The sequence below is a fragment of the Cricetulus griseus genome, chromosome 6, assembly GCF_003668045.3.
Source record: "Cricetulus griseus strain 17A/GY chromosome 6, alternate assembly CriGri-PICRH-1.0, whole genome shotgun sequence".
Classification (NCBI taxonomy): domain Eukaryota; kingdom Metazoa; phylum Chordata; class Mammalia; order Rodentia; family Cricetidae; genus Cricetulus; species Cricetulus griseus.
In genome coordinates this window covers 8,179,145-8,251,233 of record NC_048599.1, presented here as the reverse complement: position 1 = coordinate 8,251,233, position 72,089 = coordinate 8,179,145, and the positions used below count along the sequence as shown (strand labels likewise).

The window sequence follows — 72,089 nt, the reverse complement described above, 5'->3', positions numbered from 1 at the left end:
TATGTCTATGTCTCTGTCTCTCTCCTGTTTCTCTGTCTGTCTGTCTGTCCATTGCTGTCTGTCTCCTCTTTGTCTGTCTGTTCCTCTATCTGTCTCTCTGTCTATCTCTCTCTGCTTATCTATGTCTTATCTATGTCTCTGTATCTCTCTCTCTCTCTCTCTCTCTCTCTCTCTCTCTCTCTCTGTGTGTGTGTGTGTGTGTGTGTGTGTGTGTGTGTGTGTGTGTATAAAAGATGGAAGTACAGGCTGAATAGCCTCTGGAGAAATGAATTTTTGAACCAATTAACTTAGATTTTATTTGGAAGCTGATTTTCCTATTTCTGTAATAAAAATGCCCAGAACCTTGACCAGGGATTGGTGCCCTCACAATGAGCAAGTCTTTCCATTTCAATTAATCAAATCAGGATAGTCCCCCATGGGCTTGACTTGTCAGGGGCTTCTGAGACCTTTGTGAATGCATCCTTGTATGATGGAATTAGAGCTTATAGTATAAACCCAGTGTCTTTCTTGGAGTGTCCGGCTGTTCCACATTGGAAGTTTGGCTTTGTGTAGCAGAGTCCATGTTGTAACTAATCTGAAACTGTAGCCACTTGCTTAAATTTCCTGTCTTCAAAGATATTTTTTCTTGATAAAACACACTATTAAATATTTAATTTGGCCATGTGCATTCTGTTTATGGAATATTTATTACATGCTTTTACTGTGGTATTTTATCTCCAGTTTTGTCACTAATAAATCCTATGGCAGAGTTTCAAATCAGCTCTATTTCATGTCACTATTCTTTTGTGACAGGAAGCAAACGTGATAAGAGTGTTCATAACCCAAACTGTGTAATTAGATATAACCCAAGATGCTTTGCCAAGCTCTCCTGCACTTTCATACTAACAACCCTTGCTTTCCTCTCTCTCTCTCTCTCCTTGGAAAATGTCACTCTGTTTACCTTATTATTAAAGTTGTCAAAGAAAAGAAAGTGGCCACATGGTCCTATTAATTAATGATCCTTGCTTTTTATTTCATTTTTAAACATTTGGTTTGTGTTATGTTTGGACATGGGTGGTGTCTGAATGTGTTTATGCCCAAAGACGGTGTCAGGCTACCTGGAACTGGAATCATAGGCATTTGTGAGCCACCATGTAGGTGCTGGGAACTGGAGATAAATCAGCTGCAAGAGCTCTCAACACAGAGCTTCCCTAGCTAGAATACTTGCTTTGAAAAAAAAAAAAGAATGGATCCTTTTGTTTGCACATCGGGCAAATATTTATTGAGTTTTGTTTATGCCTGGTTGCATTGGAATATGCTAAATCTGTGTGTGAGATCTTTTACAAGAGACATTGCTCAGTTAATTAGGTAGTGTGCCTTTGGAACATGGCTTCCAATATGAGGAAACACAAAGTGAACTGGAGATTTGAAGAGTGTCTCTGTCCATTTCTTGTTAGCACATAAATGTTATAGATTGGGTGATTTGTAAATAGCAAAGGGCCATTTAGGACACAGTTCTGGAGGTTGGGAAGTTCAAGCAGATGGGTGGCACCAACATCTGGTGAGAGCCTTCAGTTTTGCTAGCTTAGTTGTCTCCTCTATGAAGCCACAATGGGGGTCCCCTTCTCATGACATGCCATTTAATTATCAGTAGCTTACCTACAAGGCCCATTATTGTGAATTTAGGGACTATGTCACCAACTTATGATTTAGAATAGCACCTTCTCTGTTCGCTGCTAGAGTAATCTGAACAAAATGCCTAGCTATGTGTGGGTAGGATATCTGAAGATAAATAGTAATTGCATTTCAATAAGTTATTACTGTATACAAACTGCTTCATGAATAGAAATTCAGCCTTGGTCTTGTTTCCAAATGAGCAGGCTGAGTAACTCAGGACACAGAACTAATGGCTGACTGGTGGCTTCAAACAATCCATCACCCCCATCAGCAACCAGTACCTTTAAAAGGGACAAATATATGTTGTTTTCCTATACTTAAGAAAGAAGAATCAATGGAAATATGTTCTTATTTCTACTCACAGGGAGAGCTTCTTGCTATGAGATGCTTATATGTCATAGATAAAAAAAAAAAAAAAAAAAAAAAAAAAACCCAAGAACATCAGTGTCCCACTGGCCACAGTGGAGCTACAGATTCTTAGGGTAGAGAAAACCAGACAAATGAGGCGTAAGCATGCACTTCTTACATCACACCTTAGATTCAGCTCAGAATAATTTTGTTTCAGTGGTCGTATGGTGAGATCCAGGAGCATGTATTTTTAGTGAATTAATCACACAACTGTTGTGCTTCTATGTCTAAACATTTAATTTGTTTTATCTACATTTCCAAAGTTGTGTATCTATCCTTCCATTCTTATTTTAAAGTCTTATTGCCTTTTCTTATCTTCTTTTTTCTTCACAATCCCAGAGACTTAAGATTCCTCCAACACCCTTTGCCTCTGTGCTCTGATAGTTTCTGACGCCCCTTATTGCTTCAGAGGGTTGGACACACTGTCTCTAATACTCTGCCTCATTAGAGAGACATTTTTATGATCTTGAAGTTTTACAAAGGAATATTGCTAAAGCCTGATACTTCCATACTGTCACCAGAAAACTTCTGCAATTAATGTCTGAGGTAGTCCATGACCTAATCATGCAGCTTCACTGAAAAAAAAAAAAAAAACTACATAAACAAAAAGCAGAAGTTGGTATACACTGTGAACTGATTTTAGGAAATTGAATTAGGGGCTTTGGAGATGGTTGGGGAGATAAAGTACTTGACCCACAAGGATAAGGACCCAAGTTTAAATCTCCAACACTCAGGGAACAGCTGAGAACTTTAGGACATGCCTGTGATTCCAGCACTGGGAGCTGGAGACAGGAGGATTCCTGGAGTTACCTTTCCTGTTAGTGAGCTGAATCACTGAACTTCAGGCCCAGTAAGAAACACACACACACACACATTCACACACACTTGCACACATACATGCATCTACATGAGCATATATATATATATATATATATATATATATATATATATATGTCACATACACACAGGCTCTCATGTATGCATCAAGGATTCAGAGCTCTTACAAGTAATAGCATGTATAATCAGAAGCAGACATTGTTCTGATCTCTATTAGCATAGATATTTCTCCCTGTATTAAGAAAAATTGTAATTAGGTAGCACTTCAGATGGAAATGACATTATAGGTACTTCACTTGGATTCTGGAGTTTTTCATCTCAAAGACAAAATGATCAAGTAAAATTCACTTTCAGTGTTGACCCAAATCACTAAGATGATTGGTGTTCAGAAAAAAAAAAAAGTGGGCTTCCCTGTTTTACTAAGTGGCAAGAAGCTAAATTGAAAAATGCCTAGAAATCACTTTTTAAATTTCATTTTATTTTGATCTGTGTGGGGGTGTGTGTGCATACACATGTGTGCACATTGATGTCTCTGAAGACGACGACGAGAGGGCATCAAATAGCTTGGAGCTGGAGCTCCAGGCCGTTGGGATTCACGGATGTCGGTGCTGAGAGCCAAACTCCAGTCCTCTGCTAGAGCAGTAAGAACTCTTAAGCACCAAGCCATCAAGCAAGCCCAAAATTTGTTTTGAATATGATGAAATATTTGTTTGTTTCTAACTCATCCTAAATTAGTTTCATTGAAAACTAAAAAGAGAAAATTTTTGTTTCACAGCATGGCATTTTAAAAAATCTATGCGCTGCAGAGTATGGATCAGTCAAGATAACTGACATATCTATTACTTCACAAATGTATCTTATTTTGTGTGTGACAAAAACACTTCAACTCAGATCTCTTTGCAGTTTTGAAGAATATGATGCACTGTTGCAAATTACAGCTACCATCTTATGCAGGAGACTTCATGAATTTATTCTACAAATTGAAGAAAGACCATGTCATTTGCCCAGGTCCTCACCAGCTGCTAAACCCCGAGATCAAGATGTCAATAATTGCACCTATTTATATGGATTCAGTGTTCTTGGATTTTTCATGCATGTGGACTCAGGTAGTATCTGTCTTTCTGTGCTTGGTTAAGTTCACCCAACAGAGATGTCCCTCCTGGTTTATCTGCATTGTACCAAAGGCTGACCAGTATTCCCCTGTGCAAACAGACCACACTTTCTTTCTCCATTCTTCAGGTGACAGACATTAAGGTTGGTCCCATTTTTGGCACATATGAATATCTCTCATGTATCACTTTAGTCTACTTATTTCATTCCATCTGGGTATAAGCCTGTTAGAGGGAAGCTTATATCCTATAATATTTTTATTTTTAATTGTTTGAGAAACATTTTTACACATTCCACCAGCAGCGGACAAGATTTTTCTATTCCTCCCTTGCCAGCATTTTATTTTTATAAAGTAGCCACATTAATGAATATGTGGTAGTATTTTGATATGGTTCTAATTTATACTTCCCTGATCATGTTGGGCTTTTTAATTTCCATTTGAATTTTCCTGTTGGTACTTTGTATGTCTTCATGAAGAAACAATATCCCATTTTGAATTATTTTGTTGTTGAGTGTATCATTCATTTGTGATATTAACTCTATATCACATACATGATTGCAAACTTTTTCCTCATTCCACGGGCTGCCTCTCCATTGATTATTTCTTATGTAGAAGCATCTGTATAACTGTATATATGTCTCTTTGTGCCTCCCCCATCCCTGTACTATCAGGGTCATATTAAAAACAATACCCACATCAATAGACTAAGCAGATTGCTTGTCTCTGAACCCGATATCAGTTAAGTGTCGCAACATACCTGGTCTGGCTTAATCATCACCATGTCTGTCAATTATCCCTTCTCTCATACATTAGGATTTTGTTTTATTTTATTTCAGTGTGTTGTTCTATTGGGAGAACATGCAATGTTTGTCCACTAATATTTATGGTTCTTTGGGATATTTCTGGCTTTTAAACATTGTGGATACAGCTATTTCGTACACTTATTTTACTGGGCATATATTTTTGTTTCCCTTGGCACAGACCTGGGAGTGAGTGGGGAAAACACACTCAGATTCCTAAACAGTTTTCTGGGATGGTTCTGTGAAACTCATGCTCAGCAGCAGTGCTGTGGACACTCCCATTCCTGCCAGCTCTTTGGCCAGAGATAGTTTTGAGTCTTATATGTTCTGGAATGCACAGTAGGACTCCACTGTGTAGATGGAAGTTTCTGTCCCACCCCGTCCCACAGCCATTTAGTCCCAAATAAACATACAAAGGTTTATTTTAATTATAAAATGTTGGGCCAATGACTCAGGCTTCTTACTAACAAACTTACAACTCAAATTAACCCATAATTTTTACCTATGTTTACCTTGGTACCTTTTCTCAGTAAGGCATTTTCATCTTGTTTCCTCTGCCTCTGGCTGGCAACTATATTCCTTCACCTTCCTCTTCCCAGAATTCTCCTACTCTGGTATCCCCACCTATACTTCCTGCCTGGCTACTAGCCAATCAACCTTTTATTAAACCAATATGAGTGACAAATTTTTACTGTGTACAAGATACCCCACATACCACTGCCTGGTTAATTTCATCACATGGGTGTGGCCTCAATCTTGTCATGCCCATATACTACTCTGTATAAGAGCACTCTGTGTTTTATAAAACAATCATCTAATGAAGAGCTGTTTGCAGTATTGCTTCCCTTACAGTTTGCTTGTCAGTCACTTGTGCATGGCCTCTGGTAGAGCCCAGGACTTGAAACAACACCCTAATAATTGTTTTTGTTAAAATCTGATCATTAAAGCTTCTCCAAAGAACATACACTGATGAATACATTCATTACAAGTAGCTGGAAATTCCTGCCTTCCTATAGAGACAATACAGAATAATATCATTTAAAAATGTATCAATCTAGGGTGGTGGCACACGCCTTTAATCCCAGGGCTTAGGAGGCAGAGGCAGGCACATCTCCGAGTTCTACAGAGTAATTTCCGAGATAGGTAGGGCTGCACAGAGAAACCCCTGACTGGAAAGACAGAAAAAAGGTAATACATCCTAATCAATAAAGAGAGGTAGATGAGTGAGGAAGTTTCCTTTTGCCATTTGCTTCTGAATAATGAAGAGAGCCTCTCAGTTTGAACTTCATCTTCTATTAATTACTTACTGTTGTAATTAATTACTTACTGTTGTAATTTGCTCAAATTCTCTATGGAAAAGAAGACACTGTAATTGGTCACAGGAGCTTTTTATATGTTTAAAATATATACTTCCTTCACTCAATTGCTGACAGCATTCCTTGGCAAATAGCATTTTAGAGACAAATACACAAAATTGTTGAAGCTTATAACTTGATCTCAACAATTTAGAACACAGAACATCACTTTGCTTGCCTAGTGGATACCATGGCAGTTGCCCACACTCGCTTCAGCTCTCACGGCTTATGGAACAGTTATTTAATGTGCTCTCATTCCATTATTATAGAAGTACTGCTAATTCAAGCCTGAATCTCTTACAGAAAATTGTAAGCAGCTTAGATTTTAAGTGATTTGATTGGCATGGCATGCCAATGTGAAGGACACCATCTCTATTATATCAAGTCCCAAATGCATGTGGTTTTCTATATGCATCCTCCCATTCCTGATCATCTGTCACCCTGTCCACAGTATCATTCCTGTTTATTGCTGACTCCATTAATCTTTGCACACATGAGCTCTTTCCTAGGAAAGGGCTGGGCTGGGATGAGATAAAGACGGAAGCATGGATTAATTAGCCCCATCGTGACTCCTGATGAGAGAGTAGGTCACAATGATGAGACACTGAGATCAACAAAATATGCCAAAATGAGGAGTCATGTGAATAGGTTGGGGTTGTGCATTGAGTGTATTTTGGAACACTCTCCATACATTTAAAATCCTGCAGAAGTTTATGAATGGGAGTTAGAGGTGATGGTGAATTATTTTCCAAGACAATTATGTAACAATGCCATGTGTGGTGTGACTCAGTTCTATTTCATATTACTATATAACAAGTGACACATAGTGAGAGGTTTCTGTTTGTTGAACACTGCTCCCAAATTATCCACAGTATTCTCAAGAGTCTCCACCATAACTTTGAGTTAGATATTTTCAGTATAAAGGGTGCCCTTGCTAAAATTCACAGTTTGGAAGCTCTGACTCAGGGAAATTGAGTCGAATTGTTAACATGGAGAGAGAGGAAGGGCAGGCAGGAAGGGGAGGGAGAGGAAACAGGGAAGAGGGGAGGAGGGGGAGGGACACACAGGAGGGAGGGAGGAAATAAAAGTGGTTGGCTCCTCCAAGTAACAAAATAAAGGCTGTGTTTTGCCTCTCTTTCTTCTTCTCTCTCTCTCTTTGTTTCTGTTGTCTGTAACCTGGGATATACTCAACAGAGTAATCTTCCAGCCTCTGCTTTCCAAGGGCTAGAATTACAGGGCTTGTGTCATAAGTTTTTCACATTATTTTGATTATTGTTACTTTCATAATTCACGTCCATTGCTTAGGAGGAAGTAAAATATTTCCACATAGTTTTAATTAGCCCACTCCCAAGACACTACTGAACTGTTAGGAATACAGCTGTCAAACTAGAATTAGCAGAGTGCTGGTGACTTTTTGGTAAAGATTTAATTTATTTTATTTTATGTGTTTGGCTGTTTTGACTTCATGTATGTATATGTACCATATATGTGCCTAGTACCCATGGAAGCCAGTAGATATTGTCAGATCCCCTGGAACTGGATTGCTGTGAGTCACTATGTGGGTGCCTGGGAACCTAACTCGGGACCTATGAAGTAGCAGCCAGTGTTCTTAACTTCACAGCAATCTCTCTAGCCCACAATGGTGACTATGAAGTGTTTATGAAAGGTTTTGTAATTCTCTATTGGCCCCACGGTGTCACTGTGTGAGACAGAAGAGTCAGACTAGTTAGTGGCTACTGAAGTCAGAAATTGTTGATGGGTTGTTTTTGTCTGGATATCATAGAACACCATACATTTGGTACCAGATCCCAATCTAAAGTGGAAGAGATGCTGTTTTGCTTTCTGGTGTCAGTATGTACTTGCTTTTATAGCCAGGATTTACAGTAAGCTCTTAACTTCACTGTGGAAATGATCCCTGAGCACCGTGTCCCTAAGGAAGGACAAGGTGGCCAGATGCCTGGGTGTGATTTATTGTCGGGAGGGCTCATTACCATTGATCTGGGACATAGGTGCAGGCAGTTTTGCACTCGGGACTATCTTGATAGTAGGGAAACTGGACTTTCCCCAGTTTCTCCCAACAGAAACATGCTGTAGGCTTTATTATGTTATTGTTCCTGTTTTCATAAATCCATTCCCAAAGCTTCAGTGATGCCTGACATCAAATAAGAATGCATGGTAGGTTTCAAATGGTAGGTTTGCTGGTGACCAGGTTGGCATTTGAAATCAGAGGTCTTCTCTCATTGCAGCATCTCAGATTTCTCCAGTAGCTTGCTGGTTGGGAGATTCTGAATTTACCAGGAAGAATTTTAGGGTGAATACCTGAAGGCGCAGCTTTCTCATCTTAACCCGGAATAAGCACACTATACTGCCTCCACTATGCTGGTTAGGAAATAAGAAAACATAAGCTAACAACATTGCATCCACTTAGGGTGGTCAATCTCTGTTTAAGAAAAATTGGTATCACCCCCAGAACTTACAAGCATCCTAAATTTCTTCAGAAGTGAACCTGGGGCAACAAGATATCCAGAGGCAGCCACAGAGCCTGGCACTCAGCATAGCTCTTATGCAGAGGCACAACATTAGTCATTTTTGTTTAAAACCTTGATTTATCACATTCTGGGAGCAGAAACTTGCAACGTGTTTTTATTTTACCTAGCAGAATGTCTTGCCTGCAGGCACAAAGAATTTTGGATTAAAACTTTTAATACTCTGGGGCAAAATCTGCTGGTTTTAATAAGAGGCGAAGGCTCATTTGGATCTTTTTGTCATTACGAGAAGGAGCCGAGCTCCTGTTTGTCATGTTGATTGCTTTGTTGTGGGTGCATGGCATTGGAAAGGAGATGGGTTGCAGGGCGCACATGGCCTGCAATGCACAGTAAATCTGAGGATCTGTCAGCAGATGTACTTTCTCTCCCAGGTAATTGTCTAACTATCTCTTCTTTCATCTGTAGCCAACACATTTTGCAAATGGAGATTGTTGATGAATGCACCATGTTATGCAAATAGTTTAGAAGGGAAATGAAGCAGAGTTCCACACAGTATCAGTGAGGTCAGCAGCCTCAAAAATATAAAGTTTGTGGTGGCCAAGTCCTTCTGGAAGGCAGGCTCTCTGCTGAACACCTCCAGTGTTTTTATGTATTTATAAGAACCTTTGGTACAGACACCATTATTTTTCATATCTGGAGTCCAGGGAACAGGAAGTCTTGACAAATCAAGCCACTTGCCTATGGTCAGAGAGGCTTTATCTCAGGAATCTGATTCTGAACTCAAATCATCAAACAATACACTCTTCATTTTAAAGTGTATAGTAGATACCAAAGTCTGACCTTTTCCCTCCTGGCACAAGGTTGGGATGGAACCAGTCAGAGACCAGCTTCTGCCTGAGATCCATGAAAGAGGCACAGATATGAATGAGGTTGCCCTAGATGTGTGGGGAGGACCCAGTTATCATGACTCAAAAATGTAAGAATTCTTCTCTTTTCTTAAGCAGGTCTCTCTCTCTCTCTCTCTCTCTCTCTCTCTCTCTCTCTGTGTGTGTGTGTGTGTGTGTGTGTGTGTGTGTGTGTATGTGTGTGCGCGCGCGCGCGTGCGCTCATGTGTATTTACCATGTATGTGTGTTCATGTGTATGTGCCATGTGTGTACAGATGTGTGTGGAGGCCAAAGGTTGATGGGAGGTATCTTTCTCAATCACTATCTACCTTATTTTCTGAGACAGGATCTCCCACTAAGCCTGGAGCTCAGCATTTCAGCTTGACTGGCTGCACAGGGAGCCTCACAACTCTCCTTGCATCATTTCTCCAGGGCTGAGATTCCAGACACGATACTATGCCCAAGTTTTCTGTCAGTGCTGAGGATCTGGACTCAGCTTTTACAGTTGCACACCCAGCGTGATACTGACTGAGCCTTCTCCCAAGCCCAAGAACCTTTTTCTCTGCAAAGGATGCAGATGTTATTTGTGCATGCCATTTACCTCATAGATGGATATTTCCCCACACGTCATCTCATTGACATGTCCTTCTTATGGTAAGCACTGGGGGCTGCAGGAGATGGAACGTCTCACCTTCACCTGGTCGTCTAAATAGCTGGCTTTGAGAGCGTGAACAACCGATGTCATTTCAATTGAGCACAATTGCCACCCTTGGTAGTTCTCTTGTGAGACAGTATTTCCAAACAGGACTTTAAAACGATCTAAGCTATCAAGCAGATGGCACCATCCTGTCGTCACACATGTCGTCACACATGTCGTCACACGTGTCAGTGGCAGCACATGGATACTGAATCTTCTGCCACAATAGTGGCTTGAATCTAAAATGATGGAGATGATTGCGTTTCCATTCATTCAGAATGAAATAGCCTTTTCTTAGCTTATAATTTAAGCACTGCTAATGGTTTACTCAGTATTTTCAGCATTTTGACTTTTAAGCAGAGCAAGTTTGTCTCATTTGAAAATGTTTCTTGTTTATCTCGAATGAACCAGGTGCTGTCAATTGGTTTTGAGGCAAAAATAGTATCTCATTCTTATGAATTTATACGAAGGAGCAAAAGTAGCCACACTGATGTAGCTATCCATCTACGCATCCTACCACCCGTCATACCACCTACCATCCATTCGCCCATCTACCCACTCACCCACCTTCTACCATCCGTTATTCCATCTACCCAGCTATCCCTCGGCTCATCTAGCCACCTTCATCCATCTATTTGTCCATCAGTCATCTTCCTTTACTCTTTATAGCCACCATCCATCCTTCCTCTCACCCACTCATCCATTCTTCTATATCATTTTAATCAAATGTTCATCTATTGATCTTTCCAACTTCATCAATTCTTCTATTTATTCATTTCTCTACCAATGAGCTAATTAGTAGTATGAAACAAGTACATGGTATTGAACATATTTGATACCCGAGAAGTCTCTAAACCAAGGATAGCACTGAATTTAAACAAGACGAGAGGCAATGACATAAAGTAGAGTAGATGTTTATGGATTGAGCTACTTTGCAACAGGCAAGCTGCTGACAACTGCGGCTACGGAGGTTAATAAAGCAAGAGTTGATATCCTCAGTTTCCTTGATAAATTTGTAAAATATGTCAGGCCTGGAATTTAAATGATTCTTATGATGACACTGTAAATTAAAGAGCAAGGAAGGATAGTGTTGGAGTTCAAGGAAATAGAAACTTGCAGTATTCTGGGGGGTGGGGTACTATTTCATATAGAGTATATGTAAGACAAATATGAATCATGCGTGGAGGGACGTTATCAGATGACTTTATGTTTTCCTTCTAATCTATATGCTGCTATATATAACACATTGTGTTGAGTTATAATAAGTGGTAAAATATAGAGAGGTGTTGTTCTCTTGTCTGGCTAGAGCATTCAGACTTGTGCCTGTTTTCAAATCATGTTACTTGGAAGGATTAAAATGAAAATAGAACCAGCTCTCCAACCTATAGAGAGGATGGATCCTAAAAAATGAAATGTTGAACAATCGGCATGAAAATGACAGCCTTGGATTCACACAAAAGAAGTAAATTCTAATTTCAGATTGTGCAGTCAGGCAACAGAGCTAAGCAGAAATGAAAGGCTTTGTAGAACCCTTATGTCATAGTCTAATTTAGCACATATAACACTCGCCCACTTGAAGAAGCGATTTAAAAGTCCTTAACCTTTGCAAATCTGCATCAAAAAAATTTCAGCATAGTTCTGAGGGGATGGCTGAGATCTGGGTGTCAGGTCAGTGGAAACCAGCTTGCTCTTCTCCAGTGTTCAGTATTTCTAAACTCCACATTGACTTTTGTGAGTATCAGGAATCTGCCCAAGCCAGTCTGTGCTTTGGATGATACAAGGGGGAGTTAACAGTCACTTGACTTCCCATCCCATCTCGGCAGCTTTCCACAGAAAAACCACAAAGATGGACTGACTATACAGAGGCAGGAGAACATGGACTTTGCCGTCTGATAGCTCTGAGTTGAAATCCCAGAGCAATCACTTAACAGCAATGTCCATGGGGATATAGATATTGTGTGGCTCTCCACTAAGTCTAAACTTTGGTGTCTTTCATGTGAAGGTAGTACCAGCCTTCAACATTTTTTCTATGCTGTGAAACCAGTAACCACAGACTAACTGGCTTTAAAACACCACCCTGTGTATTCTTTCACAGCATCAGTATGTCAGAAGCCTGGGTGCAGTCTGTTTAGCTGTGTCCACTGCTCTGGTTTCCAACATGCTGACATTCAAGTTCTAGTTGGACCAGTTTCTTTCTGCCATTTGGTGTTTCTCTTTCAGGTCACACAGTTGTTGGCAGAATTGCCAGACAGACCCCCATGACTTTAATCCTTAATCTCCTGAGTCCCTCAGAGATGCTGGCCATGTGGTTTCTATGAGCCTTCTCTCCACAGAGCAGCATATTCCTTGAAAGCCAACAGAAGCAGCTCTCTGACCTCCAGAGCCTATTTTAAGGGAATCACTCACTAGTCTTTCTTTCCACTAGCATAATGTCAACTGATTAAATGTTTTAATTACATTTGCAAACTCCCTTGATCTTTGCCAGATTCTTTAGCTTATAATCAAAGTAGCAAGTTTGGCTCACATCCATGGAGATCTGGATTGGCATGGGGCAGGTAGTGATTAAATGGATCTCAGAACTCTGTCTACTCCAAGGCTGTACTTCTCTGTTCTTTTCCTTGGAATCAGATGAGGTCACAAATGTGTTACATAGGATTTAGACAGGCTGCATGTCACCAAACCTTAGATCCTCAGTATTTTACATGAACTAATTATCAAAACATTATTATCTTTTTTGCCACACTGTATATTTAGGCTGAGTATGAAAATGGATACTCAAGTTTCCTAATAAAGGAGCTTTGCTTTTTCTCTGTCTTGTTGAAGATATGGAAAACTGGGTGGATACTTTCTCCCCTGAAAATGACCTTCTTTGGGCTGGAGAAATGGCTCAGCCCTTGCAGAGGACCTAGGTTTTGTTCCCAGTATCCACACGGTGGCTCACAACCAGGGGATCTGATGCTTTCTTCAGGCCTCCATGGGCACCGCACACATGGTAGATGAAGCATTACTGTTATTAACCTTATTCCATAAAAACCAGAGAGTCAGATATCAGAGAAAAACCTGGAAGATCAGAGATCAGGGGGCAGCTGCCAGATGCTTCCTAATGGTGGTCTTCCTTTGTACAAAAAAGCTGAGATCCTGTCTACACCCCACCTTATCACTTCCTGTTTCCACCTCCCGAGTGCTGTGGTTAAAGGTGTGAGCCACTACTGCCCAACTTCTATGGTTAACTAGTGTGGCTAGCTGTGCCCCCTGATCTCCAGCTTTAATTATCAGAAGACAAACAAAATACCACACAATAGGGAGACTTACATATATACAGAAAAAAAAGGAGAGGGAAGGATTGAGGGGGTGATTCCCTTAGCTTAATATATGTTGAAAGAAAAGCTTTTGAGGAACACCTGCCAAGCAGAACCCTTGGAATAGATACGGTTTTGTGCCTTTAAGAATGAGATGCCTTGATTGCCTGTTGAAAGGTTTTTATTAATGAATACCCAAGATCAAGGATCTGGGTCTTTTGCTCTACTCTCCAGCCTCAGACCTATCAACTAAGGATGTTATCAATGACTAGGCAAAAATGGCAAGAGGTAAAGTGAAACCTCCCTGTGAATTAGCCAGTGGTCTGACACAAACTAATGGTTCCTGACCTCTGTGTTTCAACACTGAGTCACCAAAAGGTTTCAACCAGTCAACCATAATGTGGATATTTCAACTAAAAACAAGAGCAAAGCAATCACAAACACATTTTCAGGCTGGGGAGATGGCTTAGTGGGTAAATTACTGGCCACAGAAGTGTTAGAACCTAAATTTCAAATCCCCAGAACCTGCATAAAGCCAGGCCCAGTAGCATGTACCTGGAATCCCAGATCTCTGGTGGAAAGATGGGAAGTAGAGACCAGTGACTCCCTGGAAGCCTGTGTATCATCAAAGGTAAGGGAGACCATGTTTTAAGGAGGAAGGTGAGGCCTGGCACCTGAGGTTGTCTGAACTCTAGACAGGCTCCAAGGCACCAGTGTGTGCTTGTGTATATGTACATGCATACCAGAGACACACAAAGAGACACATTGTCATGGTCATCTGCGAAGGCAAAGGGACCCCTATCCAAAGTCGGGTTTATAATTTCCACTTTGATATCATGCATACATCAAGTGAGTCTGGATCTATGCTAAAGTGAAGTCAGCCAGAAATGGAAGGACCAAAAGTTGTGCGATGCCTTTCATATATGGGCATGAAAATGTTCTACCAAGAACAGAGAACAGAGTGGAGGTTAGAAGTCATGGACCATATTGACATACCTAGACGACGTCACAGACCATGGTGATGTAACTAGAAGCTCCTGATCCAAGGGCATGAGGCTAGCTCATGCTGGATGTACATTCTAGAAAGTCAATGGGTTGGAACTGCATTATATACACCTGAAACTTGCTGAGAGCTTAGCTCTTAACTGTTCTAATAGTGACTGAGATTTTTTTTTAAGAAATATTGTCAATTAAAAAATAGTTTGGGATTTTATAAATAAATCTCTAGAGGAATTTGACTTTTTTTGTAGGTGGTCAAGAGTCATCTGTCTGTGCAACAGTCTGCTTCCAGCCTCCTCCTGGCTGTTACCCTACAGGGTCCTGATTCATTTGTCAAAACTCAGAAACTGATGTGTGCCTGGCCTCACTATGAACTGCACTCTAGACTTCACCTGAATGTCGTCCTCTTTTCCATCAATGTATTTCTGTCTGTCCCACATGTGCTGCCAAGTTGTATGTCAGCTTGACACAAGTCAGAGTCATTTAGGAAGAAGGTACTTCAACTGAGAAAATGTCCTTACCAAATCAGCCTGTAGGAGGGCCTGGGTGTGTTTTCTGGATTGATACTGATGGAGGAAGGCCCAGCCCACTGTGAGTGTGGTCACCCTTGGGCTGATTGTCTGGATGACTTATGAAATGAGAAAGCCATGAAGATCAAGCTGGTAGGCGGCACTCCTCTGTGGGCTTTGTGTCAGTCCCTGCTGCTAGGTTCCTGCCCTGTTTGAGGTCCTTCCCTGATTTACTTTGGTGATGGACTGTGATGTAGAAGTGTAAGCAAAAGTAAACCTTTGCTCTCCAAGCTGCCTCTGGCCATGGTATGTTATCATAGCTACAGTAGCCCTAACTAAGACAGAACATCTTCCTTAGTCCACACTGAGATGCCTTCTCAGATTGGATCTGTGTACTGAGCCTTCTACAGCTTGGCATCTTACCACTCAGCTATTGGTTGATTGAGATTTTTTGTTTGTGTTTCATGCTTAACATCTTGAGGAAGAATTCCACAGTGCAAAGCCATTCTTTTCCCATCCTTTGTAAGGGTTCATGACATCCTTAAGGTGGTGAGATGCTCACCTTACCTAGGCTCTTCCCTGGCATAACAGTTGCTTTACCCACATGGCCCATATGCTGTTATTTAGAAGTAGATCACTCTGTTCAACCCATACTCCAAAATGTCTGTGTGGCAAGGACAGGGACCAGGAAAGAATTACATGTATGTGGTGATATATTATTTATGATTTAGTAAAAATTGCCTGAAGTATCAGAATGCAAAGCCAGCCATACTAGTTAGCCATAGAAGCTGGGGAGTGGTGGCACACACCTTTAATCCCAGGACTCGGGAGACAGAGACAGATGGATCTCTGTAAGTCCAAGGCCCCAGATCCACACAAGACTGTATCAGTCTAAAAGATTAACAGAGCTCACACCTTTAATCCCAGCCCTAGAGAGGTATACAAAAGACAGAAGCCCAGTGTCTCAGGCTGCATTCTGAGAATTAGTCTCTAGCCACATGGAGTACAGGCAGCAGTCTGAGGCTAGGTGGAGAGCTTGTGCAGACAGGATCAACTTTCAGACTGAGGTAGAAGAAAGAGCCAATGGCTGGCTGCTTTGCTTCTCTGATTTTCAGCCTGAAGCTTGAGCCCCAGTATCTGTCTCTGGGTTCTGTTATTTGTGTTACACATGTATCATTCTGGTTAGTTTTAGCTATCAAGTTGACACAATCTGGAATTACCCTGGAAGAAAGTCTTGGAGGAGTTCCCTTGATCAGGTTGTTCTATGAGCATGCCTGTGGGAAATAGTCTAGAGTTTAAGTTGATGCAGGAAAACCCAAACCATTATGCTAACACCGTTCCCTAGACAGGACTCATAAACATTGTAAAGTCTGTGCAGTTGAGCTAAGCAGGAGCAAGCAAAGAAGACTCCATGCATTTCTTCCCCCCTCTGCTCTCAACTACAGATGTAATGTTTGGAGGTCCTGTCTTGGTTTCCCACCAATAACAGACTATAAACTGGAATTTAAACCCAAGCACCTTTTTTTCATTCCTGTGTTTCTTTAGGTCAGGGTGTGTGCCACAGCAACAGAAATGAACTTAGAACATACAGCACCGAGAATTCCCAGCAAGACAATGCCTCTTCTCTCGGCTTCATTTATGCAGCTATTTATACTAGTGGGGATCTAGTTATTTTATGCATTTGTTCATAATCAATACTAAACCGTCATATTTCTGATATTGGATATTGGATATTGGAAGCCTTCTTAGCTAGCTCTGTTGACTTTTGACAGGCATCTATCTTTTTACTTATTCTTAGAACTTCCTTAATTTATACAGGTACAATAAGGATATTGGTTCATGCTGAACTTTCCTTGCCCAGACTTAGAGTCGTCCGTTTCTCCAAGGAGCCCTAATTCTTTTTATTGTCCACTAGTACTAAAACCTAAGATCTGAACACCAGGTGCACTGTGAGTTTTATAAATGTCAGCTGATTACTGACTGACATGATGAATATAGTTTCATGAAATTATGGGCGTGATTGTCAGCAGGGAGTTGCAGTGTCATAATAGCAAATGGGCCTGGGCCTTGGTGAAGATCAGTGGGTTCGTCTATGTATCATCTCATTTATTCTCTCATTGGTACAAGTAGGAGATATATTAAGTCATAAAATGCCACCCATTATTCATGAGAGAGTGGCATCTAATGGATAGAGTACCTTGCATAGTACCTGTGAGTGACAATGAGGGGTTTTGATAAGACATTTTATTTTTATGTGTGTCGGTGTTTTGTGTGGATGTTGACATGTGCACCATGTGAATAAAATGTCCTCAGAGGTCACAAGTGGCCACTGGATTCCCTGGAACCTGAGTTACAGATGGTTGGAAGCCACCATGTAATTGTTGGGAGCTGAACCCAGGTCTTCTGCAAGAGCAGTCAATGCTCTTAACCACTGAGCCATCCTTCCAGCCCCTCCCAAGTGAAGCTTGTTAAAGCCATATTTTCCAGATTTTCCCCCTTTTCATGACAACAAGGTGCTTTCTGAGACACTCTTCTGAGAACGTGCTTCCAAGTTAAACACAAAGTCCTTGGTTTCCTCACCAAGTCAACAAAATGATTAAATTCCTCCTATCTACCAGATATTGCTCTGAGTCCAGGCATCAGAAGATGGGCATAAAAATTCCCAGTAATTATGTAGTTTGTATCCCTGCAGAAAAGCAAATAAATGAGAAAAAGAAGCAAGTATTTCACAGAATATTAAATACTGTCCATAAAGTAACATTTTCTAGGACATGAGTGATGAAAAGTAGCCACATTAGGTGGTTGACAGAGAACCATGCTTCCATTAGGATCTGGTAGGTACAAGAAAGCCATGCAAAGATTGTACAAGCGTTGCATCAGAATAGAATCTAGAATAGAATTGTCTTGACATGTTCTAGGAAACATAATAAACACCAATGAGACTGAACTGTGGAGACTTGGGTGCATGGGAGAAGATAAAGCCAGGGGTGTGCAAAGGTTCAATAATAACAGGTTTTGTAGGGCTTGCAATAGTGGGTATTTATTATTTATCTCTCAGAGCAGTGCAAAGCCATTGGGACAGTTTGCCAGGGGAGTTACACAGTCTGATGGGAACTATAAAATTCTTTTTCACATCTTGTGGAGACTATACACTTACTAGTTCATCAAAGTTAGGAAACTATTGATTGCAATTTCTGCTCTTATTTTTGCTATGTCAGAATCTGAAAGGAAAAGGGAAAGGGAAAATAGGTAGCATGATTCTGAAGTACCATCCACTGATTGTCAGACATATTCCAATCCAGAAATGTTCCGTATGTAAATGAATGCAAATCTCAGGAAGCCCGGTCTGAGGGCAGGAGCATTTGGCAGGACTGTGGGCACAGAAGAAGCCAGGGGAATGCCTGCCCCCTGCAGGTGTGAAGTGTCCTACAAAGATGCTAGGTCATTGACATCAAGACCAATAGATGTGTTCTGGGGACAATTAAGGGGACACAGAGCTTTTTGACAAATGAGCTACATTCACAAATGAGTTTAGGAGAGGGAAATATGTTTTCTGGAGTGGGGCTGAACAACAGGAGGGTGAAAAGTATTAGGGTGGAAAATGACATTTAGAAAAGTGTCAGGCTGAATTTTTGATTCATGCTTTCCTTTTATAAATCAACCTCCTTTTTGGTGTGCAAGTTGGGACAGCTAGTAGACTTCCAAATGGGAGGATCATGGACAGGGTCCAACAAAGACTTCTCAACACAGCAGCTGTGCATGAGATGATGACACTGGTTTGGGAGTCAGTGCTGGGACAGAGTGAGCAAGAAACTGAAGAGGAAAAGACTCAAAAATCTTCAAACTGAGACCTGGGCAAGGGGGGAGGAAAGGAGCCCAGCTGGCAGAAGAAAGAGGAGAGGGGGGCAGACAGTGAGAAGGGAGCCAGTGACCTGCCAGGAGAAGCCAAGCTCCATCAGGGAGAGGATAGCAATGGAGATTACAACATGGAGAATGCTTACAAATCTCTATATTTGTGACAGAGCTTATACCCTATAGATTTACATCTTGAATGTGCTGTTAACTCAGGAATTGGTAATGCTGATTTCTAACTTTGGCCATGTTGATTTTCTTTGTTTTTCTTTGATGGCTCAGGAGCTTCAATGCAGGCTTATTTGAGGTCTTCTCATCGCCACATTGGGGTTGAGGTTTAGATGTTCTCATTAAGAATATGCTGTCAACATGGCTTGCCATCATCAACAATGCTTGCCACCATCAGCACGGCCTGCCACTATTGCTGTTTACTATGATCTCTGTCAGGGACAGTATTTGCCACATCTCTCTGCTGTACAGTTACTCCATTCTTTATACACTGTACTCATTGAAAAGAAATCACTATGTTTGGCTCATTCTCACTTGGTAAGGAGTCTGTCCTTTCTCAGCAAAGGACTCTTCTGCATAAAAGGCTTTCTTTACTTTGACTTTTCTCTATTCAGTTATTCAGTCAATAATCTGTATCAGTATGCACTTATGGGTGTATATTTTTATATTTGGAGTTAGAACTGAAATAATCCAGATGGCTGTTGTTTCATTTGTTTCTCTTGTTCATAGGCAACAAACTGCCTCAGTTCTTTTTTCTAGATGATTTATTAGTTACACACCTGCAGAGGCCAGAGGAAGCATTGACTCTCTGGGATCTGGAGTTACAGGCAGTGTAGGATACCATACATGGATGCTGGGGATGAGCTTGGGTCCTCTGTAAGAGCCACAAGTACTCTTAACCTCAGCCATTCCTCCAGCTCCTCCCTCAGTTTCTTAAATAGTTGCATATTATTTCCTTAGTTATATGTATAAGTACCATCATCTAATTTACTCTTATGGCCAACTAGATGCCCATTCTATATAAATACGTTTTGTAAAGTTTTATAAATAATGTTAGAGATTCAAGGAAATGACCAAGATCAAACTTCTCTCATTCATATTGACATGCAAATTTTCTGAGGAGACAATCACACTCCCCTAGCTTAAATGTTGTGATATTCGCACAAAGGCTCTCCTAAAGACCAAGCGTGATCCCGGACTAATACATTCCAGATTATTTTCCCAGTGGCAGCAGGGTGTGCAGGGCTTTATTCTCAGACACAAGAATGTGAGGCCATTGCTGCATCCACAGACGTTTGCTTTAAAGCCTCTTTAAGGTACTAAAGTGTGTCTGCTGATGCCTCCTGTCATGATTTGTCTAAATGAATAGCATAGCATACTGTGGTGACTTAAACTCCTTCTTGTCATCACATTAGTTATCATTGGCTTTCTGTTACGATTCCCAGTATTAGCCACAAAACAAGTACCACTTAGTGGCCACCTGGGATTCTTTGTGAGGGAGCCTGAAAGTGTTTAAGTTGCAATGCCCTTTATTAAATCTCAGCAAGAACATCACAATTTGTTTATAAAATATTATAGGCTGTGCAGTGCTTTCACAGCTAAGTAACCCTTTCTAGCCTAGTCGCCAACCAGCTGATGGGGTAAGTGTGACAGAAGAGCCAGTGACAGGTTTAAGACTCATATGACCATCTCTGCATAGAGGTCATGATTTGTTGAGATGGTTTTACAAATCAGAAATGGGATTTATGCATGGTGGTAGGGGGACCAGGCTCCATGTGTAAAATGTTAACCATGCAGTCATGAGGATCAGAGTCTGAACTTCCACAATCCATGTAAATCTGGGCACAGAAATATGCATAAACAACCCCTGTGTCAGTTACGGCAGAGGCAGGCTTATCCCACTGTGTCTAGATGAGTCAATGAGCTCCACACTCAACGAGAAACCCTTCCTCCAAAAAACAAGGTGGAAAGCAATTGAAGAACACATATCGTATTGACCCCTGACCTATACACATGCACCTACTCACACTCCCACACAGAGGAATGCTGGTATCTGCATACATGTACACAGTACTGAGCATGTACAAATGCATAGACCATGCACACAACACAGATTTGTTACTTTAATATCAGAGAATCCTCAATTTACTCAAGTCATATGGACTTAAGTGGGGCTTATTCTATTTATAGACAATGCACACATGTTGGGAGCCAAAGATCTCAGGGCTTGGCATGAGATCCTAGGCCATGGTTGGCCAGCCACATAGTTAACCTTTACATAGCAGCTCCTTAAAACCTCAGCTCAAGAAAAGAAACAACTTGACCCAGTCCTCCACTCACAGGCTCAGTCACCTAGGCAACTGTTCCTGGAACTCTTACTCATGAACTCTTTACCCTGCCAAACATCCTCTTTGTGGCTTCCTAATATCCTGCCTTCTCTAACACCATTCTGCCCCTCCCCATATCCTGCTCTACTGACCATATAAGCTAGCCTGAGAAAAATAAAGTTTGCCACCTTAGTTTTTCACTGTAATTTTCCAATATTTTAATTTGGAGGAAATCCCAAATAACATAAGTTATCCAAATATGCTTTACAGTCAACCCAAACTTTACCAATATCCTTGTATAACATCAAACTAAAAAGAGTTGCTGTTTCTTTTTTTCTTCTTTCAAAATTGTCCTCGAGTAAAATTACTGAACTGGGGCATCTCCCCTGCCTCTGGAGCACAAAGTTTGGTCCAAGTGTGAACATCAGTTTCTCCATTCCCAGCTGTTGGGGATGAGCCAGTATCTGTAACAAAATGACCATGTTTGTCATCTATGGAGATTTGAATGAGAAGTGACCATGTTTGTCATGTGTGGTGATTTGAATGAGAAGTGTCCATGTTTGTCATGTGTGGAGATTTGAATGAGAAGTGACCATGTTTCTCATGTGTGGTGATTTGAATGACAAGTGTCCCTACAGGCTCATGTGATCTCTCGGCTTCCTGCTTCCACTGCCCCAGTTGCGCTTGGTCAGAGTGTTTTCTCACAGCAACAGAAAATCCCTAATGTCACATCGCATCCTTGTGGTCTCTGTCGTGTGATCAGCATTTGTTCTCATCCTTGTTGGTACTTCTGCTTTGTTTCCTGAAATGGGATAGACCCCAGGGCCTCACACATGCTAGACAAAAGCTCTACCATCCTGAGCCTGGGATAGACCCCAGGGCCTCACACATGCTAGACAAGAGCTCTACCATCCTGAGCCTGGCATAGACTCTAGGGCCCCACACATGCTGGACAAGAGCTCCGCCATCCTGAGCCTGGGATAGACCCCAGGGCCCCACACACGTGCTAGACAAGAGCTCTACCATTGTGGCTCAGCCACAGCCCTGTTTTCTTCTTAAGCCTCTCTCTTGTTTTGTGTCCATGTCCTCTCTTTGCTCTCTCTGGCTCCTGAGACTTGAAAGAGGCTGCCTATGGCTTCCCTTTATCCAAACATCCTACTCACAAATACTTACTAGCAGGTGGCTTTTCCCTTGTTCTTGTCAGAGAGCACACCCTCCTTTGTCATCAGCTATTATTTCTTTATGACCAAGCCTTTTCTAGTCTTGTGTCTGGTCATGAGCTCCTCTTACCATGCATTTTCTCTTCATAAGCAAAATCAAGCTTTGTTTTCTTCCTTTCTAGAACAGTCCTGTAATGGCCAATTTTATGGGTCAACCTCATGAGACCATGAGATTTCTAAGTAATTAAGCAAGTACTGTTCTACATGTTTTGGTGAGGGCTTTAAATGAGGTTAATATGGGTAAACCAGCAAACTCCTTTCTTTCAATTTTTCTTTGTCATTTTTTTAGTCATCACACAAATTTCTGGGTTTCATTGTGACCTTTTCATACATGTGTATCGTTGCTCATTTCATATTCAACTCCCACCATGTCTCTTCTTCCATTTATAGTCTCCTTCCTCTACCCAAATAGTTCCCCTTCTATTTTGTATCATATGTGCACACACACACACATACACACACACACACACACACACACACACACACACACACACACACACACACACATGCACACACACACAGATAGACAGAGAGAGCTAGATCCCACATATGACTAAACATATGTCATTGTGATTTATAACGTTGAATTAGTGAGTATATATTCAGTAAAGCAAGTTATCTTGTGTAATGTGAGTGAATTTAATCCCATCAACTGAAAGTCTGGACAGAACAGGTCTTCCCTTCCATCATTACAAGAGACTTTTCTAGATGAGCTCTTCTGGATTTGTTATGTGGTAGATTATTTTATCTCTCTGAACTCATAAGTCCTTATTCCTCAGCCTGATGGTGTTAGGAGGAAAGGTCTTTGCAATCTCATTAGAGTTTTTATCAGATCAAGAAAGTAGAGCCATCATAAGTGGATTTAACATCTTATTGGAGGCTCCTTAGGTCCCACTCTCTGCCCCCACCAAGTAATGACACAGCAAAGACGCTGCCCACAGATCAGAAGCAGGCCCCTGCAAGAAGCCAAACTTGTTCCTACATTATCTTAGCCTCTTAGGCTTTAGAATTATTAGAAAAAAATATCAGTTGTATTTTGTTCTATCCACTTACACTAAGTCAGATTTTAGTTGTTCTATTGGCTTTTCCTGGGATTCTCTCTGCATGTGTATGTGTTATATGTGTGTCTAAGTGTGTAAGTGATGGTGTATACATCCATACATGTGTGGGTGCATGTGTGTATGCAGAACCCTGAATTTGACCGAGTGCCTCAGGCTTCTTCCCCAGTTGTTCCTCCTCTTATGTTTTGAGACAGGTCTTTCACTGGCTCTTGAACTCATCACTTTGGCTATTGCAACAGGCCAACAAGTCCCAGGGATCCTTCCATTTATGCCTCCATAGTTCTGGGATTATAGCTGTATGTACTGCTGTACCTGACATTTTACACGTTTATTGATGCCCCAAAGACTTTATGCTTGTGTGGAAGGCACTTTCCCAGCTGAGCCATCCTTAGCTGGGATCCCGATCGAGATACCATGATTAAATTGTTTATAATCTCTACTTCTCTCCCTTCCATCTCTCTATGTTTCTTTATCTCTGTGAATCTCACTGGTTCTGCATCTCTGAAGGGTTGTGGTTATTACTGTGTTTGTAACACAACCACACCCTATGGTCTACCTAGCACTTCATTAACCAGTGGCAATGGGTTATGAGTTCTTACATTATAGGATTTAATTTTATCATAGCCTCAAATGCATATAGCATCTCACCAGGCTTTCTAATGAGAAAGAGACATGTGGGAGCACCTCCCTGCCCAGGTATTAACTAGACTGATAACCTAGGCTCCTCTCTGCTTCTGCACCAGGCCAAAAAGGCTCCTATCCAGTTCACCACTCAGCTCATTCCAACTGTAATGTTTATTATAAGGAGACAGTTTTCTGCTATTAACTTTGTACTTATAGAATTTCCTTCTTGGAAAATGATCTAGTAATTTAACACTTTAAATTTCATACCTCTAAGGAGAGCATGCTAGTGACTGACAAACACAGAATTTTCTCCTTTCTACATCCAATAGTGTATTTTTTGGTTCTCAGGGCACCAGAATCAAGGGAAATCAATGAAAGGGTAAGTTGGTATCTCTTGGGGGACAATGCCGTGGGCTGTAAGTGATTTGTTTTAGCAATTACTTTTGCATTATATCCTAATAAGGTTCTGTAGAGCCAGCTGTGGAGTGGGGAAAATAGCTAGATTTAGTTAATATGTTTTAGGGAAACTGATTCTTTTCTGCTACAGTTGTCAATATTGCCTGAAAGGCAGGGTTATCCACCTTAGCAGCTCTGAGCCTTGAGTTGGGTAATTCTCTGTGATGGATGGGAAAAGGAAGAAGGAAGGAGGGAAGATAGAAAGGAGGGAAGGCGAGAGGGAAGGAGAGGGAAGGAGGGAGAGACGTCAGATGAAAGTTTGCTGGATGCTATGGATTCTTGTAGATTAATTTTAAATTGTACTGAATAATGATTTTTTTATATTTGAAAATTGGATAATGAAAACTAAAATAACATTCTCTAAAATAGTCACAATTCTTTTGGGAAATGAATTTTCGAAAACAAGTGTTTTGGGTTTTTGTTTGTATTTTTCCCACATACATGTTTGGAGGGGCCAACCATCTACCCTCTAAGAATAGAGGAGATTGTCATCTGGAAAACTGCTCTGTTTCATTTTCCTGCACAAAACTGTGAGAATTCCTGGCTAATTTCTGATTATTCATATAAAGGCCTTAGATAAAGGCCCTGATAAAGCCCTTAGCTGCTAATTTTCCACAGGCAGCTTCAGATCCCTTTATTTTACTTTTTGCTAAGTTGAAGGAGACTTTTACATGTTGTATGTAAATACATTTAATTTTTCCCATTTGCCTCTTGTCAACAGTATATCATGTATTTCCTTTATATTTAAATCTAGGAGTGTTCCTTTGGAGATTTATTTTTCCCCTTAAGAACTAAAATGCAAAAATCAAATCCATGTGTTGCCTCTGTGTGCAAGAATGCTGTGGTGGACCTCAGTTCTGTGAATCCCCATGCTCTCTAATGATGAAAGGGGACACAGTGGCAAAGACCTGAAGGCGAGAGGGCAAGGGTCTGGGATGTGGATCTTAAAAGGTAACAGCTCACCCAGTTCGAATGTGATGGATACTATGAGTAGTTTGGTTGTGGAATAGCTGTTTCCTCCAGATTGGAACATTCCATCCTGGGGTGGGGGGTGAGGGTTGCAATATGTTCATGACACTCAAAAAGACATGACCATACTCAGGAGACTCACACGACAAAGGAGGCCCCTCTCTGAAGTCACACAGAAGTAACCAGTGTTCACCAAGAGGGGGCGACTCTTCAGAGGATGCTACATCCCCCAAAAGGCCACTCCAGCGTGGAAGTTGATTCCCTGAAGTTCCCTGAGATTTCTTATTTCTAACTAACTGTTCCTGTAGCTAAAAGCTACTACTGCTTTTAACCTACGGTGGAAATTGTTTGGGCGCTTGGGTTTCGTTAATGCTAATGTAACGCGTTGCAGGGGAGAGCACCATTTCTCACAGACCTGGTGAATTCTAAAATACAGATCTTTCCACAATGCACATTTAGGGCAGTTAAATAACCACTTCAAGTGTCTAAAGTTTTGCATTTTCCTTTCTCATTTTGATTAGCCTGAAAAGAAAGTTCAGATATTCCTCAGGCTCATATTGAATCGAGAGCTTTGGCAGTCTCCTCAGTATCCATTTTATAATAATGGATAATCATGGAGCAATTTTCCCCACATCACAGGTTCCTCTGGAAATGCCCTTTCTGTGTCCTTCCCCACCCCCAAAGAAAACAAACCCGAAATATTGGGTCTTTCTTATTATTTGCCATTCTTTCTTTCCTCTGTGTGAGATTTGTCTTATCTTTTCTCCTTCGCAGTGGTGAGTTTGTCTCCTCTTGTATTGTTATCCCAAAGTTGACTTTTCTTATCCTTTGTTCTGAAATGAATAAGTCTTCCCTGAAGCCCCTGAGAAAGAAGGGTGGTGTATATGTTCTCTGCACTGAACTTCCTTCAGTCCTTGCTTCTTGAAATTAAATTTCTCTTTTCTGCTTTTTTATTCTCAGGTAGTATTTCCTCACTTCTCTCCTCCTGTTCCCCAAATGGAAGACTTTAAAGAGTCCCCACCTCCACAGTCCTGCTAAAACTGAAGCAGTAAACCTGGTGTTTGAGGGCATAAATCATTCCTTCTCCTTCTGCCTCTTCTCCTGCACCTTACTGTGTGGATTTACAGAAAGAGTTAATTGTCTAGAATATCGTGGGTTAGATTGTCCCTTTGATCATTATGATCTTAAGTACTGATAATTTAATTAACATAGTATGTTTTAATAGAGAGTATCTCCTTTTCCGTTGTTCTCAGACTCAAAATTGTCAACTAACTTTTGGCAATTGGAATCATTTCTTCGGTCTATGGTTGTCATGGCTATCTTGAGATAGACAGTCATCTGTCCCCAAGAAAAGCACACACAATGGTGGGGTATGAGTATAGGTCAATTGCACCACTTGTAAAGACTGACAAAAGAGGAATTAAGCTTATTTTTTATGATATTCTGGGAAAGGAAGTCACTGTAAGCTTATTTTCACTTTTCTTCTGGTTTCCATGATAGTGATGTGTCATGAAAACCCTTCCTCTCTGCTTGTTCTTGTCAAAAACATTTATGCTTCATCAAATGGGAGAGAGTCTACCTTGTTCCAGACATGGGGGCTTAGTTTTCATAACTGTAGAGATCTGACCTAGTTCTTCTGAGCTTAATAGGTTAGTTGCTGTCTTGGGCGCATCTTCTGATGCTGTCATTAGGTTCCCTGGCAAAAGCAGCTTAAGGGATGGTCTGGTTTGCCTCACACTTGCAAGTATAGTACATCATGGAAAAGAAGTCTTAGCAGCAGGATCCTCAAGCATCTAGTCATATGGGCTCCACAGCCAGGAAGAATAGAGCAGTAGGTGCTTTCACGGAGCTCACTTGTTCCAATTTATTCCCAGCTGAGGGAATGGTACCACCCACAGTGGGCCTTCCCACCTCATACACAGCAGCAGGAAAAAAAGAGAAAGTTCCATGGTGTATGTGAATGCAAGCTGAGTTCTGACTTTAATTGTAGACTTTAGGAGCCATGGGTGACCAAGTGTTAACAGTAAGTTTATAGCCTAACCCAAGGACCTCATCTTAGGCACTATGAGGTTTTCGGTCAGCACATTCTTTATTATAAGGGGATTGTGGGATATTGTGGGATATTGAGCAGCACAGATGGCCACTTCTTATAAATCCTACTTGTATTCTTAACCCTAAAGGGTGATACTAAAAATGTATCCAGACACTGGCAAATGTTCCCTTTAAAGAAGTATGTCAGTGGTGAAAACCCATTGGTTTGCTAGTTAAGCATGTGGCTCTATGGGGTAGTAAAGATAAGGGTGAGTGTAGAAGCTGGAGACAGAGACTGGATGACACCGTTTCCCACAAGTAATTCCAGTCTAGATGTGGTTGTACATGCCTGGAATGCCAGCACTCAGGAGGCTAAATAAAGAGGATTAAAAGGATTAGCAGCCTACAATCCACACTGCCAGAGAAACTAGGAAACAAGGAGGACCCTAAGAGAGACAAACATTGTCCCCTGGAGAAGGGGAAAGGGTCAGGATCCCCTGAGCAAATTGAGAGCATGGGAAGAGGGGGGAGGGAGCTACGAGAATGAGAAGGGAAGAAGAGGAAGGGTGCAGAGGTCATGAGGGAGCAGAAAGGTTGAGTCAGGTGTAGATTAGAAGAAAGGATATGTGACAGGTAGGGTTTTAGTTGGGGGGTGATAGGGGAGGACGGGAGGGAGAAGGGAACTGGGATTGTCATGTAAATCAATCTTGTTTCTAATTCAAATAAAAATGATAAAAAAAAAAGAGTTCCAGGCCACCCCAGGCCCTAAAGGTAAAAGGGATGGAAAGAAAAAAAAGAAAGAAAGAAAAGAAAAGTAATCTTGAGTTAATGTGCAAACATTTTCCCAAAAGGAACTAGATTATTTTACTTCAGAGTATGGCTCCTTGTTACTGATTTCTAAAAACCAACTCAGTTGTTGGTTTTTAGAACCTGGAGTAACGGTTCTGTGTTTACATCCCACTTGGGGCATCACTATGTGTATGCACACGTGCGAATGTACACACTTCTTTAACTTGGATACTGTAGTCGGCCATGTCAGATGAAGATGGAAGGATTAGAGTCTCAGAGCGCCCTGTTGTTGGCAGGCAAGCACTGCTGGCCACTATATACTTACAAGACAGGGATTTGTGAGTGGAGACCGCCCTGTCATTGGCAGCCTCTTCTTTTAATGCTACTGTTGGCTTCTGTTTCCATTATATTCACATCATAAATAAGCCCAACTCAACTCCTAGGCTGTCAAGAGCCCACTATGTGAAGACACTGGCAGCACAGGATAACAGCTGTGACTCCAGAAATTTGCTCAGGCTCACACGGTTGAGGTTTGTTTCCAGTTCAGGGTTATTTCTGGCTCCTATGCTTCTACTCTTCAGCTTGTGATCATATGCAAGTCTCTCAGCACCTGGGAACCATGGTTTTCCTCAGTATAAATTGCAGATATTACTAGCAGCATCATTTATGTAGTTATCATTGATGGAGCCAGGATGATTGGATGTAAGTCCCCAGTCATGCATGTGGGGGTTATCCAGATTCACTGATGTGAGAGGCCTCTCCTTAACTGGGGGTGGCTCCATTCCAAGGCCTGGCGCTCTGGACTAATAAAAGGAGAAGTGTAAGTGCCAGTGTGGTGCACTAACACAGAAAGAGGGAAATAACTAGTATGGCATTTTAGATGTGATGTTATAACCTGGTTCCCCAGTGGTTCTGTAAGACCTACGTTTCTAGGGGTTTGTTTGGCTTGCAATGGTTAAGAGGCATGAGACATTTTAATTGTTGGTACCTAGCTAGAGGTCTTTAATCACTGAAAATGTATCTTGGGGACATTTGGGACCTGGAACTTTCCCTCTTCCTCATTTCCCATCCTTTCCATGAGCAGTGTGGATCAACCATAGTCTTCAGCCCTGGAGTTCCTCTGTGGGCTTGAAGCAGAGAGAGCCAGGTCATTGTGGACTTTGTATTAGAATTTTTCTTTTTATTTTTTCATTCCAGAAACAAAATACCTGATAGAAATAGGTTAAAGAGGAAATATTTACTCAGCTCGTGGTGTCAGAAGGTTCAGTTTATCACTCTTTGGCTTCAGGTGCTTGACTGTGCTGCCAAGTCTGTGTGGCTCACCGAGAAAATGTTTCTGGAGTTGGAAGGCATGAGGCAGAGAGAACAGGGAGGGACATATGAGTGAGGACAACATACAGCTTCTGGGGACATATTACTTGGCCTACCATTTAGCTGAGGCCCCATCTTTGACCTGTCTCCACTTCCCAATAATTCTATCACATCATGTATTCATCAAAGGATTAATCAATTAATTAGATCAATTTGTCTATGACATATTAGATCTCATGAGATCAAATTGTCATACCCAGAAGGTGTGCTTCAGTAATCTAGGCAGTTTCATCCAAGTAAGCTGACAAAAGTAATCGCTGTGGGGCTTGATGGGTGACTCAGTGATAAAGATACTGGTTCCCGAGCCTTACAACCGGAGTTCAAGTCCCGAAACCTGCACGCTGGGAGGATGGAACCCAAAAGTTATCTGACCACCACATGCACACATACATCACACCTGTCTAAAGCTGTGAGGCAAACTAAACCTTTTCTTTTATAGTTGGTCCTTGCAACAGTAATTGACCGTGAAGTAACATAATTGTTAAGACCAAAGTAAGAACCATCACATGCTGCTGCACATGGGCCCCGTGCTTCTCTTGTGCCTGGAAAGGTGAGCAGCATGAATGGCAGACTTTTTGATCGACACCATGTCACACCATGTGACTGAAACAGAATAGCACAACATGTAGTGTAGCTAGGTACGGCACTTCATGCCAACAGTCAGGAGGTAGAGCCAAGAGGAATCTAAGTTTGAGGCCAGGATGCTCTGTTTCCCATCAAGCAAGGTCTTGGAAAAATGCATGATTTGAAGGGATGATGTCTTAATAAGGAATGGTCCCAGAAGCACTGGGAGCACAGGGTTGAAGCCATGACACAGGAAGGGGGTCATCCAACGCAGGTGTCTTTGGAAACATTAGGGCCAGAGTGACACAAGTACCTTTCCCACTTAGTGAGATGAGTTAGCTTCAGTGTTCTCACAGAAAATCCAACCAATTATTAGAGGGTTTATGCCAAATAATACGGACTAGATACACATCATCATACCATTTATGGCAACAGCCCAAGTGTTAAAATGCAACACTTCAGACTAGTCAATTTGGATTTCAGATGAACACTATTCATCTAGATATTTTGTTAAATATTTGGGATTTATTTATAAGAAAAGTGATATGCCTCCTTTTGCTTTTATGTAATTTGTCTTTTCTGAGGCATCTGTTTTTACCTGGGAACATTGAGTGGAGTCTGATTGCCAGAGAAACTTCTAGAATTGTCATACAAATTTCCTGGAAATTAAAAATCAAACTGGGCCCTAGGGATGTAACTCAATTGGTAGAGTTCTTGCCTGGCTTGTACAAAGCCAAAACCAGAGCTTCATTAAACTGGGTATGGTTGCATACACCTATAATCTCAGCACTCTGGAGAGCAGAGGTGGAACTCAAAGATCATCTGTAGATATATAATGAGTTCAAGGCTAGTCTTGGCTCCATGAGACCCTGTCACACAAAAGCCAGAGCACAAATAAGTAAAACTATGGGAACTGAGATATGAGGTCCTAGAAAACTTAACAGAGACACTGTCTACTCACAGTGCTAGACAATACATATGTGTCTACCTCTCAAGCACATCCTTTCTATCCATAGCTAGCCTGGACGTCCCCATGTCACTCAGGGAAGAGTGGACAACACAGGACAGAGCAGCCAGACTCAGAGGGCAACAGTCTTGGTTTCGTCAGGAGATACTGGGATTGATGTACCTTCTTGGGGGAAAAGATTCAGCACTGAGGTTATTGAAACCCAAGTCTATCTTACTGACTTACATCCTTAGGTGGGACGCCTGGGTCAGTGGGAGCGGCTCAGTACTCATCTGTTGTACCACAGTAGATAGAAACTGAAGACAGGAAGTTCTGGACTCAGCGGACATCCAGCAATTATTACCCCATGCTGAGTATTGGGTGAATTCACCCCTGGGTAAAACGTACCAACTCACCAGTTATAGTCCCGCTATCAGTTCACTCCTGGCTTGATAGCATCATGGAATCAGGGCAGATGCAGCAGGTCCGGGTGAGGTAGATCTGGCATCTTAGGTGCCTGGTGTTAAAAGTACTGACAAGATAGAGGAATTCTGAGATGCAAGAGGAGGCCTGTGATCCACACTAGCTATACCCCATCTGTGTTTCTCAGAGACCCTGTGAGTGATGCACAGGTGTGTGTAGCAACGAGGACCTGTCACACCGCGTCAAGAGAAATGTCACCTGCACCTCAAAGTGAAAGGTTTTAGGGCTAAGGAAAATGCACATGGGACATAATATGCATACTAAGACTGGCATTAAATCAAAGCGATTAGAGTAGTCTAGGCAGAATGGGCTGGCCTGAACACTGTCTGTCTCTCTGTGTTCCCAGCCAGGCACGTTGCAGGAGGAATTCATATCAGTTGTGTGGACAATTCATCTGTTGATCTTAGAGCGACTGCCGAGCTGTCTCTGGAACATGACAGCTGGGAGAAATTTCCTTTTCAAATAAGAGTTTCAAATGCAGATGCTCTCCTGATTGGCTCCAGAAGGAGAAAGGGTGAGAGCTGAAGATGTGCATGAGGGGGCATGGAAGACAAAGCAGCTGGGTAGATCTGATGAAGAAAACAAAACAAACTTTAAGTGGCATGTAAAGCCATCACCGCAGGTTTCAGATAAGACACTTGTCACAAGTCATTTATTACTGGGCCACCACTGGTTATGACAGGTTTACACTGGATACAAAGTCAAGCATCCAAACTGGATTTTCACCTTTATTTCTTGAAACAAAGCATTGTCTGGCTTAGCTCAGATAAAGGCAGAGCCCCTCCATCATTGGATATTGAGTGTTTTTATTGCCAGTGTTGCCCTTAAGTGCTTTCTTGTCAATGTGCCCTTTAAAACCAACTCTATGGAAAAGCCTAAGGAAGTGGAGCCAGTGGGTCTGGGGTCAGCTGTCTTGTTACTATATGATTATTGTTACTTATTACTACATGATTAATTTTGTTACTGTATGGTTATTCCTCCATAGAATGCCATACCGGCACAGGATATCTGTGTCCCACCTGCTAAGCAGATACCACCTTTCAACTTATTGAAAGATATTTCTAAATATTCAGCACACAACTCTACGAAACTGCATTGTGTCTTTTACTTTCTTTTTTTAACTAACCGGAGTTAGGTTTCCAGACTCCAAGTCAGGCAGCTCACGGCTGACTGTAATCCTGACTTCAGGGGATCTGACTCCCTCTTCTGGCCTGTATAGGTACCTGCATTTGTGTGCACACAAACACACACACACACAGAGATATACTTTTAAATACATAACTGAAAGAAAAGTGCTTTTTAAAGAGCTGTATTGTTTATATAGTTCAGAATTATGTATCTAGCATGTGTCCATCAGTATATCTATCTGAATTACCCCTAGGGACAGACAGAGGCAGAGAGGCCAAGAGAGACAAGTCAACTAACCAATCACATACATAATGTTGCTGCATTGTATTAGCTTTGGCACAACGTAGCTGTTTCATGTTTAATTTACATATCAGTGACTTATGCTCATCAGCATATCATTTTAAAAAGAACATTTCAACCAAATGTAAAATAATTGGCAGGCTTTGTTAGACTTTAAATACTAATGTATTAGGAATGTACATATGTGTGACTTTTGCCACTGCCATTGTTCCTTTATTGAGACATTCCTGACCATGAAAGAGTTGGACCAGAAGGAGCTTGGGAATTAATTTCTAATGCTGTCCTGGTTTATTTCTGTTGCTGTGATAAAATATCCCGACCCCCCAAAAAATTAGGAAAGGAAGGACTTTTTAGCCCCAGTGCAATGCTGAGTTCCCTAATGTGGGAAAGTCAAGACAAGAACTTCCCACAGCTAGCCAGGTCATGTGTACAATGAGCAGGAGCAGACAGAAAATGATGCATGCATACTTGTTTGTGTTTATCTACCTAGGGAATGGTGCCATCTTCAATGGGCTGGCTCTTCCCACATTGGTTAATTAAGGTGATTCCCCATTGACATGATTACCGTGTGACCCACTGGAAAACAATCCCTCACTGAGACTACTCCTAGGAGATTCTAGGTAGTGTCATGTTGACAAATTTAACCATCACATGTTCCTAATGGCAAATGAGTCAATGGAGGGAGTGTCCTATTTTGAATATCCACCAACAGTACATGAAGCCACCTAGCTTATTTTATTGATAACCAAGTGGCAAATGCTGAAAGAGAAGAGAAAACTGTGTTAGGCAACACAAACACACATGTCAGTAGTTTATAGATTATTTCCCATGATCCTCTGAATACATTGCTGTTTGAAATTGTCCAGGAAAGGATGGAATAATGGCATGGTGACAAAATAAACTACAAAAGTCCAACATGAATCTAAAGCTTCTGTTAGAGAAGAAAAACATGGTGTTAGCAGACGTTCTGTGGGCCACATCTCTGCCTCAAATATTTCTTTCATGTACTTTCCCAAGACCATGATCAAGGTGTCTGGAGGGATGTAGCTTTGTCCTTGGGCTTTAGGGAATCACTAATTTCAATTCCATTTTGTTGTTGGACGAATTCAGCCGAGGCATGTATAGCACTGAGGGCTTCCTTCCATTTCCTCCCTGGCTTAGCCAGGAGCTGTTCTAGGATTCCAGAGGCTGCCATATTGCTCGGCTCATGGCTTACCATTTCTGTTTTGTTTCTGTGTCAAAGCCACATCTGGAGTGCTCCTCTCCCTTTCTTCTCCTCAACTCTGCGTGACTGCCCTCTCATTCTGCCTTGTCAGGCTCAGGTGATTATGTGGGACCCACACAGATAATTGAGATTGTGCTATCTGAATCCAGGGGTGGGAGACTGGCTTTCATGTGAACGTCCATTTTGAGCATTGCTGGGTGTCTCCTGACCAATTTTAAAAAGGGCACAAGCACTAAGTATCACAGACTATTTTGTAATTTTCAAAAATATTAAATCAGGGCCAATGAGCTGGTTTAGAGGGTAAAAACACTTTGCTATAAGAGTCTGATGACCTGAGTCCAAGTCCCAAAGCCACATAAAAAGACAGAGATGATGGCACACATCTGCAATCTTAGCAATCAGACAGCAAAATGGGGGATGGTGACAATAGACTCACCTGGAAGCTAATAGGACAAACAGCCCGAATGATGGGTGACACTGTAAGCAGACCTTGTCTCAACAAAGTAGAAGGAGAAAACAGACTCCCAAAGTTGTCCTCTAACCTCCCCCTCTCCCCCCCTCTCTCTCTTCCTCTTTCTCTCTCCCTCCCTCTCTCTGTCTCTGTCTCTCCTCTCTCTTACTCTGTGTCTCCCTACATTGCATATACTACTAATAAACAATATAATCAAAGACTAGCTAACTCAAAGTTCACTGGGGATGAGGTGCCCTGGGTCTCCCGGGCATTTTTCTGCAAATGGTTTAGAAAAACAAGATTAGGAAACATACTTTTATTGTCATCATTTAAAAAAGTAGGTATTGAGTGCCCATCATGTGTAAAACTCTGTTCCATGGACTAAAGAAATTTAAGAAATAATCTTATCATATATGTTATATTAATGTGTGTGGGTTGGATACCAAGAATAATGCATAAATGGATATATTTGTATTACATAGGGCCATGCATGTTATAAGTCAGAAGATGAATCTGAAGATATAAGCTGTAATTTTAAATGAAATGGTCAGCAGAGAGCTCATTGAGAATATGAATATTTGAGCAGAAAATTGAGAGAGGGGAGGGCTGAACACCTAGGGGGAAAGAAATACAAACAGAGCTGTAGGAAGACACCATAACCATGCCTCCTAAGGGCTGGCTACGGGTGTGGCTGACCACACCTGTCAAGGCGTGGTCAAGGTGAGGTCAGAATGACGCAGCATGGGCTCTTAAGCGACCATGAGCACATGGAACTCTCTCTTAACCTCTGAGCCATCTCTCTTTTTTTCTTACTCAAAATCATTTTATTTAATGAAAATGATAACTGATGAGAAGTTAGTTCTGAAAACTTCACAGTTGAAACCTGGGCTACATAAGAAAGCACTATATAGTTTCTTCTGATAAGCTGAGGCAGGACAGGGTATGTGGTGTCTCTTCAGGGCTCTCTTTGGTCTCATTGAGTATGCTGGCAAGAGAAGCATCTGTTTCAGGGGCCATGTCCTTCAACACATCTGGGACCTTTCCATCTTTTTCCACATTTTCAGGAAGTTCTACTTAATATCCTTTGTGAACTAATTCTAGCCCAGTATCAAGTTTCTTCCCATTACTGGTATCATATAAATGGATTTTTGGCCAAGTTGAGATTCTAGTCTGGACATAGCTAGAGATCTTGGCCACCAATAGCTTCGAGTCAGCAAAGTGAATAAGTCTCTCAAACTCATCTAGAGCTTCCTCTTCCCATTGTTTACCTGAAGGGGCAATTTGAACCAGACTGCATTCTATTGCTTGAAAGGGAAGGCTCAGGAAGTCACTCCTGAGAGCCCTGAGATCCTTCAGTGGGCAATCTCCATTATTTCCAAAGTCCACAAAATAGACGTCCAAGTTCCCATTTTCCAGGGTACCAAGAGTCTGGGCTCAATACCAGGAACCATCTGCAGAATAACGTGCTGCTACAATGTCTCCTACATGCACAGTCAAGTCTTCAGGCAGACTATTTTCATAGTGCTGGGTCATCTCAATGAGAAGTTGATCCAACTGGAGACTGTGGGAGCCAATGATTTGGATCCAGAAGTGGTTAGGGTGTTCATAAGCAGAAATGTAGATGTCTAGGTACTCATTCTTATGGAAACTGAAGTCAGGACTCAGAACTTCAATCATGGGCGTCTCTGGACTGTTCATGCCATGTCATTCTGATCTCACCTAGACCACACCTTGATAGGCGTGGTCAGGCACACCTCTAGCCAGCCCTTAGGAGGCCTGGTTACCGTGTCTCCCTACACTGAGTCCCCATGTTTTTTAACCTATAGCCACTCAGTGTTCGGCTGTTAAAAGCCATAGGGGCTTTTAAATGGCAACAAGGAATACTGTGGAAACAATAGTGTAATTCAATCAGAAGAAGCTAGTGTGTCTTGTGATATGAGGAAATAAACACTCATTTGTACTCATTGGCATGTGTATTCAAATAGATTCCTCATTCTCCAAGAACTGTCAGGAAAAGTTATTTACGCTGCTGCTCTCTTCACAAATGTATTCAATGATCCCATTCCTCCTATAGCTTCCAGAGAGACTTGTGCCCCAGGGAAGCAGGGGGTGGCAGCTAAGTAGCTAGGAAGCAAATAATAATAGCTTCTTGCTTCCCTTTGGTTGAACGCAAACTACGCCATTCTCTGTTGCAGAAATGGACAGCTTCCTGGCAGGTGTATTCATTTTGGTTTGGACGTGTTTCGTTGTGGAGAGGTGAGATGGGATAAGAAGACAGAGTCACAGAAGAAGAGACAATTTGAACTTAGTGGAATTTGCAATTTCCGTATTTGAGAAATATGTAGCATGGGGAGCAAGTAAAGAGGCTCCAGAAACGACCCCGTAAATCAGTGCTGTAGAAAGAATACTCCTGTCTGCATTTGTTCCCCCAGCAAGCTATTGGCTAACACTGATTCCACAATGCTCTCTCCTTATTTCCTCTGCTGGGAGTTCAAGGTTTGTGTGGAAGTTTCAGGTCTATATTCTGGCTACTGAGCAAATTACACTGGTGGGGTAGGTGGAACTAGGAAGACAATTCATCCACTTACAAAACATTGTGCTCTGTACAAAAAGCAATTCATTCATCTGTTCAAGGCAGAAGATATTGTCCTTAGCAGCAGAAATACCACATACATACACACACACATACACACATACATTCACATACACAGATACGCATACTCACATACACACACACCATATACTCACACACATGCTCTTACACACACACACCACACACATGCACACACACCCACACTCGCTCATACACACTCACATACAAACACATACTCATGCACACACACTGACACATATGTACACACATGAACACACATGAACACACATGTAAACACATGCACACACATATGCAGACACACATACACACACTCACCCACATATACTCACATATACAGATACACATACTCGCATACATACACATACACAACACACACACACACACACACACACACACACACACACACATACTCACATTCACACACACAAGAGGCATAAACAGGTTATATATTTATTACTTTCCTTAAAACACACTGATGTGTTGTGTGTCCCTGTAGACACTAAGGCTATTAACATCCTGTGGCTTTGGCTCTCGGCCCTGATTTTCTAGCTCACAATCAAAGATGGCTGATCGAGTTCTGATCAGAGTATTTGTAGGCCTGCAGTTCATATTCCCGTGAAACATCTGGGTGATACACAGAACTTCCACTTGTATACACTCTCTCTGGACTGAGTGACATGGTTTTCAAGTCTATAACAATTACTAATTAAGAAGGTTATGGGTAAGGATGAGTGGGGTACTGGCACTTGGGTGTGGGACTCGGTAGAGTCCCCAAAATGTGGAGAATATATTGATGTTTGACGCTTGCAACACACCGTGACAATGGGACTAGTTTGTGTAAACAATGCTGTTTATGCTGTAAGTAATCAATCATGAAGATGGCATGTGCCTGGTTGCAGACTCCAAGCCAAACTCCAGGCTTACAGGCTTAAACAACTTCCTCTGGTTGTACATACTTCACATAGGTGGCCTTAGTTCATGCTTAAGAATAACACGTGTACCATGCAACTCTATGGGAGAACATTAAAATATACCCTTGTGCGATGGTTTGAATGAGAAGCATTCTCCATAGGCTCACATATTTGAACACTTGGTCCCCAGTTGCTAGAATTGTCTGGGCAGGTTATTGAATCTTTAGGATACAGAGCCTTGCTAGAAAAAGAAAGTAACCGAGGGTGGGCTTTGAGCATTTTATAGCCTTGTGCCATCCTTCTCTCTCACTCTCTTCTTCCTTGGTATGGATAAAAATGTGGCCATCCAGCTTTCTGTCCTTGTGGCCATGTCTTCCCCACTGTCATGGACTCCTTCTGGCACCATAAGTCAAAAACAAATACACTTTGTTTCTGAATTCACTGTGGTCCTGGTATTTTATCACAGCAACAGAGAAGTAATTTTTACAGTTCTGACTTTTCAACTTTGCCAAGTTCACCTGTTCCCTATCCATCTTCTTGTTTCCAAGTCCTGAGGACAGCCCCAGAGCTAATATGCATTTCAGCTTATGGGGCCTCCTAGCAGCTTAGAAAGTTATGATGCTTATTATATCACTCACGTCATATAGATGAGGATCTGAGAACTCTGAGAAATTGAATACTTTCCTGTTGCTCCACTTTGCTTCTCTGATGCCGTGATAAACACCGTGAGTAAAATCACCTTGGGAAGGAAAGGGTTTATTTTATCTTAAAAGTTACAGCCCATCATCCAGGGAAGCCAAGGCAGGGGACTCAAGCAGAGTTGAAAGAGGAACTCTGCTTACTGGCTTGCTTCCCCTGGGTTGCCAAGTTTCCTTTGTCTACAGCATCTAGTAAACAGATCAGGCCCATCTGCCTAGGGATGGTGGTATTTCCCCAAGTATGCTGGGCCCTCCTCAACCAGTTAGCAGTTAAGAAAGTACCTTGCAGACATGGTCATGGTCAATCTGTTCTAGGAAGTTCTGTATTTCAGGTTCCCTCTTTTCAGGTGACTCTAGGTTTGTACCAAGTTGTTAGTTAAAGCATACTATCACATGTGTACAAGATGCATGTGACTTGAGCTATTTTATGGGACCAGGAAAGCTGCCATTCTAAATACAGAGCGATTTGAGTAGGTATGTGTCCATTTTTGACAAGGTTGACAAGGTTGATTAAGCAGATTACAGTGTTAGGCTGGGTTAGTTTGAAAGTTCTCTGTTACTCCTTACCGAGCTTACACACACACACACACACACACACACACACACACACACACACACAGAGAACTCTCTTGTTTTGATTTTTTATTGGTTCTTTGTGGATTCCACACCATGAATCCCGATCCCACTCATCTACCCATCCCCTCACTTCCACCCTCTTCCCATCAAAACAAAACAAAATTTAAAAGTATAGCCCAAAACAAAACAAAAATAATAAAAAACAAACAAAACAGAAAAGAAGAAAAAAGTCTCAGTGTGGGATCTGTAGTGTGGTCCAGGGAGTCACGCAGTCTACTCCTTAGTCTTACATCTTTACTTGAAAGTGTTCATTGCACTGGATTGTTGGCCTGGCTCAATGCCTCTGGCTTTTTCTGTTCTGTCAATACAGGGCCCTGGCTGGGATTCTTCCTGGATATCCTGCTGCTGTCCTGTGTCATGGAGATCCTGCAGGCAGGACTTTTTGTTTCACTGGAATGCAAGGAAAAGTCATAGTGTGTCACAGTATCCAAACTGAAAGCAGAGCTTCTGGAAGCTCCCGTGAGCCATAAGTCAATGATCAATTTGAATAACCTAGAAGCCATTTGTTCCCATATGCCTATGTGCCCCCTCTTTATAAAGGTCTTGTCGGTGACAGGAACATATCACACAGTCCAGTATCCATGGGCAATGAGACGCAAACAGATGGTGACAGGAAACACTGCATGTCATCACCAGTCAGTTTTTAGCCAACTATCATTAATAAGTCTCAGGAAGATTTATGTAGAGAATAATGAGATGGCACTGGCCACTAAGATCTTATCATTCTCTCTCTTCAAACCTCATTTTCCCTCATGAAATGGGATATGTAAGAAAGACATTTTATGATTCTTTCTAATCCTTTCATATTTGATGTGCTCAAAGACTAGGTCTTTCATATAGTGCTCGCTCTCTCTTTTCATCAGATCCATTATATTCCTATCACTTATACTTTATAGGTACTCATTTTTACTGTAATCTTTGCTTTGCAAGCTCTAAAACTTAATTCCAAACTTAGATCACTAAATTGAAGGAATCGATATCCTTAACAATTTTTATTATTCGAAGAGACTCACGTTAGACTGACTGTAATTGAATTGTGGCATTATGAATTTAATTAATTTATGTACGTAGGTAAACAGAGAAAAGGAACTACAATTAAAAATCATAGTAGAAACACCAAGTTCAACATTTCCTACAATGTGTAAGATGCAAAGACCATGTGGGCAGTGGCAATCTGTGATCAGGCCCCAATGGCTAGGTATAAATGGCTACAGCCCTGACATGGTCAATTCTCCGAGGGCATATGGTTTGCAGTAGGCTTTGCTATTTTTCTTTTGGTTTTGTGTATTTGCTTTTGCTTTTTATGAGAGAGGATCTCACAATGTACCCCAGAACCCTTTAAACTCATGTTTGTCCTGGTTCTGCATCCCAAGTTCTGGAAGTGAAAAAATGAAGCACCATGATTGCCTTGGGGTTCACTGTCGATACCAGTTTCTCTCAGGTCAGTCAGGAAAGCTGATATCAGTGTTCGACACCCAGATTCACATCAGCTCTTTACCATAAGTGTGATGTCTGAGCAGTAGGCTACTCACTGCTGTATGTCACAGTGAACCTATCATTGAAGTACCAAATAATGGTCTATCTTCCTTCAGATGGCACTGGGAGACAAAACTTCAGCACAGGGGTGTGTCAATCATCATTTAACACTGCATTCTGAAAGCTGCGTATTAACTGAATTTCAAGTTCCAGGATTTAACCTCACAGTATTTTATAGTGAGTATGTATTCCTAGTTACTATGAATACTTTTATTTGTGTGCATGTATGCTTGTGTGCGTGCATGCTAGTGTGTGTCTCTGTCCGTGTCCACGTCTGTGTGTGTGTGTGTGTGTGTGTGTGTGTGTGTGTGTGTGTGTGTGTACACATGCTAGTGATCTTGGGGGCTGTTCTTAGCCACCATCCTCCTTGTTGGTAGAGACAGAGTCTGTCGCTTGGAACTGGGCCTCTGAATAGTGTGCCAGTGTGACTCAGGGATTGTACATATTAATTCACCTCCATCCCTGGCTTTTTATGTTGAATCTGGCTTTCTCCAGCCTTCACGATTATTGTGAATGATGCTAGTCCCCCAATGCACATGGCATTCGGGTACAACCATACAGATAGCCTTTTCTCCAACAGGCCCTTTCAATGAGGTATTTCTTATTGAGCTTCCACAGGCTGCTTAGTTCAACAAATTAATAATCAGAAAGGCAGAAAAGGAAAACACGAGTGAATTTCATGCAGACGACAACAAAATCAGAGAATGCCAAGAGAAGGCACTGGCAGCAGGCTTTCTTCCTCAGACCTCACAGATGTGCGGAAATGCCACGCCTACCCTTTGAAAGGCTTGACATTTTCCCAGGTTGTAAGTAATTCAGTTAATAAAGCTGTAGGGAAATTGAACTTGTCAGTATGTTAAACATAATAACAACTGAGTGTGATTAATGCTGCCCTGTATGTGCATGGGTGTGGGGCCATCCATTGAAGCATTGGAAATCCCACCAGGAGCCCTGTCCCTCAAGAAAACTCCCTTCCTCAGCCGCCACTGGGGGCCAATAGCTCCTAAGATACTGAGGTCGTCCCCCATACATGCTAGAATTCTGACCGGACTGTTATTTTAAAAAGATGGAGACAAACCTTGCACCCTGGTAAGACACATGCATCTAAGCAACAGATGAACACGCCGCCTGATATGTTCTTTGCTTTTATAATCGGCTGTTCAGAGCCTTTCGTAATGAAAGATGCTGAGAAACAAAATTAAATTTCCTTTGCAGTGATGCGTGTGTGAAGCTTTGCATCGGGGCTTGAGCACAGTCAATTTCCTGGCACTGTCACTTCACATGAATTACCAGCTTCCTGTTAGCATCTTGCATTTGTTAGCCACCAGGAAGCACTGCAGTTTGTAATTACAGTGTTGACGAAGGAAGTCAAATGCAATGTGTGGCATGAGAAAGACTTCAGAAGGCTCACACATGTCTCCTCTGAGAAGACCAGTGTTCTGCTGTAATTTGAAGATCATCCAATATGGAGAATTGAACAGAAATTTCTGTAGCTGCCACTGTGGTTGTTCATGTGATGGCAAACTTGGTGGTTCATGATGGCTTTCCAGTCAGTAGCTTGAGAGTCAGTGTAGGGACTCGGGCATTCTGCTGGCCTGCCCCTGTCACCTGGCAGAATGCACTCAGGCAGTACCCTGGTCAGTCCAAGGTTCCATGACTACCAGTCTGCACAAAGGTGCAAAGGACCCCTTTAAAAGACAGACCCCCCCCCTGCCCACTTTCTTTCCTGTTGTTGCCCCGGGACAGACAGGGCTTTTCCTGTCTCCCTTTCCTCTTCTGTCCTCTCTGTCTCTGTCTCTTTACCTCGTTTCTCCCCTATCTTCCCTTTCTAATAAAACTTCTCACTTAAGCTCTGTCTGCCTGGCGTGTCTGTTCCCCTGCCTCGGTCACCCTTGCCTGTCATGGAATCCACCACCAAGGTTCCCCATGTGCTTTATCATATCAGAGAGAAAGACAGAAACAGAGCAAGACAGACAGGCAGAGAGCGAGCAGAAATCCTCATGGTCAATGTACTGAGATAAAAAGAATTCAGCAAAGCATTTCCAAGGAAAATCATGACTTCCAAAATCAAGTATTAACCAAAATATGGGGATAACCTAAGTGCGCGGACAGCTGAGCATGCAAATGTGTGTGTGTGCACACAGTAGACAAACTACTATTCAGCCTTAAGTGGAAGGAGATGCATAGAACAACATACAGCACTGTTAAGAAATTGTGGTGAATAAACTGGCCACAGACTATGTGGCTTCACATACAGTAGCTATGGATTTATAGTCAGAGGAGCCTGGTGCTGCTGAGGTCCAGTCTAAGTAAGAGATAGGAAGATACTGAATGACAAGATGAGCAAGTTCTGGACACCACTGTACTACAGTGTAGCTATGTCCATCAATAACGGATTCCTGGATTAAAACTCTAGGAAGGGCCGGGGGAGACAGCTGCCTTACAGGCACCAGACCTTAAGTTCCTTTCCTAGAACTCATGCAAAGAGGACAAGCAAGACTGCATGTGTTTGTAATCTCAACCCCAGGGAGTTAAAAAGGGTAGGTCCACTGGGGCTCTCTGGCCAGCCAGCCTGGCTTCCTGGGCAAGTCCTATGTCAGTGACAGATTCCATCTGCAGAGAAATGGTGGTCAGTGGCCTGTGAATCCAGCAGTTTTCTGTAGGCTCTGAACATACAGGTATATACATTCAAGTGCTCCCCAGCACACACATATGTGAACCTGCACCTGAGCACATGAACATACGCACAATTGATAATGGCTCTGCAGAGTGGTGGATTTCATGTTAAGCGTTCTAACCACGATACGATTAAATTTATAGGCATTGAAAAGAAATTAGCACATTACCTACTGCAGACTCCCACCAAGGAGCTAAAAAAAAAGTTTCGAAATACAAGTGGAGACATGGAAAATGAAAATTTGACTTTTGGCATGAGCGAGGCAGTTGGAACTGACAGTTTTCCTTTTAATGTAAGATAACAATCTAGGGACACAAATTATCTGCAATAGAAATATGGATGTGTGCACCATTAAGCCTGGTTTGTTTTGACCTCGCCTGACAAAATAAACAGCTCTGTTGTGAATAAGCCTTTCCCAGATGGAGATGGAAAACGCATTAAAGTGAACAAGTCACGGGAAAAAAATTACAAATGGAAGCTTTTGGGGCTACTTAACATTCAGAGTTTGAAAATAGCTGTTTTCAACTGTGATTGTCCCCGGTTGTCATCCCATCTTCACACTGCCCCCCCAGTCACCCCATCTTCACACTGCCCCTCCCAGTCATCCCATCTTCACACTGTCCCCCCAGTCACCCCATCTTCACACTGTCCCCCAGTCACCCCATCTTCACACTGTCTCCCCAGTCATCCCATCTTCACACTGTCCCCCCAGTCATCCCATCTTCACACTGTCTCCCCAGTCATCCCATCTTCACACTGTCCCGCAGTCACCCCATCTTCACACTGTCTCCCCAGTCATCCCATCTTCACACTGTCTCCCCAGTCATCCCATCTTCACACTGTCTCCCCAGTCATCCCATCTTCTCACTGTCCCCTCCTCCCAGTCATCCCATCTTCACACTGTCCCCCAGTCACCCCATCTTCACACTGCCCCTCCCAGTCACCCCATCTTCACACTGCCCCCTCCTCCCAGTCATCCCATCTTCACACTGTCCCCCAGTCACCCCATCTTCACACTGCCTCTCCCAGTCACCCCATCTTCACACTGCCCCCTCCTCCCAGCCATCCCATCTTCACACTGTCCCCTCCTCCCAGTCATCCCATCTTCACACTGCCCCCTCCCCCCAGTCACCCCATCTTCACACTGCCCCCCCAGTCACCCCATCTTCACACTGTCCCCCCAGTCATCCCATCTTCACACTGCCCCTCCCAGTCACCCCATCTTCACACTGTCCCCTCCTCCCAGTCACCCCATCTTCACACTGTCCCCCCAGTCATCCCATCTTCACATTGTCCCCTCCAGTCACCCCATCTTCACACTGCCCCCCCAGTCACCCCATCTTCACATTGTCCTCCCAGTCACCCCATCTTCACACTGCCCCCCCAGTCACCCCATCTTCACACTGTCCCCAGTCATCCCATCTTCACACTGCCCCTCCCAGTCATCCCATCTTCACACTGCCCCTCCTCCCAGTCATCCCATCTTCACACTGTCCCCCAGTCATCCCATCTTCACACTGTCCCCTCCTCCCAGTCATCCCATCTTCACATTGTCCCCCCCAGTCACCCCATCTTCACACTGCCCCTCCCAGTCATCCCATCTTCACACTGTCCCCCCAGTCATCCCATCTTCACACTGTCCCCTCCTCCTAGTCATCCCATCTTCACACTGTCCCCTCCTCCCAGTCATCCCATCTTCACACTGTCCCCCAGTCACCCCATCTTCACACTGTCCCCCCAGTCATCCCATCTTCACACTGCCCCTCCCAGTCATCCCATCTTCACACTGTCCCCAGCCATCCCATCTTCACACTGTCCCCCAGTCACCCCATCTTCACACTGCCCCTCCCAGTCACCCCATCTTCACACTGCCCCCTCCTCCCAGTCACCCCATCTTCACACTGTCCCCCCAGTCATCCCATCTTCACACTGTCCCCCCAGTCATCCCATCTTCACACTGCCCCTCCCAGTCATCCCATCTTCACACTGCCCCCTCCCAGTTACCCCATCTTCACACTGTCCCCCCAGTCATCCCATCTTCACACTGTCCCCCCAGTCACCCCATCTTCACACTGTCCCCCCAGTCATCCCATCTTCACACTGTCCCCTCCCCCCAGTCATCCCATCTTCACACTGTCCCCCCAGTCATCCCATCTTCACACTGTCCCCCCAGTCACCCCATCTTCACACTGTCCCCTCCTCCCAATCATCCCATCTTCACACTGCTTCACCCCAAGTCACCCCCCTATTTATAGTGTCCCCTCTTTTAGTCCCTGGTCATTTATTTTGTCTCCCACTCTTTACTGATTAAGGAAATGCTAGTTCTTTTTATTTTCCACCAAATACCCCATTTTCTATTTACTTATTTTACTGGCATCGAGTTGGTTTTTAATATCCACACTTCCTAGCTCCCAACTCTCAAAGACCTTGGTGCTGTACCCTGAGGGCTAGCAGCTGACCCAAGTTGGAACATCTGTTTTTGAACATTTGGCCCCATACAAGAAGTTTTTTTCTGCCTAGGTACATTGTAGTTAACCACGTTATCCAGGCTCAGGTTCTCTGATTCTGAGAAGAAATCCTTCTATTCACCAGTGACTGCCTATTGCATTGTTTTACATTTTAATTATTGGCTGTTGTCTGCCAGACAGCCTTCCCCCTACTTCAAGTAGTAACAGACCAAGTACTATTATTTTTTTCAATAAGTATCCATCTTCTTCTTAGTCTTGTGGTTTGGAAGGTAAGACAGGGTGCTAAAGTAAGATTTCCGTTTACACCTTTGCTTTATTATGGCATACCATTTAACCAGATACTACCTAGCCCAGGGGTCCCAGTTTCATCTGATGCCCTGACAAAACATCCTAACAAAAAGCCATACAAAGAAGAAGGGGTGGTTTTGGATTACAGGTTTCAGGCCATGATTGTGGGGAAGGTCAAGGCTGGAATTTAAAATATCATTATCAACAGGAGACAGGAGACAGCCAGCTTTAAGAGAGCTCTCTCATCTTTTGTCTGGTGGACAGTGCCTCCCATGATGAGCTGTGTCTTCCTGTGTCAGTTAACAATCAAGACAATCTCCCACAGATATTTCCACAGGCCAACTTGACCTAGATAATTCCTTGTTAAGACTCTCTCTCTGTCCAAATGAATCTAGATTGTGCCAATGTAGTCCGTTGAAGCTAACTGGCACCAAACACTTCTCTTGGCTCTGGAAGGATCATTGTCATGCACAAGAAGAAGCTCTTGCAGCAAGGATAATGCTAAAGGGTTGTGTATTTTTTGATTTATTAGAAGTGCAGTGCTGGGGGTTGGTGATGCCATTGATCCTCTGTATCCACATAGATCTAAGCCAACCAATGTTCTACTGGGTAGGTGTCGATGTCAATGCCTTTGCTTTGCCTGCCTATGCTCATTGAGAAACTTTCTATGTCTCAGAATGGCAAAGGTCCAGATTAGCTCATGCTGTACAGTTGTGTTGTAGCAAGGACCATCACAAAGGTTTCTAAGGGACTATATGTGACCCTTGGCTCTCAGATTTTCAGGGTCTCAACTGAATTCTCCTTCAGCTGAAGGAGGAAAGTTTCATTTTGACTTTTTTTCTGAGGCTAGGCTACTTCTTCCATCTTATAGAAAGCTTAGTGATGCAATAAATTTGGAACAAAATGTTTATACACATGTGTGTTTACACACATGCACATACACTTGCACACATTCATGATTTGGTTCATATAATTTGAACAGTCAGTAAGTTAAAATTTTGCAGGGTTAGCTGGCAGACTGGGGTCCCCAGGAGAAACTGGTCCAACTTGAGTCTAATCTGTGAGTGGAATTCTCTTCTTCCAGAATGGCTGTTTCCTTAAGGCTGCTGCCCACTGAAGGAATGAGGCCCAAGGGGATGAATGCTGTGTCCTGTTTGTGTTGATATAATGATCTCTTAGTTAGAAAGTTTATTTTTTATGTTACACTTAAAGTCTCATGGCCAGCTGTCTGCACTGCATTGAGTCTCAGGCAAGGCCAAGTATCATGGTGACAGAGGAGGAACAGACAGAGACAGGACAAGAGCCAGAACACAGCCCTCAAAGGCGTGGACCAGTGACTGAGTTCCTCCCACTAAGTTCCCAGTCTTAACATTCCACCTTCTAAAAGGGCTGCGAGCTGAGAAGCAAGCCTTCAACACACAGCTTTTGAGGACCAACCACATCCAAAGTATGCAGAGAGTAATCTTCACTCAACATGTATCTGCTCAATTACTCATCTTAACTATAAAAATACTTCCAGAGAAACATCTGATATAGTGCTAGCACAAACAGCTAGGTAAACTGGTCTAGACAAGTTGCTACAACATTAACTATCACAATAAATATGTTTAAAAAGTTAACATTGATACAAAGGAATAATATATGCATATATTATATATCTAGAACTAACATACATAAATTTCCATGTAATATATATATATATATATATATATATATATATATGCTATATGTCTATAGATACATTGAAATATATATGGATATTCTCATATGTATTGTATATGTGAAGTATTGTGTAGAGGCAAGTAAGACAAATACAAGTATCTTTTATCAGACACCAAGTGTACCAGTACCTTGAGCATCAACCACTCAGCTATGGTATTTTCAAGCTGAAGCAAAATGGATGAAGGTCATTAGAAATACAAAATTAAGCTCCAAACTGGAGTAGAGATTACTAGGTGATGTCCTTTTGTGACTCTGATGTCAAATATGAACCTCTGAGTATAGTATAGTACTCAGTTGTTTATTAATGACTCAGTTTTCCTTATTTGTTAAATCTCTTATCTCACAATGCCTTTCAGTCATATGTACCTTTAATTTCATGGTTTCATCTTTCCTGTCACTAGCTTTGACCTTTTATAACATTCTTCTAAAAATTGATATCTTCTTTCTTATTCTCTAAATCCTAATCAATGACTTGATAACTTTATTTCTGGGATTAATTTTAATTTCTATATTGCTTTTACTGACTTCACTTTTCAGTTTAAATATTTTAGGTTTTACCTCATATTTATTTTAATTTCTAATCTTCAACCTGCCCTTTCTTCTTAAACATCTCTCACTTGTATTTTTCATGCTACTCCACGTATTCCTTGGGTCCTATTTTTAAGTGCATTTCATCTTCATTGGTGACAGGAAATGAGTCTGGGACTCTGGGGATAGAAATTTCAGGTTCAGTTGCAAATAACAAGACATTTTTACCTTAAGTTACCTTAATATGCTTTCCACTCCCCCCATGACTCAGGGTGGACTTCCAACAAGTGGGGCAGCATGAGACTCTCCCACCTTTGCCCTCTTGGCCCTGACCTAGGTGAATTTGCTGAGCAGTGTTCCTTTGTAATTCCTCATACTCACTGCCCTTGGGTGGCTCCTTTGACCAGTTCAGTCAAGTGAACTAAGAAACAGGCTAAGATCCCTCCCATCCTTAGATGAAATATTGTGGAAGTTTGGACCCTGGACCATTCAGTGGGACCACACACATCACATGCTTTGTGGTATCATAGGGATGGGTTAAATGAACCTGAAAGAAGCAATCCATGTACATTGTTGGAATCCACAGGTACCCAGAGTCCCAGAACTCAGGATTCCAGTGAAGCAATGAAATTTGGAATTCTCGGCCAGTGTTTGTGAATAAGAACCTATGTTGGTCTTTTCTGACATAAAGGAAAATAAATACAGTAAAGAAGGCAGTAGTGCTTTTGTGTTGTTCAAAAGGAAAAGAAGGGGTGTGGAGATGGCTCAATGGAGCGGTCAGAACTCTAGGGTCTGTCTAAGGTGGGATAATACCGGTTCATGGGAGGAGAGACAGAGACAGGAGATCTCTGGGCAAGCTGGCTAGCTAAAAGCAGAATCAGTGAGCTCTGGGTTTGGTGAGAGACTTTGCCTCAACAGATTATGGATCACAATTAAGGATGACACTAAGCATTCTCCTCTGATCTATATATACACAGGTACCCCACATATGCAAACATGTACACAAACACCACATGCGTGTACACAGAAAAGATAGGAGATTTGTGAAAATTTTAGAGGCAGTATGGTGAAGGAATTGAGAGTATGGACTCTGGTCCCTAATCACCCAGCTGTGTGATAGGGGTCAGGGGTCAGGGGTCAGGGGTCAGGGAGCTGTGAGCACCTCAAGCTGCATGGCTTTTTGTACTTTTTAAACTTCCTTTTTATTTATTCTTTGAGTTTTTCACATCATGCATCTCAATCCCATTCATCTCTCTTCCCTTTGTATCACTCTCTGCACCTGAAACCTCTCCCTGCAATAAAATAAAACTTAAGAGAAACAAAGAAGGGAAATTCAGCCTTGTCATGGAAGCTGCAGTGTGACACAGCGAGTTAGGCAGTAAAACCTTCTATCCATGCATCTTTACTTCACATGTTCGTTGCGGTGAGTCATTGCTCTGGTTTGAGGCCTCTGGTTTCTGCTACACCTTCAATGCAGGGCCCTCACGGGAACTCCTCTTGGTTATCCTGTGGCTGACCTGTGTCATGGAGATCCTGCAGCTTTGGGACTATAGGACTGGCCCCTTCGTGTGCTCCAGCATTGACAGATGGGCTGGATGTTGTGGTAGGATAGCTCGTAACCCTGGTTCTGGGCCTGGGTAGTTGCAGTTTTGGTCTGCCAGCCAGTTCTCCCTTGTCCTCACCACCATGGTGAGCTCCCCAGCATTACCCTGGCTAGTTCACCACTTGCAGGGATGACCAAGGGACAGAGCCAGGTCTCTGGCTTTCATGTCCTTAGGGTTGGCTCTTACACACCTACTCCATCAGGGCCAGCTCTACTGTGTTGCCCGGGAGAGGGGCAGGGGTTACTCTCTTGAGTGTTGTAGCTGGTAAGGGACAAGGTTCCCGCTCCTGTGACCTAGGGCCAGCTCTCCCACCTGCCACAGGACAAGATGGGTGACAGACGGGGGGCGGTGGCCAGATGTCCCATGCTTACTTTCTCTGGGCCAGTTCACCTGCACCCTAGGCATGAGAGTCAGCTCTACTGTGCTGCCCAGGCAAGGTTCAGAGCCTACTTTCAGGAGTGCTGTATCTGGTAAGGGGGAGCTTCCTTGCCCTCATCACCACATGGCAGATGAGGGAGTATGTGGCTAGCCATCCCACTCTCATACCCTCAGGGCCTGCTCACCTGTGCCCCTGTCAACAGCATAAGCTCTGCCGGTGCTGCCCAGATGAGGTTCCGAGCCCGCTTTCCTGAGTGTTGCGTCTGGTAAAGGTGGTGGTGGGGTCAGCTCCTTTGCCAGCTGGAGATGCTAGGAGTGAGGGGTTGGGGCATCTTTTCTTTACTCCCACTACAGATGAGGGGGGTGGTACCAGCTATGCCCCTCACATGTCCTCAGGCTGGCTCATCCACGCCCATCTACAGGGTCATCTCTTCTGTGGTGCCCAGGTGGGACACAGGACACATTCTCCTAAGTGCTGCAGCTGGTGAGGGGTTGGGTCAGGTTCTCCACCAGCTGTGGGTGGTAAGGGGTGAAGGGTAGCATCTTTCCCTTGCCACATGGCAGGAGCAATCTGCTTTCCATTCTCACACCTTCAGGGCCGGCTCCTCCTTGCCCCTGCAAACAAGGTCGGCTCTATTGTGCTGCCCAGGTGAGGTGTGGGACCCTCTCTCCTTACTGCTTCTTCAGCCAGTGAGGGGGGGCAAGGCCAACTCTGTACAGCCCTATCCTCTCAGAGTTCTGTGGAGACTTGGGCTGCTTCAGGGTGATGAACCCAGACATGGCCCATGAAGCCACCAACCTCAGCCTGTTCCCTGCCCCGCCCCTCTCTCTCTCTTCCCCCTCTCTCCCTCCCTCCACCCTCTTTCACACTAACTGTGCATCTGTCTGGCTTCTCATGTAGGTCTTGTTATCCTACTCAGTCTATCAGGTCCCCACGCAGGCAGGACCCAGTTCTAAGAATCATAGCATTGCCCAACTGCCTAGTGCCAGAGGTGCAGGCAGGGTCATGGGTGGACTTCTTCCAGTCCCAGGTCTAAAGACCTGGGCGGGGCTGTGCTTGTCTTCTGTGATCTGCCAGGCTTATGGCTTTTTTATTTTACTTAGCTTCTCTGTACCTTAACTCACTCATATATAAAGTGGGAATACTGACACAATTATTCTGAAGAAAAAATGAGTCATAGTATGTAAAATGATTAACATGTCCCTAATAATCATGTAAATATGTTACTGAATTATTATAATTCTATAATTCACATATAACTATAAACTTAGGAGCCATCTCTAGCTTTTGAAGAACAGGGATTTTTTTTTTAGCCAATGCTTTAAATTACTTTAAAATTATTCCTTTAAGATTTAATTGGAAAATAATTTGATTTCTCTTTAAAAAGCCTTTTAATAATCTATAAAATATTAATGTGGTATTTTATTTATTTGATTGTGTTGGAAGAGCTAGCTGCAGGCTCAGGAAGTTTCACTCAGGGCTTGTGTGCATGAGTTTGTGTCAACACACACACACACACACACACACACACACACACACACACACACACACAGAGTGAGTGTCATTAGATCAGCCTCCTCTGGAATATAAGTACTAACACAAAAGAGTTTGACTCCAGAACTTAATTTGCCTATGGATTTTCCGCTAATGGCTCAAAATCCTTTAATGAGGAGTGCATACTGGGCTGCATCACACATATTTGTGCTAGGGGATAATTAGATTCATAAATAAGTAATTAAAGTAGTGATGGGCTATGAATTAATGTGTACCGTAAGCGTGCTGGAATGCAGCTGTCTTCTGAGAAGTGACAACCCAGGGGTGGGCCACTACTAGGATGTGATCCTCCTGGGCCTACTAAAAATACAAAAAGCCTCAAAAGGGATCTACAGAGGAGTGGGGAAGGGCTGAGTCTTGCAAGCATGAGGACCTGAATTTGATCCAGAACTCTCATAAGAAGCCAGACCCCTGTGAAGTTGGTTCTCTCCTTCCACCTTTACAGGGGTTTAGGGGCTAGAAGGTTCGTTTGAAAGTTACCCACTACACCAGTCCACATAGGCAAAACTGAAAGAACTTAGACATTTTGTGAATGGAAGTTTCTGTTCTGCCTCGTCCCATAGCCCATTTAGTCCCAAATAAACACACAGAGGTTTATGTGAATTATAAACTGTTTGGCCTACTGTTCAGGTTTCTTATTGGCTAGCTCTCTCAATCATTTATCCATAACTATTAATCTCCATGCAGTCTTGGCTTACCGAAGAATGCCCAGACATCCTACCTTCCCGGTAGCTACATGGCATCTCTAGTGACTCACTCTCTGTGTTCCTCTTCCCAGACTTCTCCTACATGTAGAAAACCTAACTAACATAAATATAAGTTTTGAATATTATAGGTGACTATCTATAATCTGTATTTAATTATACATTGCATTTCAAATGATCTGTATTAACACAATACCTAAACAAGAGGAGAAATATACATATCACAAAATTGACCTTAAATTTCTATCAATAAACCAAAATCCATACCAATGCAAAATATTCCTTTCTATACGTTATTCCATTTTTTAAAAGAAGGAAATTGACTGTGATCATTAACCATTTATAACCAGCCCCATTTAAATGAAAACAAACATTTACAAAACAATATTTGGGAATGTGGGCATAGTTCTCTCCAAACTGCTTCCTGTTGTTTGGTAGTACTGCATCCCAAGGGGACCCTGAGAAAACTCAGAAACCTGGCCAAATCCTGGCTGTAGTAGTCTGAGATTCTGTATCATGTCTGCTGTTTTGGATGTTGGATCACCTGAGCCACTGCTTCAGGGGGTCTTGCTTGATCAAACCATTATTAGTCTGGAAGGAATCCACAGCTTTTTGTCTTCTGTGGAAACGAAAGCAAAACCTCTTTTCTAAAGTAAGATGTCCTTAGACTTAAAATTTGAAGTCAAGGCATTTTCAAAATACATAGGTTGGATTAATCCAGCAGCATTTATAATCAAATCTCTGTTAGCAGTTGTTGCTCTTTCCTCAGCAATCAAATAATTTAAAGACAACACAGTAACATACAGTATCCAGACTCTGTGTATTTTCCACCTTTGCATGGCTTTTCTATTATTCTGTTTCTTTTATTTTTAAATGCTGATTTTTTTTGAGACAGGGTTTCTCTGTGTAATAGCTTTGATTGTCCTGGAATTCACTCGGCACACCAGGCTGACCTTGAACTCACAGAGATCCACCTGCCTCTGCTGCCTGAGTGCTGGGATTAGAGGCGTTCAACACACACCCAACTACTCTCTTTCTTTTTTAAGAAAGAGATTGACAAGAAACATATATTCACAGCATACAGAAGGACATCTGCCATCAAAAGTTGTGTTTAGATATTTATTTATCTGTGTATGTCTTTAACAACAATTGCTAAAGAAGAGGAGGACATGGATTTGAGAAGGGGGACTTGGGAAGGTAGGGGAAAGGAAAGAAAGGACATATGTTGGAATTATATTTTAATCAAATAAAAATAAGTTAAGTGATCTGCAGGTGGGGAGCCAGGCCTGGTGATTTCTATTTATAATCTCAGCCTTCAAGGCAGAGACAGGCAGATTCTGGGGGCTCACTGGCCAACCAGTCTAGCTTATGTGGTGAGTTCCAGGCTATAGGAAATTCTGTCTCAGAAATGTAAAACAAAACATCAAAAAACTGGAAGAAACCTAAGTAGCACACTTCAAGCTACTCTCTCTCTCTCTCTCTCTCTCTCTCTCTCTCTCTCTCTCTCTCTCTCTCTCTCCACACACACACAACACACACACACACACACACAGACACACACACAGACACACACACAGACACACACACACAGACACACACACACATACACACACACACACACACACACACACACACACACACACACACACAGGACTCAGTAACTATGTATGGTAGAAACAGTACCTTGCACACATAATGTTCTCTGATAATTTTCACTCCACTGTCTGTTCTCTGTTGCTGCTTTTCCCACTGTCACTGAACCTCTTCTTCCCAATTTTTTTCTGAATTTGTCTGAGATATGGACAGCCTTGGGACTGGAGAGACTTGCCTGAGATATGGACAGCCTTGGGACTGAAGAGACTTGCCTGTGGGGTGTTACCACCCAAGGGGGATGTGTCAGCCTGAGCCTTAGAGGCAGAGGTGGGGGGAGGCATTTCATTTGAACAGTTATTGGCTTTCACCATGGCAACTCTTCTTGGGTTTTGAGGACTGGAACTAGAGACTGAAAAGCATTCTCATGCCTCATGCCAGCTCGGAACAGCTGCTGGTGGGCGGCTATCTGGAGTGCGCCTAAAGGGAGTAAGAAGCTGGGGGTCAGCACACAGAGGGTTGCAATCAACTAACCTTAGGATGGGTGTTTCTGCACTGCACTGCTTTTGGCCGGCTCAGCCTGGAGCTGCATTTGGGAAAGATGAGGATTGCCTTTGTCCAGCTCTGAAATAAAACTCATAGGTCTGGATAATTGGAATGTCAGGTTTTCAGTAGATTCTCTCTCTCTCTCTCTCTCTCTCTCTCTCTCTCTCTCTCTCTCTCTCTGTGTGTGTGTGTGTGTGTGTGTGTGTGTGCACGCGCGCACGCGCGCACGCGCGCACATCTGTGCTTTTGTTGGAGAAGCCAGAGGTCAACATCTGGTATCTTCATTTTCTTTGAAGCAGTCTCTCACTAAGCCTAGAGATCACTGATTAGCTAGACTGAATGGCCAGCAGAACCAAAGCTCCTCCCTTTTCCACCTCTACATACTGGGGTTACAGGGCATGCCGTATATGCCCTGATTTTTGAATGAGATATGGGAATACAACTCAGGTCCTCCTGCCTGTTCAGCAAGCACTTTACCCACCAAGACATCCTTCCACCCCATTAAGCTAGTCTACTGCAAATACTGTGACATATTCTGACCAGGGTACAATCTTAGTGCCAGGGGCACATATTCAGTCCTCTTTCCTGTCAACATCCCTGCTATCCAATAAGCACTTTTTTATTTCTTCTTGATCTTAGTACCCTGACCTCATAGGACTTACAGAACACATGTCTTTATTTATCTGATACCCATCAGATAACAATGGTAGGGCCTGGAGGGAGGACCCACTTTGGACAAAGACTTATCAAGAAAATAGCTCCTATGTTGAAATTGGAGTGTGGGTAAAAATTTGCCAGCTAGAGTCTGGCATTCGGAAGACTTTCAAGCCCCATGGCACATTATATGCAAACATCAGTGGGAAGGAAAGGTTTTGTAGGTCAGGGTACAGTGAGAGAAGGAAGGATGCCACAGCGCTGTGGACGGGTAGGAAGAGACAGGCGGAGCTCAACTTGTTTGCTGTGCTACAGTTATGGAATGACACTGGGGAGCCATAAACATCCAGTCAAGAGCTGAAAGCGGCTGTGCTGTAGTCACTTTGATTGGGATGCTGGGAGGCAGATTGTTTAGTGGCTGCCCCTTCAGACAAAGTGTGAACTCGTAGCTTGTGAGGGTTCACACCCACCCCTTTGGGCTATAATTGATGACAGCAGAGAGGAGCTGAACTGCATGATGCTAGCTCCTCCCCGCTTTCCCAGATGACCCGGCTACCGGTGAGAATGCCTCTGGCTGTCACTGGTCTCTGCCTTCCTTTGAATAACCCCAGGTAACACATTCTCTAGTTTCCTTTTCTGTACTGAAAACTGTCAAAAACAAGGGAGTCTAATTTTCTACCCTTCAGGGAAATACAGCAGTGATGAGATGGGAGATTGCCCCATCTGGTGAAAATCCCACGATGCCACCTTCACTAAAGCAGTAACTGTCACCTAGTCAATTTCCAAAGCTTGCTAGAAGTCAAGCTCAGCATAAGTAGTAGGGTCACCAGATCTGAGGGAACATTTGCATGTGTTCAAATTGTCCCTCTCGTTGTGTATTTCAGTGTGATTTTCCTCCTAGTCACTGAGCTGTTCCCTGTGACCTGCAGGCCCGCTGCCAGTCGGTCCAACACTGACCATCTTAGAACTCCCATTTGAGCTGTTTTTATATGAAATGGGGGAAATAGCATCCAAGCCTAAGTCCCTGGACAGGGTTTGGCCTGCGTTTCATCAATGCAGCTTAATAACACTGGTAGACTTTGTTAAATGAGCATTATGTTAATTGAATCAGCAAGAAGCTATTGGGATGCTAAATTGCAATCATTTGTTCTTTGATCTAGACATAGGCTTTCTCAAGTAAGTTGGTTAGAGAATGGGACTTCTGTTGTTCACATCACCAGCATCTAGAAAAATCCATTTTTTCCCAACCCAGTGATGTTTAAACACATCTTAATTGTCCTGATTAAGAGAGTTTTGGCTCCATTTAGAGGGCTGAGCCATTCTGGGGAACAGTTCTGGCTGAACACAACCAGTCTCAATCAATGTGGTTTGGTGTCTTATTAACCAGTACTTCTCTCTCTTTTAACCTAAAAAGTAGCACAGCTGCATTATAAAATAGTTTGACAACTCAGAGATCCATCTCCTGAGATTGAAGACATCTCTCACCTTTCTGCCTCCTGTTTTGCCATGGTCAGTGATGTTAGCTAAAAGCGTTGTGACTCCTTCCAGAAGGTTCTGTGTATGTCCATTTCTGATGTTGGGTTGTGCTCTGCTTCAGGGAAGGTGTCACACACTGTGAAAGAAGTTGCAAGCTCCTTTAGGGTCCTTTTGTAAGGGAATTAATCCCACAGAGAGGCGTAAAACGTGTACAATTTGAAAACAGCAAATATAAATAATTTTAAATAAGGTCTTCCATCCTTTTCTTTGTTCAGGTTTAAAATCATCATGGGTGTGGGAGTGGTCCCTCTTTTTCCCCACAGTCCACTGGCCAGTGGGCCATTAGGACACAGGGGGCAGAAGCAACAAGAGTGGGTTTGTCTAGCCTGTGAGCCCGACAAAAATAGCCTTCCAGGAGACTGCTTCAGTGAGACAGCTCAACTTTATTCCAGAGGGGACATATCAGGGGACATATGAAGGAGGATGGGGCAGTGGCTGGGGCAACACCCTATTTGCATTTGGCAGCAGGCTCCTACCACAAGGCTGGAGCACAATGTCTGGTTACCCTGTATGGCAGCACAGCCCTATCTAGCTAGAGCACCACACCTCATTACCATATGTGACAGCAGGAGGAGGGCACTTGCAAGGGGCTGTGCCAAAAATTGCTCTGAGATGGGTCAGGCATCCCATCTCAGGGACAGTCTCCAAGGAAGGTCAAGTAGAGAGCAGGAAGCCCTTGCAAGCTGGGGAAGGGGGTGGGCCTTTATATTGCCTTGAGCTCTGAGATTGGGTAGACTGCTGCAATCTCTGACCAGCAGGGCTTCTCAACAGGTGTGTGACATCTTTACACCCTAGCTTTGAAATATCTGCAAATACTTTTAGCTAGGTAACATGCCCACTTATATGCACATGGACCCAAAGTCCATGTGCCTTTCATCTTTATCTCCTCATTCCTCCATATAACAAAAGGCTTTGCAGTGGCCAATGTGAAATGAAGCAAATGAAATACACAGATATGTGTTGGGGGATTGTATTGTGTTTTATGCATGAACGTGCCAACTGAACCTGTACCTGTATTAACAAATAGCCATGAGAAAGAAGCCAGTAATAAGACTTTCAGTCTTATTTTGATTTTACTGACAGGGATTCACTATACTTCCATATATCTGTGTCTCCATATAGCTCAGGATGGCCACAAATTCCCACTTCCCCTGCCCAAGCCTTCTCAGCGTGGCATTTACAGGCATATGCCACTGTGCCTTGCTCATAGTAATCATTTCTAATTATATGAGTGTGTGTTCTACAAGGGGGATTTGTTCCTATATGTCTTTCTACATAACAAGTAACTCCAGGGCTTCTGTTCCTGAAGCAAGTCATAAATACTTTAAACATGAAAGCTCCAGCGGTCAGATAAAAAGACAGACTTACAACATCCCTGAGATCTGCTTTTATGTAGCTGTAATCTCTGGGTGTGTGGTATTTATGCCAACTCTACTGTCTCAGAGCAAAAGTCAGTCATTCCACAGGCACTGAGAAGATAAGGTATGCCAGAAGCAACTACTCTGAAGGGCTCCAAATATTCCAGAACTTACTTTAGGAACAAATGCATGCAGCTGAGTGTGTAGGTGTGTGGGGCTAACTTATAAGACTTCTCTGGGTTAATGCCCAGGGAGAGAGGTGCTCCCTAAATACCAGATGACAGAGCTGACATGAACATCTCATACCCTGCAGGTAACAGGGTTGACATGAGCATCTCTCACCTAAAGCATACTGGTACCCACAGTAGTTAATCACAACTAAGATGAGCATCAGTGTCTCTGGGGAGAATGAGTTTTAAGACTAATATAGTCTAGCAGTGTGTAGGTGTGTTGTACATGCAGGACAGACTTCTCCTATTACTCTACCCTTGGTTCTGTGCTCAGTGAGCTTGTCTGTGATGTCTGAACTCACAATGAAGCATTCATAGTCATTATCTAAAGACATGCTGCCTCTCAAACCCTTCATTATGGCATGTTGAGCTTTGTTCTCTAATTAATTGATTAATTTACATCAATTTATTTATTTGTTTTGAGACAGAGTTTCATGCAACCCAGGTTGGACTCAAACTCACTATGTAGTAGCAGCTGTCCTCGAACCCAGGATTGTCTCTCCTCCAGCTCCCAAGTGCTGGGATTAGAGGCCTGTGCCACCTCAGTCAGCTTCTTCTGAGTCTGAGTTGGTGGCAGACATTAACAATAGAGCTCACACAGATATCTGCATATCTGGCCAGTCCTAAAAACCCGATAGCTGCTATGCCACTCATGAAGATGACAGTGGCAGAAAACCACACCCTATGGATGCGACATCTTCAGAATAAGCAGATAAGCGGGGATGGAAAATTGGTTAGTGGTTCCCAGAAGCTTCCAGAAGAAGGGGGAAGAGAAGGAAAGGGACCGCCCCTGGCAAAAGGTCTTCATAGTGTGTGTGTGTGGGGGGGGAGTGGTTGCAGACATGATCTATATTTAGGGTCTGACTGTGGTGTCACCACTCTACAAGGTACTAAAACCACTGACTTGTATCTAATGAAACAGGTGAATTTTATACTAAGGGAGCTGTTGCTCACTCGCGCTGTTGAAACAGAGAAAATGGAAAAAGGCCAGATGGGATGTCAGATATCAGCCACTCTACATTCCTGATGGCTAAAATGACTGGGCTTTTAGTAGGTTTTATGTTGTTGTTTTTTTGTTTTTGTTTTTGTTTTTTGTTTTTGTAATGGAATATGTGATTTCCTTTAGTCTGCCTTTCCCTCTTTCTTGATTAACTCATGAACCAGAGGCCAACTTCTAACTGCTGTTGTTTAAATCATTAACAAAATGCTGTTTGCCTTATGATGCAGCTAAGAAGAAATTCAACACTTCTCATTAACATCTCCAGAAAACAGGACGTTGGTTACAAGTAATGATGAGTCACTTATTCCATGACTAATGGCGAAACAGTGATGTTTCCTTCCAGTGCCTTCCAGCCTGCCTCAGTGACTGAAACTTGTGCCTCGTTCTTCTGAGAAAAAAGCAAACAAAAAGGAGAAAAGGAGAGTCATCACAGTGGTCATGGCCAGCATGTTGCCTGGGTAGCTAGAAGTCAGAATCAGTGGACCATAGGACCTCCTGGCATTCAGGCTGTGACCATATGCAACATTTTTGCCAAGTTCACTTTAGAGATGTGCCTCACTCTAGTAACCTGGCATAGGAAGGCCCTTGGATTGTGTGTGTGTGTGTGTGTGTGTGTGTGTGTGTGTGTGAGAGAGAGAGAGAGAGAGAGAGAGAGAGAGAGAGAGAGAGAGAGAGAGAGTGTGTATGTATGTGTCTGTGTAGGTGTGTGTGTGTGTGCATCTGTGAGTGTGTGTGTGTGTGTATGTATGTGTCTGTGTAGGTGTGTGTGTGTGTGTGAGAGAGAGAGAGAGAGAGTATATGTGTGTGTGTGTATGTGTGTGTGTGCATCTGTGAGTGTGTGTGTGTATGTATTTGTCTGTGTAGGTGTGTGTAGGTGTGTGTGTATGTATGTGTCTGTGTAGGTGTGTGTGTGTGTGTGTGTGCGTGCATCTGTGAGTGTGTGTGTGTGTGTGTGTGTGTGTGTGTGTATGTATGTGTCTGTGTAGGTGTGTGTGTGTCTGTGTGTGTGTGCGCGCGCGCATCTGTGAGTGAGTGTGTGTGTGTGTGTGTGTGTGTGTGTATGTGTCTGTGTAGGTGTGTGTGTGTGTGTGTGTGTGTGTGTGTGTGTGTGTGTATGTGTCTGTGTGTGTGTGCATCTGTGAGTGTGTGTGTATGTGTGTGTGTGTAACATCTTCTTCAATGCTTGTCCCTTGTTGTCTGTCTACCTTTGCCTTCCCAGGTTGGGCTTCTTCTGGCCTCTCTGGCTCAAATGCCTTCTTTTTCATACTTGTATATTTATAGTTTGCATACATGTTTTTTAAATGACCAATTGCAGATGGTAGCAAAACAGGTGGCCTGCTATGTACCCTGCATTAAACACAGTTCCTAGAGGAGATGATGAGCCCAGTTCTGAATCTTTGAATTACAGCATCTTTTAAAGGAACACATTGCTCTAAATCATGCTCATCTCAGCCTTAGAATCAAGAAAACTGTATTAGTTACAAATATTATTGTTTTATAGCTGAGAACTTTGTCAAGAGCTTGAACATAGAAGTCCTCTGCAGGATTTTATCATAGCAAACCTGGGAAAGAATGATACAGGCAGGTTCTAGATTCAAACTCCATGACACTGGTTCTGTGCCCAGCTCTCTGCTCCTCCCTGTGCCACAGTTCTCTCCTCTATGACTTATTCCATTTCTCCAGGACAGACTCAGCCTCTGTTCTTCTATTTCTTCAGTCTCTGTTTCTTCTCTGTTCTAGGTGTTACATGAAATGCCTTAGCCTGAGTTAGGAACCATCTTGGAAAGGACACTGAGGTCCAGTCCCCAAAGGCCTAGAGATCAGAGCTCTGCATAGTAAATGTTATGACTGAGGAGCTGCCCCACAGTTCCAAGGGTTGGTCAGCTGCGAGCTCCCTTGGAGAACAGAGGTGTCCTGAGACAGACACATGCCCCAAATACACTGATGGAAAGGAAAACTAAGCTAAAAAATCAACTATTTAGCATCAACTTCATGATGATGTCAAGGCAAGAAACTTGGAAACTGCGCAAAGTTGACCTCTGAATTCTTGTGGCTCAAGAATCTGAAAAAAGGAGGCTGTTAGCCTGAAAAAGGAGATATGTTAGCCTGAAGATTCCAAGAACTCATTTATTCTCAGTATTTGATGCTTCTTCATGTGAAAATGCTTATGATTTACAGCACAGCACCAAATTGTTTTTTACCTAAACATACTAACTCATGTCTAGTAAATATTAACATTCTCTCAGTCTCTCTCTATCCACACAGAATGGCATACACGCACACACACACACACACACACACACACACACACACACACACACACACACACGCACGCATGAATAACTTCCAAATAAAAAGAACTCGATCAATGAATTTAACATTAAGTAGTAGAATACAATGTAATTACTATGTATTTATATATTAATTATAGCATTGTTTATGAGAACAGTGAAACCCGTTATGTAATTTTTATCGGCACATGTTCATTGAACCCAGTATTGAGTGTCATATGGATAACTCTGTTTTAGTGTGTCCTGTATTTTGGCTGTATCACTTCTCCCATTAACTCTGAATTCCCTCCCCTCCCTTTCCCAATTCTAATCCTACTAGTCTTCTCCCTTTCACTTCCATTTCTTGTGTGCATGGGTGTGTATGTGGGATATATGTATATGTGTATATGCATGTGTATGTGTGTGTGTGTGTGTGTTACGATAAATGTTACAATAAATCTTTCTGCCAAAAGCCGCTGAGCCCCACTGCCACGTGTAAGCTTTATGCCAGCCGCCTGCCCAAGTTAGGCCCAAATGAATACACAGAGAGACTTGTATTAGTTACAATGCTGCTTGGCCAATGACTAGGATTCTCATCTGTTAGCTCAGTATCAATTATCATACATCTATATATTTTATAAGACTTATCTTATCGGACGCCTTATTGGCGTCCCTCCTAGCTGGTGGATCACATCGTGCCGCTGGAGCAGGAGCCGAGGGGAAAGAGAGCAACACTTCCTTTTTCCTGTTCTTAAATATGAGTCTCCTTGCTATGTCACTTCCTATCTGGAACACCACTTCTCTACTACATTTCCCAGAATCCTCTTTGACTCCTAGTCCAGCCTAACCTGCTGTCTCATTGGCCAAGCAAGTACTTTATTTATAAACATACACAGAAGTATTTCCCCCATCATGTGTGTGTGTGTGTGTGTGTGTGCACGTGCGCGTGCCTGTGTGTATGGTGTGTACTGTTTATTTAACTATATAGATTTCTGAGAACCAAAAATGAGAGAAAACATGTGATCTTCATCTTTATACATCCAACTTGTATCACTTCATGTGGAGATTGCCAGTTGCATCCATTTGCCAGCACCGTACATGCTCTAATTCTTTATGGCTGAACAACATCTATTTTTTTATCTATTCTTCTGTTAGCAGGCACATAGGCCAGACTTTGATTTTCATGTCTAAAAACAAAGGGTTTAACTGAAATAATTTGTATTGACTTCATTGAACAACTTTTATTAAAAAATGCATCACATTACTAAATAGTCCATAAAAAACGTAAGAACATTATGGATTCTATTTTATTAGCTAATATGTCTACATTAGCACCTGATTGGCAAGTGCAAATCAAAATACCCACAGTGACAGTATGAAGATTTTCACAAAATGCTGTTCTGTGTGTCCTGAATTTCTTGAAATGAACATTATTATTTAAATATTCAGAAAATGGAAATCAGATTAAACTAACCAAAACTGTATTTCCTCTGCACAAGGGGCAAAGTCTTAAGTGTCATTTTATTTGGGCCTATAACAAAATGAAAGAGTAATTCTTGAACAAACAGAGCAAACATAAATCATGATGCATGCTAAAGAAGCCTGAGAGGATCTCACACTTTTTCAGAGCTCACAACAAGCTGTGCAGCCTTCCAGGCTATGTTCAGACCTGCCATCTTACAAACCTACCATGGTATTCTCTGAGGGCTTTCAATTCTGGGATGCCATGATGTTTTCTTCCCACCCACAACTGGGAAAGGACACTTGATCTGTTCCTCTTGCTGTGTGTTGTGTCCTCACCAAGAGGAAAAGTAATTAAAATTGATGTCCTTGACCCTACAGTCTCCCTTCTCCTCTTCTGAGGCATCCTGAGGTGATGGTAGAGTCCATTTTCTGTGCTGGCATCTTCCCTATGTGACAAAGTCCCAGAATTCACCAGAATGGCCAAAGATTGGTCCACATTTAATAATAATCAAGGATGTATTTTCCAGTCACTTTCCCCTTCTTTTAGTGGATCAAGTTGTTGAGTTACTGGAGTGTTAGAAACAAGATGTGAAAACCAGTGGCATGACCCGAAAGCAAGAACAGGCAGGAGAATTGAAAGCACACCTACCTCTCTTTCTTGTTCTTTTCTTTTTTTCCTTAAAAATTCTGTGTACCTTCTTCAATAGATATCACAACACCCAGGAAAACACAGGGAGAAGGAGTAGAGAGAGGGAGAGACAGAACAGAGAGACAGACAAAGATAGAGAGAGAGAGAGTGAAAAAGAGGGAAAGAGCAAGAGAAAGAGAAAGAGAGAGAGAATGAGAGAGAGAGAGAGGCTACATGCATGCAGGCAGGGCTTAATTTCCTTTCGTCTGCTGTCTTCTCTCTCTTTGGAAGAGCAAGGAGCACACAGGACATGATCCATAATTATTTGGCAAGTGCAAAGTGTATTTTTATTTTAAGAAGAAAAATAATTAATATGCCTCTCCTGCCCCCACATAAAAGAAAATTCTCACATAATTTTATATTGTCTTGACTTAATGTGCTGCTGGAACATGTTACTCAGATAATTTTTTTCTCCATTTTTACTTAAATTAGAAACAAGTTTGTTTTACATGTCAATCCCAAGTCTATCTCCCTCCCCTCCTTCCCTGCCCAATCTACTAACACCCTACCTATCCCATACCCTTTCTACTCCCTGGGGAGGGTGAGGACTTCCATAGGGGTTCTTAAGAGTCTGTCATATCCTTTGGGATAGGGCCTAGGCCCTCCCCCTCGTGTCTAGGCTCAGGGAGTATCCTTCCATGTGGGATGGGCTCCCAAAGTCCATTCCTATGCTAGGGATAAGTACTGATCTACTACAAGAGGCCCCACAGATTCCCAAGGCCTCTTCACTGACACCCACTTTCATGGGGGCTGGATCAATCCCATTCTGTTTTACAAGCTATCAGTCTGGGGACCAAGAGCTCCCCCTTGTTCGGGTCAGCTGTTTCTGTGGGTTTCACCAGCCTGGTCTGGACCCCTTTGCTCATCACTCCTCCTCCTCTGCAACTGGATTCCAGTTCAGCTCAGTTCAGTGTTTAGCTGTGGGAGTCTGCTTCTGCTTCCATTAGCTGCTGGATGAAGGCTATAAGATGGCATATAAGTTAGTCATCAATCTCATTATCAGGGGAGGGCATTTAAGGTAGCCCCTCTGTTGCTTAGATTGTTAGTTGGTGTCATCTTTGTAGATCTTCAGACATTTCCCTAGTGCCTGATTTCTCTTTAAACCTATAATGGCTCCCTTTATTATATTATCTCTTAACTTGCTCTCCTCTATTCTTTCCCCAACTCAATCTTTCTGCTCCCTCATGTCCTCCTCACCCCTCCTCTCTCCCCTTCTCATTCTCATAGCTCCCTCTCCCCTCCCCCCATGCTCCCAATTTGCTCAGGATATCTTGTCCCTTTCCCCTTCTCCGGGGATCATGTATGTCTCTCATAGGGTCCTCCTTCTTTCCTAGCTTCTCTGGTGGTGTGGATTGTAGGCTGGTACTCCTTTGCTCTATGTCTAAAATCCATATATACTCAGATAATTTAAAATGTTATAGATAAGAGTTCTTTTAATTTTGAAACAATTTACAAATTAGGCAAAGTTCTAATACAAAGAACACTTTTCTCATCAATCATTAGAGGCCTAGTTGCTAACAGGATACCTGGCCACAACCAAGCACCTACTGATTTAGTACACAACCCCACACATGAGGATAAGCGCAATGGTGCCATAAAACTCTGGCCATCAACATGGACACAGATTCTGTCTCCTTGGAGCATCTTCGTGGCTCTGAATTTATCAATATTGTCATTTAAAACACAGGGACCCTGTCCAGTCTTAGACCCTCCAATGGTTTATAACCCTCCAGTCTTCTTCATTATGGAACAGTGCCTCCATCTTGGCTTGACTCCTCTGACATTCCTTTAACAACTCAGAAAGTTACAGAGGATCCAGGTTTCAGAATATCTATCACCAATCAGAATTCATGTGATGTTTCCTCATTATTTGACTCGAGCTTTTCTTGGGGGTCCAGAATGTCACAGGTAGTTCTTTGTACTTCTAGTCAGTGTCCATAGAGGACATTTGTTCTGGTGCTGTCGATATGCCCTCTAATCAGTTCCAGGCTCTTCCTGGGGTAAGCAGTCTCATCCCTTTGTAATGACATGCTGTTTCACACATGAATTCACAGCAACTGGGGTCACTTGCACAAGACTGGCATAGGATCAACCTTTAGAGCCCCCCTCGAGTGGGGAGTGACCTCCAAAGCCCCATCTCCACCCAAGGAACTATTGGTAAGAGAAAGAGATTCCAGTTTCTCTGAGGGGTAGACACTGGCAGGTTCCCTATGTCATCATGGGTGACTCTACATATGAACAGTATTAACTGGACTCAGTTGGTAATAATACTTGAAGCTAGAAGGGACATATATATATATATATATATATATATATATTATATATATATATATATATAGGAAAGGGAGCTAAGGATAGCTGGAGGGAGAGGGGGCTGGACAAGTTTAAGGTGCCTTGCACATGTCTAGTGAATTTTCAAAGAATAATACAAAGGGGGAATATGTATGTAGCTTGAAAATGCATGAATATCAAATTCCTCATCAAACTTTTACTACTTAGCTCAATAGCCACACATTCCATGACTGAATTATTACACACTGATGTCAAATGCATGTCTAACTCCATCATTCTTTTTACATTTATTAGCCAGTTTTCTACAACAGGAAACCGTTTCTATTATTTTTATTTATGTGAATCAACAGGAGCTGAGAGTTTTGTATCTTATTCAGTGAGTGTCATTTGCTGTCATGTCCAGTTGAAGCCCTGAGGTTGACACAGATTCCATCATGTTGGTTATTTTCAGAGCCCCTGTCACTCTCTGGCTTCAGATGTTCCAGCGTCACCTGGTTCTGTCCTGCCTCAGTCTTTGCTCCATTTCAGAGCCCAATAGCATTTAGAAACTACAGGGAGAGCACAAGATGTGTTCATTGTCTTTGGCTTGTCCGCTCTCTCTGACCTTCACAGAGGACAGATCTAGGGAGTGTGTATACATGCACACATGTGTGTGTTACTATTGTGTCATATGTACCTATGTCTGTATCTATGTATGCGAGCCAATCAACTCTCATTTTTCATCTGTGTAAGATTTGGTTTTTTCTTTAACAGCGAAAACTCAGCTGCTGACACCCTTAATTAATTTATGAAGTGAATTCACACTCAGACCAATGACTTTCTGCCTCTATCATTCTTGCTTGCAAGTGAGCCCTTAAGTCAGCTGAAGGCCAGGTAATGAATTCACTAGACCCAAGATAAATGATAAATGGGTGTTTTATTTGGGAACACTTACACAGATAATAGTAAAGAAGCATAGCAGTGTTCTTGCTATAGAAGATGCAGTCTGTGCCCTTCTGATGTGATCCTGCCTGATCTGAAGAGAGAGAGAGAGCCTGCCCTGTGCTTCTCTGCCTTCCAATCACATCCATACCTGAAGAAAACACCCAAATGGGTATGACCACTAACAAATTCATTGGCAAGAGGAGATGCTACTACAGTCAGTTGACACTTCTTTCCATCTCTTCACTTTCAGCCTTACCTGTAGCTCCCTCTTAGCCACCCTCAAATTCTCATCTGTGTGATAGTTTATGAACCCTATTCAGAATGGCATCTGCTGTTCTAAAGGCAGGAGGTAATGGAGAGAATAAGACAAACTTGATCCCTGCTCACACAAAGCCTGCCTTCTTCCTGAAGATCACTGGTTTACTATTGGGTTCAGAATCCTTTTCTAGTGGACACAAGATGCCCTACATGGTCACATGAACTATTGTGCAGTCAGAGGCCAAAACATGCAGAAGCACAAACAACTTCAATCTCAGCTTATGTCTCCTGGAGATTTTCCATGCATGATTCTTGGGGGCGAAGATTTAGAAAAGACACAGGTCAAGTTGAATAACAGCCATCCACAAATGCTATTCATCCGCGTCAAGAACTTTTTATCAGAATTATCAAAGCACAAACCTCCTTTAATACGTTTCCTTTTTTCCCCAGTCAAATGTCCCTTGTCTGGGTTCCCTGGGATGCAGATCTTTTAAGTGAACCCTTGCTGAGCAATGTGAATTGAAGAAGAGGAGTGAGAGGCCCAGATCACTGTGGGGCTGGGGTGGGGTGCAGGGGAGGCTTTGGGCCTCTTTTGACTCTGGCATACCCTGTGGTGAAGCACTGAAGGATGCAGTTTGCAAATGCAGGTCTACACAAATGCCATGTGTCTCTCTTGTCTTCTTCTGAGCTGCCTGGCTAATAGGGCATCTTCCTGCTGCTTGCAACTGCAGTGGGTGCTAGAGGAAAAGAGAAGATGGGAAAGATTGACTACCAGTTCACTGAAGGTTGAGAAGCGCACAAATAAGCCAACTCCTGGATAGCTCCAGATGCTTGAACAAAACCCCTCATGAAACACATCAGGGCACCAGGAGGTAACATCCTGGAGCTGAGCATGTTTTAGGAAGCTCTCCTTAGAGTGGTGCTCTTGAAGGTTCAGCTCCCCAAATAATGTAGACACAGACATGAGAATGGTGGGCCAAAGAGGTGAAATCATCTCAGGTGACAGAAAACCAGGCAGGAAAGCTCTGGGACAGCAAAGAAGCAGTACACATTCAAGAGGAACTGGAAAGATGGCTCAGAGTTTAAGAGCACTGGCTGTTCTCTCAGAGGACCTGGATTAGATTCTCAGAACCAATAAAGTGACTTACAACTGTTTGCAAGTCTAGGTTCGTAGGGGTCCAACTCCCTCTTCTGGCCTCTGTGAGCAAGTCACCCATGTATTACATGGCCATATGTGCAGGCAAAATACACATACACAAAATAATAAAATAATAATAATAATAATAACAATAACAATAATAATAATAAAATTAAAGAACATAAATGGCTGCTATTGGTGGAAACTACCAATAAAAGGTGACAGTAAATCTTGCAGAATGGAAGAGATTAGCTCTTGCCAGTACTTGCTTATGACTTTGGGTTTATCTATAAAGACAACAAGAGTCACTGAAAAGTTCTGTGTTGAACAGAGGCTTAAACAAAGCTCAATGAGTCCTGGCTGCTTGCCATCTTACCTCCCTTCTGTATTGGGGAGAGTCCTTTATTGGATGCAATTTGCCAATCAGGACAACCAGTGTTCATCATCCACTGTTTGTTTAACTTACTGGAATATCTACACAAAATCATCTTTACCCATAGGACGATACTCCTTTAATGAAAATGCATGTGTTGACCGGTTTATGGACTTAACATAGACTACAGTCACCTTGGAAGTGGGACCCTCAATTGGTGAATTGCCTCTATTAGATTGACCTTTGAGTAATCTGTGACACTTTAAAAATATATGCATATTGATGTGGGAGAACCCAGACCACAATGGCAGTGTCACCCTGGGCAAATGAGTCTGGACTGTATAAGAAAACAAACTGAGCAAGCTGCGAGGAACAATCCCGTAAGTGGCATCCCTCCATGGTCTCTGCTTCCTCCTTGCCTCCAGATTCATGGCTTGGGTCCTACTAGGCTAGTCTGTAACCTGTAAGCCAAACAATCCTTTGTTTATACCAAGTTGCTTTTGGTCATGGTGTTTACCACAGCAACAGGGAAAATAACAAGGGCAGTATGCTGGCCTGCTTTTCTGAGAAACTTGAGAGTTTACAAGACACAGAGGAAGTAGGCATCTCTGGCTGCCTTGTCCGGTTGCAGAGGGTGAGATAATATTCCTTGTGTGTGTGCTTTATTGAGTGGGGGCCTATGAAGACAAGAACAACAGGACATTTGCTGGGTAAAAAGCTGATACCAAACACCTGGATCCATTTCTAGAGTGACCAGTCATCCCTGTTTGTTAGTGGTGTGAGATTTCCAATACCTTTAGTGCTGAAATCAAGACAGAGCCAAGAATACTGAAACTGTGGGCCAGTGTCTTAACCCCATTCTCACAAGCATCTCTGGGGCCTGGAATTCATTGACTGGTTACCTCACTTTGAAGAAAGCAAACCCCAACAAGCATGGGTGTAACAAGATTCTCTGTCTCGCCAGCCTGGTCCCCCAGCTGCCTCAACCCCAAATAAACACACAGATGATATAGTTATAAAACTGTTGGCCAATGGCTTGAACTTCTTATGACTAACTTTGTCTTAATTATTAACCCACAACTACTAATCTAAGTATTTCCGTGTGGTCTTATCTTACCAAGGGTTCGAACCTGTTCTTCTTTTAGGCGGCCTGCATGGCGACTATTTCTGCCTACCTTTTCCAGAATTCTCCTCATCTTCGAGCTCCACCTATACTTCCTGCCTGGCCAATCAGCCAATCAGTGTTTTATTTGATAATCAATAAGAGAAACATATACACAGAAGGACATCTCCCATCACATGGGCCCAGTTGCTGATATCCAAAGTAGTTCTCTGAGCTGAGCAATTTTCCAGATGGGAAATCTGTGAGTTGTTGATAGGAAATGCATACAGCATGTGTGATGGGTACAGTTCATAGAAAGGCAGCCAGAAAAGGGAGTCTGTATCCATTATCATAGCATGCTGTCAATATGTGTTAAAGGCATGGTGTTACACCATCTCATCCCATGTTCATCCAAGTGACCCAAGTGTCCTTCACATCTTAGAATTTTTGGTAGCTGAGATGATAGGTGTTTTATGAAGCTCTTTTATCATGTGTCTTAGTAATAGCTTACCTTTTACAACTGGAATGCTCTGAGCATTCAATTCTTCTGTCTCATTTGTGTATAGGAAAAGTTTATGACTTGCTGACTCAGAACTGCTCGGGCTTGTTACTGCTCACTGGGGGTGAGTCAGGGACTTTAAGAAGTGCACTAACTTCTTAATGGATCCAGAATGCCTAGTAGAGAATGCTAGTTCTGTTCCATCCCGACAAATGACATCCTAGTGGGCCAATAGAGGTAGCCTTTGCACAACTTTGAAACAGCCAGTGTAAAAACGGTGAAGAAGCAGGTCATCAACTGGTCTTTCCATTTACTTCCAGATGACTTATTTGGAACTTTCTGACTGCTATTTCCATTTAAATATGAAGTGATTCTAAATACATAACAGGATGTCTGCAAGTACATGTGCTGCTTACATGCCTACATGTATTTGTGAGTTCATACCTGTATATAAGTGTACACCCAAGGATTCTCTCCTTCCTTTACACAATACCATCAGGAGCTTAGGATAACACATATAAAGCAATGAGATAATTAATAAAAGCAAGGGCCGGGACTGATGAAGTAACCACACTTACTGTAGTAACACATGAAGAATCTAGGAAGCAAGTAATAGGTTTACAACAAAAGTACATTCCTACCTATGCACTTGTTTGAATGTGCCCTAAATTTCTCTGCAGGCACAATATCAAAAGGTAGATTTTGTAGCTTACCTTTCTCACAGGATGAAGTCATCCTTTGCGAGAGGCGCCAGCATTCCTGCATTGAAGAAAGATAAGTGTCTCTTGAGAGTCCTTCTCTGATCTATACGTAATATATATTGTTCATCTGTATTGCTAGACTGCAGTATGTGTGTTCCTGGGAAGCCTTGCAGAATTACTTGGTAAAAATAATGGGGCTTATGGGGAAAATAAAGTTAGGCAAACCACTCAAACTATATAATCAGAATGACAATAAAAGCAATAACTCTTAAAACCTCAAATGCCAGCACACATAAAGA

General features: G+C 42.6%; 1 long non-coding RNA gene across 1 annotated transcript; it reads right to left on the bottom strand.

The window, feature by feature from the left end:
* Positions 1-37,782: 37,782 nt before the first annotated feature.
* LOC118239087 lies at positions 37,783-60,749 on the bottom strand. The gene is made up of 3 exons (XR_004770580.1): positions 59,544-60,749; positions 57,443-57,569; positions 37,783-40,097 (listed from the first exon to the last, which is right to left on the bottom strand). It is a non-coding gene; the product is annotated as an uncharacterized LOC118239087 (long non-coding RNA).
* Positions 60,750-72,089: the final 11,340 nt, after the last annotated feature.